Source organism: Populus nigra, chromosome 12 (assembly GCF_951802175.1).
Source record: "Populus nigra chromosome 12, ddPopNigr1.1, whole genome shotgun sequence".
Classification (NCBI taxonomy): domain Eukaryota; kingdom Viridiplantae; phylum Streptophyta; class Magnoliopsida; order Malpighiales; family Salicaceae; genus Populus; species Populus nigra.
In genome coordinates, this window is record NC_084863.1 from 9761541 (window position 1) to 9833629 (window position 72089).

The window sequence follows — 72089 nt, forward strand, 5'->3', positions numbered from 1 at the left end:
TATGAGAATTGCCAATTGCATTGAAAGTTTCAGTTTTTATGAACAAAACCAAATCTTTTGAGTTTTCCTTTTAAAATAATAATAAAAGACAATACTCAATGGAGCAAGAAAGGACCCCATAAGGAACCAAAGATCTCTTCACTAAGAGGATAGGAAGTATAGCGCGTGGAGCATATTCTGTTTCAAGAGGACGAGTCGGACAAACAAATGGAAACAAGAGCTCAATAAGTCTACAACAGAAAGGGGGACCTATGTTTCCAAAATAGGTAACAAAAAAAACATGCATGCTATATTGTCATAACACTAACCTGGCAGGAGAAGGTGTGACGAAGGTTAAAATAGTTCCAAGTTTTTAGGAAAACCGCTGAGGTCCAAAATCTCAGGTCAACGGAACTACGGAAAAGGATAGGAATTGTGAACCAACACTGCTTTATTTCCTCGAGGTAAGATGTTTTCTTTTGAAGTTTTAGATGGGTAGATCACCCGATATTGAGACCATTCCTTAGAAAAGCGTGGAGTTTTCTAAAGAATTTTAAGAGGGGCCGGTTACCTTATATGGAAACCGTTTCTTAGAAAAGCGTGGAGTTTTCTAAAGAATTTTAAGAGGGGCCGGTTACCTGATATGGAAACCGTTTCTTAGAAAAGCGTGGAGTTTTCTAAGAATTTTAAGATGGGCTGGTCACCTGATATTGAGACCGTTTCTTAGAAAAGCGTGGAGTTTTCTAAGAATCTTAAGATGGGCAGGTCACCCGATATTGAGACCATTCCTTAGAAAAGCGTGGAGTTTCTAAAGAATTTTAAGAGGGGCTGGTTACCTGATATTGAAACCGTGTCTTAGAAAAGCGTGGAGTTTTCTAAGAATTTTAAGATGGGCCGGTCACCTGATATTGAGACCGTTTCCTATAAAAGCGTGGAGTTCTCTAAGGATCTTAAGATGGGCAGGTCACCCGATATTGAGACCATTCCTTAGAAAAGCGTGGAGTTTTCTAAAGAATTTTAAGAGGGGCCGGTTACCTGATATTGAAACCATTTCTTAGAAAAGCGTGGAGTTTTCTAAGAATCTTAAGATGGGCAGGTCACCCGATATTGAGACCATTCCTTAGAAAAGCGTGGAGTTTTCTAAAGAATTTTAAGAGGGGCTGGTTACCTGATATTGAAACCATTTCTTAGACAAGCGTGGAGTTTTCTAAGAATTTTAAGATGGGCCGGTCACCTGATATTGAGACTGTTTTTTAGAAAAGCGTGGAGTTTTCTAAGAATTTTAAGATGGGCAGGTCACCCGATATTGAGACCATTCCTTAGAAAAGCGTGGAGTTTTCTAAAGAATTTTAAGAGGGGCTGGTTACCTGATATTGAAACCATTTCTTAGACAAGCGTGGAGTTTTCTAAGAATTTTAAGATGGGCCGGTCACCTGATATTGAGACTGTTTTTTAGAAAAGCGTGGAGTTTTCTAAGAATTTTAAGATGGGCAGGTCACCCGATATTGAGACCATTCCTTAGAAAAGCGTGAAGTTTTCTAAAGAATTTTAAGAGGGGCCGGTTACCTGATATTGAAACCGTTTCTTAGAAAAGCGTGGAGTTTTCTAAGAATCTTAAAATGGGCAGGTCACCTAATATTGAGACCGTTTCTTAGAAAAGCGTGGAGTTTTCTAAGAATTTTAAGATGGGAAGGTCACCCAATATTGAGACCATTTTTTAGAAAAGCGTGGAGTTTTCTAAGAAATTTAAGATAGGCAGGGCACCTGATATTGAGATTGCTTCTTAGAAAAGCGTGGAGTTTTCTAAGAATTTTAAGATGGGCAGCCACCCGATATTGAGACCATTTCTTAGAAAAGCGTGGAGTTTTCTAAGAATTTTAAGATGGGCAGCCACCCGATATTGAGACCATTTCTTAGAAAAGCGTGGAGTTTTCTAAGAATTTTAAGATGGGCAGGTCACCCGATATTGAGACCATTTTCTTAGAAAAGCATGGAGTTTTCTAAGAATTTTAAAAGGGGCCGGTCACCTGATATTGAAACCATTTCTTAGAAAAGCGTGGAGTTTTCTAAGAATATGATGAGGGGCTAGTCACCCGGTATTGAGACCGTTTCTTGAAAAAGCGTGGAGTTTTCTAAAAAAATTTAAGGTGGGCAGGTCACCCGATATTGAAACCATTTCTTAGTAAAGCATAGAGTTTTCTAAGAATTTTAGGATGAGCAGGTCCCCCGATAATTGGACCATTTCTAGAAATAAAAAAACATGGAGTTTTTCTAGATAGGCAGGTCACCAAATAGGGAAACCATTGTTTAGGAAAAGCACTGAGTTTTAGCATGATCAGACAATTTATCTTTACAACACTTACTACGCGAAGCACTTGACAAGTTTTGCTTCGTAAGCATTGTAAAGAGGGGGCATCTGTTGCTACTCAATTTTGGACCCCATATGCTGGAGATGGTGCAGACCCGTTTTGAACAGTAGTGTAGGAGTTTAGCTCGTGTTCGCCAGAAGATTCACAAAAGCGGAGGAGAAAGAAATATAAATTTTTTTTGAACCCTGTTTGAGTTGTTTTCTGCTCTTTTTTATCCTTCCCCTTTGCTACCAAAATTATCAGGTTTTCTTAGGTTGATCAGGAGTCTTTATAATGCTAAATTCATTCCTTTTTATCTGGTCTTTAAGGTTGAATAAATCCCTCAGAATTTGCACTAAAAAAAATGGGTCTGCTGCTGTCGCAATTTTTTGTTCCAACTTAGGCTCTGATTCTGACTCGATTTCGTACGATATCTGACCATCCTAGGTATATTTTGTCACTCATGACATGTTGAAAAATTTACATACACCTTTATTAGGTCCTAGGGATCATTCTTCTTAGAGCAGATTCTCAGTCAGATTTGGATGCTCAGCATTGTCAGATGAAGAACCTTTTTGACCAACTAGATTACTGCCAGATTCTGTTCTCTAAAACGATTTTATCTCACTTCGACTCCCTCATCAAAGTTGTAGTCCTAGACGCGTAGATGATTTTGGGCTTTTGAATCGCTTGATTTCGATATCAGAAGCTCAAGATATTCCTGTTTGAATATCTAACGTAAAGGTAGAGAATTCTGCCGCGAGAAGGATATTGACCCGAGTCTGCACTAAAAAAACTCTATTTTTGGCCTAGTTTTTGTGATTTTTGTTCTTAGTTCATACTCTCAGTCATATCAGGATTCTCAATATTCATCAGTTTTTGAGTTAGACTCGGAGATCCCTTTTGACCAACTAGATTACTGCCAGTTTCTGTTATGTAAAAAGATTTTATGTCACTTCGACTCCTTCATCAAAGTTGTAGTCCTGGACGCGTGGATAAATTTGGGCTTTTGAATCACTTGATTTCGATATCAGAAGCTCAAGATATTCTCATTTGAATATCTAGTGTGAAAGTAGGGATTCCTGTCGCAGTTGCAAAATGCCATAAAGAGAAGAACCTCACCATCATCTAATGGCTGGGATTTTATCCCTAACATAGATGGCTGAGATGATGTGTTAATGCTGGAAAGAAATCACTAGAATGATCACATAATCAATGACAATATTGTAGTTTCCTCATTTTAATTATTTGGCTGCAAATCAGCTAGGATTTGCATCCTAGATTAATGCATTGAATCTTTCCTAATAAGAGTTGTGTATAGACTATATATACGCGACCTCTGCTGACCTAAAAGGAGAGGAGGGGAGAAAAAAAAAAAGAGGAGACGGAGGCAAAACAAGGGGAAAGAAAGGAGGCTTTTCTTTGACACTAAAAAGCCTGCACTGGAACGTGAAAGAGAGGAAAAAACGCAGAGAGCAGAGGTTCATCTTTTCGACTGTGAAAGTCTTCACAGGAACAAAGTTACAAAAAAAAAAAGGAGACGGAGGCAAAACAAGGGGAAAGAAAGGAGGCTTTTCTTTGACACTAAAAAGCCTGCACTGGAACGTGAAAGAGAGGAAAAAACGCAGAGAGCAGGGGTTCATCTTTTCGACTGTGTAAGTCTTCACAGGAACAAAGTTACAGAAAAAAAGAGAGGGAGCAGACGAAACAAAAAGGTGAAAAAACGCAGAAAGAAAGAGCAGAAAAAGAGTGGAAAAACACAGCAAGAAGAGAGTAGAAAAATAAGAAAAGAAAGGTGAGAACAAAGAGAACGGGAGGAACAGCAAAAGAAAGACAAGAAACACGCCTTTGCTCCTTTTTTTTTTCTGCAAATAAAGACTGCAGAAACGGGAAAAGAAAGGCAGGAATCAGTAAAGAGAGTGACGGAGACGCAGAGTAAAGAAGGAAGCAATAAGCAGACCCAAATATAGAACAGAAGAAGAAGGACGGACACAGACCGAGCGACCATCACTCTTTCAACGCCACTGCAGTTTCTTCATCTCGAGGTTTGTTTTCTATTTACCGGTTGAATGCTTTCTTTTTCTTTATGTTTGCACTGTTAGCGTGGTCTCTTTCCATTTGGTTATATGTGTCTTGACACGACCAAAAGATTGATGTCTTCTCCCAAGTGCAGGAGTGTCGAAGTAATAAATAACCCGGCAAGACCGGGGTCGAACCACAGGGAGGTTACTTGTATAAATTATAGATAACAATAAAACAAAAGTAACAATAACAACAACAACAATAATAATAACAGTGATAATAATAATAGTGAAGAAGAAGAGGAAGAAGTTGATGAGAACTTTGAGATGGAAGATTAACGTAAGGATTAAACAATGATAACAACAAATGTCAAGGTTAGAGGATCCACTAATGGTATTTCAAACAAGTATAGTATAAACCCTTATTATTCAATTGGAAACCACACACAAGGAGGTTCCAATCAGATTATAAATTGTTAACATGATTACATTAGCTATCTTATTCGAATAATGCTAATACTTGTAAATGTTTTCAGGCATTCATGATTATAACTTATGTTAACAACAAATCAAGTTCCTTTCATAGCTCAGGTGTCGGTTATACCATACAGTATGGGCTATGAAAGTGCCAAGTATTTGTTGTACCAAGTGTTATACAACATAAATCTAGATTAACCATTTAACAAGCAAAGTATTAAAAGTGAACAAGATAACAAATATAAAGCATGTTAGTATCCAACATTAAGGTCCATGTTAAGTTTATATTATACTTATTCTTACACCATTAGTGTACCCTTTTCACCTTGACATAATTAATTTAGCTAGACATAATGAAAGAAAGAAACATAAATAAACAAGGAAAGGAAATGAAAAGCATAAGCAAGAGATTAATATAAGCAAAACTTAAGCATTATAAAATATAAAGAGAGAGCAAAAGCATGATCTTGATCTGAACACCAAGATGCCTAAATACATGGCAAATGCCTCCTTTTATAGGCCAAAATTCGGAACTATTGATTTGTTGACTAATTGATGAGTGGGTGGCCACATCTTGACTTGGTGACAATTCTTATCTTCTTGTCTGCCAAAAACGTCATTGATGACGTCATAATTTGAACAAACTTGAATCATGAAAGTTCTAGGAAATTGTCTTATCTTTCCAGTGTAAAAATTTGAGATCATTTGGACTTCTAGAACTCGAGATATGGGCTGAACACTGAACAGTGTCTGGGCTGCAGGACAGATTCGAACTTCTTCTTTGTTGCTACAATTTGGACTTGAAAACGGCCTTGTTAAATCTTGGGCTCCAAATGAAAGTTGTAGGCCTATGTCTTATCTTTCCATCCATATAAAATGGACCTAAATCCAAGATCTACAGCTCCAGATATGACCCAATTACCGAACTGTGTTCCAGTTTGGACTGCACCAGCATCTCTTTGGCCATCTTTTTGTCCTTTCAATTTCAGTACTTCAACTCATCAATCAATTCTTTCATTTATGTGATAGGCCTGCATTTAAGATGAACATTTACCATAAATTAAAGGTATCTTATATAATTAGATATGTTATTATAAAACACGCTTTAGTTAAGGAGTTATTGATACTTCAAGTGCAAAATGATGATATAAAACCTTGATAAAAATGCACTTTTAAGTACTAATCACACCCCCCAACCAGCTTATTACTAGTCCCTAGTAATTAAAGCGTTAAAATAGAAAAACAATTTGCAAAATCCACAAAGCAAGGCATTCATCATTCAACTTCCATTAATCTATCCAGATAAACAAACTCTCATTAAATTTTATATATCTGCTCAATACCTCTTAAACAAAATATTAATAAACCTTCCTTGTTATGTGCTCAATGTATGAAACATAGATGATGGGGCTTTTGTTGGAAGAAAACAATATTTTGTTCTAATGTTTAAGGTTAACTTCCTTGGGTTGGGATTATTTTATTTTATTTTACTCTTTTTTTTTTTTAATATCTATACATATAACATAAAACACAATGCATCTTTAACCCATGTAACGAGCTTTCGGCTAATGACTCCCAGACCAGTTGATCTTAGGGCATTAGGTGTTGAGACACCCCTACGAGCTTAGTAACTCGGGTTGCAGATACTGATACGTAGATAGTGCAATGTTTGATTCCCTTAAGCTTTTCTCCTTAACCCATGTAACAAGCTTTGGGCCAATAGCTCCCAAGTCAGTTGACTTTAGGGTATTAGGTGTTAAAACACCCCTTCGGGCTTAATTGCTTAGGTTAGGGAGGCTACGAAATCAAACTTATCTACGTTTTTATTATCATCATTTTCTTTTTTTTCTTTTTTTTTTCTTTTTTTCTTCTTCTTTTTTTCTTCTTCTTTTTTTTTTTTGCAAATTATAGACTATCCCTATCCCTTAGTTGTTACCTTTAACAAAAGAACATAAATAATGTAATAATCCAATGTGCAACCCACAATCATATGTTAAAGTGTGTGTGTGAAAATGAAGGTTTACGAATACTTGTTAAATGAGTATATGAGCAGAATTAAGTGATAGCAATGCGAGAGTTTGTAAACCTGAATATTTCAAGAAGTATTCTAATAGGCCTTGTTATGAATATTGCAAATAACCATTAGAAAATGTTTACTAAGATGCGTCTCAAGAGTCATTCCCCCTTACTCTACCATCCTAGTAATAACAGTTTTGCCCAATGGTTTTTAAACAAAAACAGTTAGTTGGTTAGTTTTTTTTTTTTTTTTTTTTTTTTTTTTAATTACTACTACCCTCTCCCCCCAACCAAAACGAGACATTGTCCTCAATGTTCTAAGGTAAAAAGATAGAGTATAGAAGACATCACCTGAAACAACGAACACTGACAAACCTGAAACACACTTAAACAAATATAAAAAATAACAGAACAAAATACTATGTTAGAAATAAAACCAAAAGACACAAGGATTCACAAACGAAGGCTCAAATCCAATCTAAGCTTTTTACGGCTTTCTGTAGTTGACCAATTGATGCGACTCATGGAAGGATCAATTACAGGGGTGAAAGATTGTAGTTTGTCGATCAATTGTTCAGCCGTAGCAGCAGAGATTATGATTTGTCGTGCCGAAGATGTTAGAAATTCCTGTTCCACAGCTTGATCAAGAAAAGACAACAAAGTATCATAAAAACCATTAACATTGAGCAAACCTATAGGTTTATGGTGAATGTGAAGTTGGGCCCAAGAGGAAATATGAAAGATCTCTTCCAATGTGCCCAGACCACCTGGTAAGGCAATGAAGGCATCAGCATGGTTAAACATTGTATTCATTCGATCAAACATTGTGGAGACCTGTAGTTCCTCTCCAATTGTTCTTCCAATGATGTCCCCTTTTGTTAAAGCTTCGGGGACGACCCCCAAAACTTGACTACCTCCTAAAAATGCAGCTATTGCCACACCCCCCATTAACCCAAGGCTGCCTCCCCCATACACTAAATGAATCTTTTTCTCAGCTAGTACCTGACCAAGATGATTTGCTGCTTCTAAAAAAGCTATTTCCTTCCCAGGACTGGATCCACCGAAAACACAAATATTTTTGATGTGATAACTTGAGGGACCTGCCATTTCTACACACTTCTATATCTGTCTAATGTAAGGGATAAGTAGAAATGAGGGGAAGGAAGAGAAGATTTTATAGATGAGAAATTGAAGATGCAATCATACCACCTATATGTAGGCCAGCTGGAGTCTCACACTCTTTCTCTCTCTTTATTTATTTATTTATTTATTTTGAAAAAGCATGTGTATGTACAGGTAGTTGTGATTGTGGCTCACATCTTCCCTTGGTTTTACGTCCAAGAACGGCTTAAACGCCCTCTATGGGTCGGGGATAGGCTTCCCATCCAGTTTTCTTAAAAACTGGCAAACAGGGTCTTTTTTAGTCAGATTCCCAAGACTAAATCTATCATGTTCTTTATGAAAATGGGGCCATAAATCATGAATTGCACGATGCACATCTCCACTAGGATGCGTCTCAAGGGTCAACAAAAGATTATCTAAAGACCCCTTACTCAGGCCATCCTTAATGAATTGTATTTTATCTTCACGGTTTATAGATACCATTCCTAAAGAACGACATGTTGCATTACAAGTCCATCTGGCACATCGGTGACAGACTTTCAGTCGTTTTGCACGACGTTTCTTTGCAAAAGTGCTTTTACCTGTTCCAGGCATGTGTGAAATGAAAGAATCGGAGGACTCACCTAATAATCGGACCTTTGCTTCAATCAGCCAGCGAATATCTTCAGGAATTCCATGATTCATCAACAACTTCAATCTGGCACACCTAGCACGGTAAATTTTTGTAATCGCATTCTGAGGCAGAGCGGGAAAATACTTTTTCAATTTTTCAAGAGTGGTGTCCATTTTGAAATGAGAATTGAAGAGATTCAAAGAAGAGAGAAAGAGCAAAGAATTGCACAAATATATACAGATATCAGCTATTATGGGAAACTGAAAGAACCGACTTAAGTCACGGAGTACCGTTATCCGCCATTTGACCGGGATGAGAGACTAGCAAAACAAGAGTCACACCAAAAGGAAACACAAAAACAATGTGAGAAAAACAAAATAATCAACCTTTATCTACAGGATCATTCAAACCAATGGATTCATTTTCACTAGGAAAATTATCAAAGTAAGTTTTTAAACGATGTCCATTTCTCTTAGAAACATTGTCATTCTTTGGATTCTCAATATCAAAGGTCCCATAAGGATACACATGTTTCTCAATAAATGGACCGCTCCATCTTGATCTTAACTTTCCAGGAAATAAATGGAGTCGAGTATTATAAAGCAAAACTTTTTGACCAGTATCAACTTTTTGACAATTTTCACAAGTTTTGCAGAATGCATGTGTGTCCTTGAACATGGTGGGCCAATAAAATCCATTTTGAAAGATTTTCGCAATGGTCTTTTTTGATGAGAAATGACTCCCACATGCTTCAGAATGACAAAATTTAATGACACTACTTACCTCATTGTCCGCAATGCATCTTTGAAATATTTGATCAGGACAATGTTTGAATAAGTGAGGGTCATCCCAATAAAATTTCTTTACTTCGTTCAAAAACTTACCTTTGTCTTCGGTACTCCAATGAGTTGGCAAATCTCCTGAGGCAAGGAAATTGATATTTTTAGCAAACCAAGGCATTGAACTAAGAGAAAGTAAGGATTTGTCAGGAAAGTAATCATCGGTTGGTGTGATGTTAGATATCGAATCTGTTGTCACTCTTGACAAAAGATTCGCATCAGCATTTTCAATGCCTTTTTCATCCGTGATTTCTTCCTGAGAATAAGTCATTTGCAAATCTTCAAATTCATCAAACTCAGTATTACTCAAAGTAGATTCAAATTGATCATAAACCAATTCTTCAATAAAATCTACTTCTTGTAAATCATTATCATCTCGAGGTTGCTTGCAAATGTTGAAAATATTCATCTCCAATGTCATGTTCCCAAATGATAGCTTCATCAGTCCATTCCTACAATTAATCAATGCATTAGAAGTTGCAAGAAATGGACGCCCTAAAATAACAGGAAATGAATTGCATGCTTCAACAGGTTGTGTGTCCAAGACAATAAAATCCACAGGATAAATGAACTTATCGACTTGTACTAACACATCTTCAACTATTCCTCTAGGCACTTTTACAGATCTATCGGCAAGTAAAAGAGTCACAGAAGTTGGTTTTAACTCACCTAGATTGAGACTTTGAAAAACTGAATATGGAAGTAAATTCACACTAGCTCCAAGATCAAGTAAGGCTCTTTCAATTTTATGTTCTCCAATAAAGCAAGAAATTGTAGGATAACCAGGGTCTTTATATTTCAAAGTATTATTGTTCTGAAGAATGGCACTTACTTGTTCGGCTAAAAAGGCTTTCTTTTTCACATTCAGTTTTCTCTTCACAGTGCACAGATCTTTCAAAAATTTAGCATAAGAAGGAACCTGTTTAATAGCATCCAACAAAGGTATATTGATCCTTACCTGTTTGAAAGTTTCAAAGATTTCAGAGTTGTGATTGACTTTCCTTTGTTTGGTCATGGCATGAGGAAATGGAAGTGCTGGAGGAGAATCAGTCTTTTCTTTGCAATGATCAGATTCAACCCCTTCCTTACCCTCAGAGATTGATTCATCATCATTCTCACAAGGTTCAAGAATGGGTTTTTTAATAACCTTACCACTACGAAGAGTGATGACTGATTTGGCTTGATCCATGTGTTGGCTTCCAGAACTACTTGCATTTACATTGTATTGCCCCTTTGGATTTTGTTGTGGTTGAGAAGGAAACTTACCTTTCTCTTGGAAACTGAGAGCAGATGTGAACTTTGCAAGAGTATCTTTAAAATCTGTCATGCTTTGAGCAAGTTGAGTGTTAATTGCCTCTTGCTTTTCCATAAATGCATGCAATGTTTCCTCAAGATTTCTTCTAGGAGGTGGAGCATAAGGAGGTGCATATCCATGAGAATTTTGGAAATTATGATGTGCTTGAAACGGTGGCTATGAAGTTTGAGCATTATTGTTCTCACTCTTCCAACTGAAATTTGGATGATTTCTCCAACCAGGGTTATATGTTTGCGAATATGGGTTATGGTTGGACCTTTGAAAACTGTTTAATGCATGGGCTTGTTCATGGAGACATTCTTTAAAAGAAGGCAAGGTTGGACAGTCATTGGTTGAATGCTCGTTGGTTTCACAGATTTTACATGCAATGTCTTGAACAGATTTTAATTGACCACTCCTTTTCAATTCTAGTGCCTCAACCTTTCTAGCTAAAGATGAAAACTTGGCTTGGAGGTCATGATCTTCCCTAAGGTTGTACATACCTCCACTAGATGTATGAGGTTGGGTTTTACTTGGTGCCTCATAAGTACCTGTGGTGTCCCAATTTTGTGCATTTTCAGCTAGCAAATCTAAGTACTCCATTGCTTCATTAGGGTCTTTATCCTCAAAAGTTCCATTGCACATTAATTCAACCATTTGCCTATCTCTAGGAGTTAACCCTTCATAAAAATGTGAAACTAATCTCCATGTTTCAAAACCATGATGGGGGCAAGTATTAAGCAAGTCTCGATACCTATCCCAACATTGATAAAATGTTTCTCCTGGTTTTTGAGAGAAAGTAATAATTTGTCTTTTGAAAGAGTTTGTTCTGTGGGATGGAAAAAACTTCTTTAAAAATTGTTGTTGCATTTCATCCCAAGCACGAATGGATCCAGGTCTCAAATTTTGTAGCCATGTTTTAGCTTTATCTTTTAATGAAAAAGGAAAAAGCTTCAATCTAATGGTGTTCATGCTACAATTTGAGTCATTATACGTGTTGCAAACCTCCTCAAATTCCCTTAAATGCAAGTATGGATTTTCTAAATCTAAGCCATGAAAAGATGGTAAAAGTTGAATAATGCCTGTCTTAAAATTAAAATGAGATGCATCAGGAGGAAAAACTATGCATGAGGGTGCACTTGTTCTTGTGGGATTCATGTGATCTCTAAGAGTTCTAACCCGAATATTCTCATTATTCTCATTATGAAGCGATTGGTTATCTTCTTCAGCCATATTTTCTGAAAATGATGAGGATACCCTACAAAGTCTACCACTTAATGTACGTGACCACACTCTCATGCACGTGTAAGAAGAGAATAAAAGAAAGAAGAAAACAAAAGAAAGAGAAACAAAACAAAAGAAGCAAAGTTAGATACAAGAAAAGAGAAAAGAGAAAAGAGAAAAGAGAAAATAAAATAAATACTATAATTTGTACAAGAATTCACCTCCCTGGCAACGGCGCCAAAAACTTGACACGACCAAAAGATTGATGTCTTCTCCCAAGTGCAGGAGTGTCGAAGTAATAAATAACCCGGCAAGACCGGGGTCGAACCACAGGGAGGTTACTTGTATAAATTATAGATAACAATAAAACAAAAGTAACAATAACAACAACAACAATAATAATAACAGTGATAATAATAATAGTGAAGAAGAAGAGGAAGAAGTTGATGAGAACTTTGAGATGGAAGATTAACGTAAGGATTAAACAATGATAACAACAAATGTCAAGGTTAGAGGATCCACTAATGGTATTTCAAACAAGTATAGTATAAACCCTTATTATTCAATTGGAAACCACACACAAGGAGGTTCCAATCAGATTATAAATTGTTAACATGATTACATTAGCTATCTTATTCGAATAATGCTAATACTTGTAAATGTTTTCAGGCATTCATGATTATAACTTATGTTAACAACAAATCAAGTTCCTTTCATAGCTCAGGTGTCGGTTATACCATACAGTATGGGCTATGAAAGTGCCAAGTATTTGTTGTACCAAGTGTTATACAACATAAATCTAGATTAACCATTTAACAAGCAAAGTATTAAAAGTGAACAAGATAACAAATATAAAGCATGTTAGTATCCAACATTAAGGTCCATGTTAAGTTTATATTATACTTATTCTTACACCATTAGTGTACCCTTTTCACCTTGACATAATTAATTTAGCTAGACATAATGAAAGAAAGAAACATAAATAAACAAGGAAAGGAAATGAAAAGCATAAGCAAGAGATTAATATAAGCAAAACTTAAGCATTATAAAATATAAAGAGAGAGCAAAAGCATGATCTTGATCTGAACACCAAGATGCCTAAATACATGGCAAATGCCTCCTTTTATAGGCCAAAATTCGGAACTATTGATTTGTTGACTAATTGATGAGTGGGTGGCCACATCTTGACTTGGTGACAATTCTTATCTTCTTGTCTGCCAAAAACGTCATTGATAACGTCATAATTTGAACAAACTTGAATCATGAAAGTTCTAGGAAATTGTCTTATCTTTCCAGTGTAAAAATTTGAGATCATTTGGACTTCTAGAACTCGAGATATGGGCTGAACACTGAACAGTGTCTGGGCTGCAGGACAGATTCGAACTTCTTCTTTGTTGCTACAATTTGGACTTGAAAACGGCCTTGTTAAATCTTGGGCTCCAAATGAAAGTTGTAGGCCTATGTCTTATCTTTCCATCCATATAAAATGGACCTAAATCCAAGATCTACAGCTCCAGATATGACCCAATTACCGAACTGTGTTCCAGTTTGGACTGCACCAGCATCTCTTTGGCCATCTTTTTGTCCTTTCAATTTCAGTACTTCAACTCATCAATCAATTCTTTCATTTATGTGATAGGCCTGCATTTAAGATGAACATTTACCATAAATTAAAGGTATCTTATATAATTAGATATGTTATTATAAAACACGCTTTAGTTAAGGAGTTATTGATACTTCAAGTGCAAAATGATGATATAAAACCTTGATAAAAATGCACTTTTAAGTACTAATCATGTCTGTACTATTCAAGTGAATTAATTCACTTGTACAGTAGCTCTCCATACGTAAAAGAGGGTTGCGCCCTTTTGTGTCTAGCCGGGTTACTTGCTTGGGCAAGTGACCCGGCCAGAACTTTCCTTTTTTTCTTTCTTTCAAAAAAATAAAATAAAGAGAAAGAGATTTATGAATTTTTTAGGCATGTTATTTTAAGGTCTGAATTTTTTATGTTGTAAAAAATATAAATCTCGTGTTTAGAATACCCGGTTTTTTTCATGCAATGTGACAAATTTACGTATATATCAAAAAATATTTTCTTGTATGTTGCATACGGCCAATATCCTAACATGTTTTGAACGTTCTTTTTTTAAAAAAAATATTAGAAGTTTCGAAAATGTGTTTTTGCATGGATTTCTTAAACACAACAAAAATTATTTTCTTGTATTTCTGGATTTTACAACATGTTTGTAAAACTCCAAAGGGTATTGGCCAATATTCCAAAAAATATAAAAATCTTATTTTAGGGGGAATTCATCTATTATTCACCGCTAATGTTTGGATAAAGAAATCCTTAAAGGACGAATATCCAAAATATTATTGGGAATAATTTGTTATTATTCACTGTTAATATTTGGATGAAGAAACCCGGAGTGGTAAATATCCAAAATAATTTTCTAGGAATAATAAATCCGCACACATCCTTGAAAGAAGCCTTCATTATAATCGAAGACATTTCAATTTTTTTACTCCATGGTTCACGAGCCGTGAGAGTATAAAATACTAAGACAAAAAAAAAAAAATTTAGCACCCTAGATTTCTAAATTTTTGTCCCTCCTCCTTGCGATTTACGAGTCGCAAACTCTTGAAATACCAAGGGAAAAATGAGCTTGTAAAGCACATGGAATCTCCTTGGATTTCTATCTTAATAAATTTAGTTAAAATCAAACCGAGAAAAACTGATGGGATTAGAAAACACCAATACCATAGCAATTATAAGACAAACCAAACACCAAGCAACTTACCTTAGGTAAGGCGTACTAGGGGTGCTAACACCTTCCCTTTACGCAAACAGTCTCTTGCCTTAGAATCTTTGAAAGACCAGTTAGGTTTTCTAGTGACCATAATACTAGGTGGCGACTCTCTTTACATACAACAAAAGACCCCGAAATCAACTGATTGGTCGCCGCGACGCCGCGAGGGTGCGACAAAGTTCATAAAAAATCATAACATGATTGAATAGTGACCTTGGTTTTTAAGATTGTTTAGTCAAGCTATGTTCTATGGATTAAAGTAACTGGATTTAGTAGACATAAACCTATAAGACTTTGAGCCTTATGACCGACACATCTATATAAGCCTCTATTTTCCTTTTATGTGTGATTTTCTTCCATTGGTTTTGTTCCCCTAGAACTTGCTCTGATTCTAATTAAGACCATACTTCTTCAAGCATACATGAACATGATTAAGATATTTTTTTATTATGTAACTTATATAGCCTAGCAACCCATCTTTGGATAAATTTTTCCCTTGAAACCCCTTTTGAGTTGATGGACTTTGTCTTTGATTATTAACCCACATTACAAGTCGTAAACAATAAATTTTTCCCTTGAAACCCCTTTTGAGTTGATGGACTTTGTCTTTGATTATTAACCCACATTACAAGTCGTAAACAATATAGTGTCTCACCCAAGCTGTAGAACTAATGGAACATCATACATCATTATATAAGCACGAGAATACATGAAATAAGCGTGGGGGTGTTTTGAATTCAGAGAGGCTATGTCAGGTATATAAGAAAACAAATGAAAAAAAAAAGAAAGAAAAAAGATAAAAAGGTCTTGTGAAGGTTTGAAGGTTTAAAAAGGTAAAAGATCATCCTTTAGTTTGCTCTAAAATCTTGTTCTGTTGGACAATAAATTTTCCAATAAAGAAGATAATGTAGCTTTAATTTTTGCCAAGTTCAAAATGGCTGGAGGAGAGTGTTAAATATTCTGTCTTGTTTTGGGAGTATTTTGTTTCATTGGTTTCAGCGGCTGTTAAACTACCTTCCCAAAAATCTCCTACCTTGAACCACGCCACATTACAACCCTTAGAAAGACCTTATGATTTGTGAAATGCATGTAATCTAAATGGTGGAGAATGAGATGATTCATAAGCTTATGGTAAATCATTTCCATTGGAAGGAATTGGAGTAAAACACTAACCTTTCAAACACATGAGAATTGAGCAATTATTCCTATGAGGTCTACTATTTGGTTGTTTTATTCTGAAGTAAAAATGCTTGATAAACAATTTTAAAGTGATTGGAATTTAATTCATGATATGTTATGATGTTTTAAGAATTTAATTATTATTCATTGATGGCATTACATTTTTTACATTGGAAAAGTAAAATTGAAATTTTATCCGAGGATGTGCAAAAGCTAAGTATGGAGGGATTTGATCATATGGAGGGATTTGATCAATGTAATATATATATATATATATATATATATATATATATATATATATATATATATATATGTTTTTACTCCTTTTACACTATGCTTTTTAATACATTTTGAGCTTAATTGAGTTTATTGGAAATTATTTTTATGAGTTTGGCATGCCTAAGAGACTTTGTAAATTAATTGCTAAAGATAAGAAATTTTGCATTTTATGTTTTGGACCTAACTTCTTATGATAGGATTTTCTCCAAGTTAGAGTTCTTGAATGAGAATGTGGGCTTAATCTAAGTTGAAGTATACATGTCAAGCTTTCCAAGAAGGTATTATGGGAAAAACTCCGATCTCTTTTGGATCTCTAATCAAACCTGCAATCTTGGGCCAGAATTCTACTTGCAGCAAGATTCTCTGCTTTCACTCTAAATATTCAAATGGGAATATCTTAAGCTTCATATATTGAAATTAGGCGATTCAAAAGCCCAATACTACATTCCTTTTATTCTGAAGTCTAAAGGAAACAAATAAAAAAGGTGATGCTTTTCTTACCTTATGATTTTAAGTAGTCTTAGGAAATGTTTTAGTAGTTTCTTCTTCCTCTTTACTTTCAGTTCTTCCTTATTTTTTCTATATGTTCCAGCCAACCCTCTAGGCTCCTTCTTCTTTCATGTTTTTAGTTTTTCTCTCCTTTTTCTAACTCACCTATAACTCAACACTCAAGAAAGTTGGCATACAAGCTAGTTGGGTTCAGTTTTCTCCTTGGGAAGGAGTGTGTTGCAGCAATGGCTGCTGTCGATTATGGACGAGAGGTCTAGGCTCCTCCTTCTTCCATGTTTTAGGTTTTGTATTCTTTTCCTAACTCACTTCTCACTCAACACTTAAGGAGGCTGGCATGCAAGCTAGTTGGGTTTAGTTTTCTCCTTGGGAAGGAGTGTATGCTCTAGCAATAACTGCTACCAATTCTGGGGGAGAAGAAGAGTCATCTCTTTCCCCCCCATACATTTATATCACTCATAAATGTAATAGGGGTGTTTAGAGGGCTGGTTTACCTTATTCTTATTCCTCTTTTGGTTAATCTAGAATTAATTCCCCCCTTCCCAAATCCTCCCTAGAGTAGGCCAACTTGTTCCCCTTAATTCTTGCTTAGTATAAGTTGGCTTTTTACCTAAATGTTTGTCAAGTTTTACAATAATCTTGCAATCACAACAAAAAGCTAGCATGCATACTAAGAAAATATACAATCATACAAAACATATAGGATAAACAATCCTAGCATGCAAACTAAACAAGTATAGAAATTATTCTCAATATCTCTCTACAAACACCAATCTTAAGCTTTAGAGTAGAAAGAATAAGTAGAAGAGCAAGTCTAAGAAAAACCGACAACAAATGGAAGTTATTTACTCCTTTTACTCTATTTTTTAATGTGTTTTAAGCGTAATTGAGTTTATTTTTATGAGTTTGGCATGCCTAAGAGACTTTATGAATTAATTACTAAAGATAAGAAATTCTGCATTTTATGTTTTGGACCTAGCTTCTTGTGACAAGTTTTTCATCATTAGCAAGTTGTAAGAAGTAATGTTATCATTGTAATTCTTTCATATTCAAGTATTTATTTTTTCTTATTCAAAATTATGCTATTAATTGTTATTCAAGCTTATTGAATTATTTTGAGATGACATGTATCCTTTTTAGTTTCTTTCAATTCGTAATTGTTGTTAGTGACTAGAGTAAGAAGCAAAAGAATTAATTTGATTGTTGTCACTCTCATCTTGATTTATTAGGGAAGAATAAATCAAGTTAAATTGTCAAGCTTTTGAACGTTTGATTAGAATAAATGCACAGATTTTATTCCTAAACTACTGCCGAGTGAATGAAAATTGCTTTCAATATTACATTCACTTGATGGTAAGAAATTGATTACAGAGCTTTTTCTAATTAATGTACTCATAATCTCATCGATTTTCCTAAACTTAAAGGGATATTAAATTTATTTGCTTGACGTGATGTGAAAGAATATTTATTTTACTTCAATGATCACCAAAATTATAGGAATGGATGTATAGACCCTTAAACTGATTTAACGACATATCAATTTATTATTTTTGAAATTATTGTTTCTTGAACTTTTTCATATCCCCTGTTCTTTCTCATTTCAGTATATTGTACCTAGGAAGATTAACAAAAATTTCCTTGGGTTTAACCTGGATTTCACGATCATACTATAAATTTATTTTATTTGTGATAATTAAGTCAACAATATATTTTGGTGATTCCGACGACCGACCATGATTTCTCTAAAAAATCAGCTAGGTAATAAATCAAGATTTATTAATTTTTGTTTAAAATTATAATTCATATAACTTGACATGTCATGCCACATATCACAAGACTCAAGCTGGTATGAAGAATATGCATTATTATTATTATTCTTTTTCTCATCTATGTTTACAATAGTCATTACATTCATTTTAAAGAGGTCATCACAAAGACACCCCTTTCCTATAAACACTATATTTTTAAAGAGTACTTGATCACAAGCGAAAAAATTTCTTCAAAATCAATTCTTTTTTTTTTATTGAAACCTTACACAACCATTTTGCCTTGTACCTTAGCTATGAGTAATTTTCTTCAATTTTTAACCTAAACATCCATTTTAGTGCTCTCTTACCTTTATAAAGCTTCACTAACTTGATAGTGTGGTTCTTATGCAAGGATTTCATCTCTTTTTACATTGCTTTCAACCACTAATTTTTCTTCTTATGCAACATAGCTTTATTAAAGCTTTCTAGCTCTCCCCCATTAGTATCCAATACATACTCATGAGGAGAATATTTGGTGAAAGCTTAGTGAGGTCAAGTGAACCTCTGTAATTATGGCTTATTTAGAGCTTATTGAATAACTTGTTCGAGAATAACATCATTAGCTAGCTTATAATTATCAACTAATAGCTTAAAAAAAAGAATGACCATTATAATTATCTTACAAATCTCCCCAATGATCAAAAGGCATTAAAGGTAACTGTGAAAAAGGTCTTTGATCGGCATTAGCAGGAATAACATTAGTGGACACTATTTTCTCTTTTTGTTCAAAGTCTTTAATTGTTTGATATTCAAAGACAACATCTCTACTTCTAACAACTTTCTTTTTTTAGACATAACCTACAACCAAACTCATCTTTGTTTAACACAGGAAAACAGATTGTTTTGTCTTACTTTCAATCTTAGACATTTCATCTCTAGAAACATGTATAAATGGCCTGTATGTCGAACACTTTTATGAAACATCTTTTCATTTCCATACTCTCTCTAAAACATCAAAGTCAAGAGGAGCCGATGGAGAAAGTTTTATCAAAGAAAATTTAGTGTCCAAAAAAATTTAGAGCTTATATCAAATTCTTTGAACAATGGTTATGTTCATTCTCTCAGCCACTCCATTTTGCTATAGAGTGTTTTGAACCATATTCTCCAGCTGAATACCATGTTTCTTATAGTAGTTTTTAAAAGGACCGTATTAACTACCATTGTAAGCTTAAATACATTTTAGCTTTCTACTAGTTTTTCTTTTAACTTTGGCATGAAAATCCTTAAAAACATCATGCACCTGATCTTTGGATTTCAAATATTTAGCCTAAATTGTCTTGGAATGATCATCAATAAAACTAACAAATTACAAAGAACCTCTAAGAGACTTATTAGTCATAAAACAAACATTAATATAAACTAAATCAAGAATATACAATCTATTATATTAAGGTGATATTCAAAATGCAACTCTATATTGTTTATTAGCAAAATAATGAGTGCAAATGTTCAAATTCATACTTTCAAGGGAAGGTATTTTTTCTTGGAAAGGATGTCATGACCTTTCACATTTAAGTTTCTAAGCCGCTTATGTTGTAAATCGATGAAGGCATCTTTAATTGCATTCACCTCCCTCTTAATCACCTTAGCTTGTGATATATAAAGACCCATCTTCTTTTCTTTAGCAATAATTAAAGAACTTTTAGAGAGCTTCCATTTACTATTTCTACAGTAGTTATGATAGCCTTCTTCATCAAGTATACCTGTAATAATCAGGTACTTATGTATATTGGGCATATGTCCAACATCTTTGAGTTGCACCTTGCACCTAGTAATGGTTTCTAACCAAATGTCTCTAATGTCCATAACACTAACCATACCTTAATTTTCCATCATAACTTGACCAAAGCCACCAACAATATAGGATGTAAATTCACATGATATTTGATCGCAAAAGCCTTATTTTATACACTTTTTTTAGCAAAGGTTTTTTTTTTCCAACATCTTCCAAACTTTGTAATAGTCATGTTCCTGAGAAATATCGTTGATGGGCTTATAAAATACCCACTTTGTAACATTAGCAATCACTATTTTGTTTTTCAATTAAGCACATTTTATTTTGCCTTCTCCATATCTACAAGCTTCTTTGTTTTTCGGCTATGGGCCAAGACTTGTTTGGGCCCCTACTTTTGGGTTTATTAGTATGGGTTTTGGGTTAATTTTGTAAGTGTATCAATTTTAGCTCGCAAGGGTTGATTTATTAGGGTTTTTATTTTCAAGAGTTTAAATACTCTTTGTAAGGACTTAATATCTAGACTTGATAATACTATTGCTACCAAATTTATTCAGCTTGTGTGAGAGATATTCTCATATTCTTTGGTTATTTAATGAACTAAATTGAATTAATAAAGATTAACTAACTTCGTGACATCTTCTTCAACTTCTCGTTCGCAAATTGGTATTCATAAAGTGAGAGTTCTTATTCTAATAGTACTGGTGTCTTGAGATAGGATTCATTGTTTCACACTTCTATCAAATTTATTTCTACTTTTCTTCATTGTTAATCTTGTTGTGAGTTGCACAACATGTAATTATTTACGAGGTTCGCATCATTACTTGTCTAATGGATTTCTCTAATTGACCATTTCCTGAAGTTGGGATAGGATTTATTGTTTCACACTTCTAGGTTCGCATCATTACTTCTCTAATGGATTTCTTTAATTGACCATTTCCTAAAGTTGACTTGGTTAATTTGCTAAATCTGCAATGGTAAGATGCACACGAATATACAGGACAAGAAGAGAGTTTTGTAAATATTTTTGTATTCTCTTTTTATGATTTCCAAAATCTTCACATTTCCAATTCAATATTTAGTTCTTACCCACATCTTGAAGAAACATTGCGCTTCACCAAAGCAATAAATTTAAACCACTATCCAAATATGGAAATCGTGTGACAGCTAAGGAGAAGCGTAAGTAACTATAAATCACCTTCAAAAGGTTGGATTCATCTGGCACTTCCACATACCTCATAATCGTAAGAATTGTAATGGAAACTCATTGTGTGTGAAGGCACCAGATATCCTGACGTGCCCTTTCAAGTTGCATCTAGTGGATACTAGCGCGAATCATAATTGTGTGATTGCAACTAATCTTGTTGAAAAAAAATGAAACTATGGAATTTGCAAAAGATTTTTACCTAGAGATGATCTTAAGTTATTTCTACCACCTCGATCGGTGGTTTATCAGAAGTACCACCTCATAACACTGACAAGCAAACGGCGGGCATGTACACATCATAGAGATTCAGAGAGCTACATTTTGTACCTGGGAGCCGAAAGTGAAATTCACCGAAGCTTATGAGAAAGAAGGCCCATCTTCCATTACTCCTTGGTTCATCCATCTCATTGTAAAAGTTGTCCCCTATGGTATGCAGCATATGCTATCATATCCCTCTAGAATATCCAGTGAAACTTGGGAGAAACCACAGACATAAAATAGACAAATATCAACCAAGCGAGCAATCCTAAAACAGCTGGAAAAAAAAAGAATTTTGTTTCTGGACAAAACTCATTATATGCACAACATCCTTTAATTAGTAGTGATCCCTGAAGCTAAGGACATTAACTGACAGGAAAATATTGCACTTGGAATAAAGAATCTTAAGACAATAATAGCCAAGGCATGGCGAGTTTTTCTCCCTCTCTCTCTATCATGAGGTCGATTTACTCATGTCTTGGTAATGAAGAGTTTTTTAAGAAAAAACGTTAGCCACATTGGGGATTTCTTGTGCATATAGGACAAAGACTGCCATTGTGTTACGCTTAAGTTCCTGCCTTATATTATGCATTGACTTCCTTTGCATCACCGATACTGTTGGTGGGAGGAACAACTGGTGGTGGCTTTGAAACACTCAGAGGGGATAAAACACAAGGTTTTATTACAAAAACACAAGCTTACAATTAATTAACACAAAAGCTTAACAATACACACCATCTCTTTCTCTCTAGTGTTTCTCTCTATTCTCTCCACACATAATAGCATAAGCTCAACTTGCTATTTATACACGAATTCAAAATACAAAAATTTCAAACTTTCCAAGTGTGAAGGCGGCCGACGGCTGCAGGTGTGGAGGCAGCTGGCGGCATGCAGCTGGTGGCTGGCGGCTGGTCGGTGGCGGCTGGTCGGTGGTAGCTGGTGGTTGCCTTTCTTGACCATCTAGATTGAGTTTAATATTCAACAAATCTCCCCTTTAAACTCAATCGAGGGATGTCATGCCAAGCATGAACACTTCTCCTTTCAATGCCTTCTCTCTGCTTGTAGCCTTTATCCACTAATTTGGCTTTCGTTTTGTAGACCCTTTTGACACCTATTGCTTCCTTGTTTTCTGATGGATGAGTCGGCTTCCAGGTATCATTCTTCTCAATGGCATGTATTTCGTCATCCATTGTTGTTATCTATTTCTCTTCTATGATAGCTTCATTGAAGCTTAATGGGTCACTATCTGCAAAGAAACAAAACAAATTTGTATCTTCCATTACTTGAGTGGCATTGTATAGCTCTTCAAGATTTCTCATCCTTCTTGGTTCTTCTGATGAGGATGCTGATGGTGGTGTTGATGATGATGCTCCTGGTGTGTTCCTCCTGTTGAATACAGGGAATCTGTGTACCGGACTTTGTGGTTCAGCTGCTGGCATAATCACCGGACTTTGTGGTTCAGCTGCTGGTACAATCGGTTCTTCGACAAGTACTATTGGTACTTCTTCACCTTCAAGGATCAAATCAATGTTGATCCATTTGACTGCTTCTTGATCATCATTCCATTCCCAAGATTTATCTTCTTCAAAGATAACATCTCTACTCATAATCACCTTCTTCGTGATAGGATTATACAGCTTGTATCCCATCCTTCTTTCACCATATCCGACAAAGATGCATTTCTCGCTTTTATCATCGAGCTTTCTCCTTCTTGCATCTGGGATCTTTGCATATTCCACACAACCAAAGACTCGTAGATGAGTAACACTTGGTTTGTGACAACTCCATGCTTCTTCTGGAATGACTCCTTGCAAACTTCTGGTTGGGCAGCGATTCAGTAGATACACTGCACATGATACAGCTTCAGCCCAGTATTGCTTGGGCAACTTCTTTGCTTTGAGCAGACTTCTTGCCATGTCAAGAATCGTGCGATTCTTCCTTTCAGCTACACCATTCAGCTGTGGTGTATAGGCTGGTGTTGTCTGATGTCTGATGCCTTGTTGTGTATAATAGGCTTCAAAGTCATTTGCTGTATATTCTCCACCTTGATCAGATCTCACGGTTCTGATCATATAGCCACTTTGCTTCTCCACAATTGCTTTAAAATCTTTAAAACAATTGAATACTTCTGACTTCCTCTTCAGAAAGTATATCCACGTCTTTCTACTAAAATCATCAATAAAAGTGAGGAAGTACCTATTTTGTCCAGTCGACATAGGCGTAATTGGGCCACACACATCTGTGTGTACTAACTCCAGTGGCCTCTTTGCTTTCCAGTTGACTTCTTTGGCAAAACTGGATCTGTGATGTTTGCTGAGGACACAACTCTCACAGACTTCATCTGGATGATCAATGTGAGGCATACCTTTGACCATCTTCTTGCTTGCTAGCATCTTCAGACTTGTGAAATTCAGATGTCCAAGCCTCAGGTGCCAGATCCATTCTTCACTATTGGTGATGGCACTCAAACACTTTGCTGCATCATACTGGATGTTCAAAGGAAACATCCTATTCTTGGACATTTTCACATAGGCAATTAATCTCCAATTGTTGTCTCTAATTGTCAGATGACAATTCTTCGAGTAAAAAGTATATCCTCTCTCCAAAAGTTGACCTAAGCTGATCAGGTTCTGCTTTATGGCTGGGACATAATACACATCGGCGATGTAGCTGGAATCGCCGTTCTTCAACTTGATTGGGATGTTGCCTTTACCTTTGAATGGAACCTTTGAGGTATCTCCAAAAGTAACTAGACCTTGTTTGGTCTCATCTAGATCACCAAATAACTCTCGGTAGCCGCACATGTGATTGCTGGCTCCAGAATCTAGATACCATATATCCTTTTGTTTCTCACCAAGTCCTTGTTGGACAAGTAATGCAGATGCTCCTCTGTCATCCTTCTCTACATAGTTGGCTTGCTCACGTACTTCTAACGGAGCTTTCCTTCGGCATTCAGTGCTATAATGCCCAAATTGATTGCAACTATAACATTGGATATTTCTCTTGTCACGGTTATTGTAACCGCCTCCTCTTCCTCTAGGAGTGAATGCTTGTTGTCCTCGACCTCTTCTAGTGGTGTTTCTACCACCTCTTCCTCTAAAGCTTGTATTCCAAGAACCTCTTCCTTGGAATCTCTGGAATCCTCCTCTGGATTGTTGACTTCCTGCTTGAGTGGTATATCCACTTGTTGAAGTCTCCCCTTGCTCATATCTGTCCTTGAGAGACAACTTTGCTTGTAAGGCATGCTCGATGGTCTTATCTCCATTTCGTTTTACAATCTTCTACTAATGAGCTTGCAAAGAACTCATAAGCTCATCAACTGTCAACTTGTCCACTTTCTTGGACTCTTCAATCGCGACAACAACAAAATCAAATTTTGGATCTAGGGATCTCAAAATTTTCTCAGTAATTCGGGAATCGATGATGGCTTCTCCATTTCTCCTCATCTGATTGACTATCACCATAATTCTTGTGTGATAATCAGAAATAGACTTTGAGGCCTTCATTTGCAATAATTCAAATTCACCTCGCAAAGATTGAAGACGAATCTTCTTGATTCTGTCAGCACCTTTGTATTTTTGTTGGAGAGCCTCCCATATGTCATGTGATGTTTCAGCGGAAGCAATGATCTCGAATGTGTCTTCATCAAGACCTTGATAGATGATTGTATTTGCTTTGTTGTCTTTCTTTCTGTTGACTTTCAGGGCTAGCTTCTGTGCCTCTTGTAAAGCATCTTCTTCTTCTTTGGATTCTGGTTCATCATAACCATAGTGTACAATCTCCAAACACTCTTGTGAACCAAGGAATGCCTTCAATCTGATGCACCAACTATCATAGTTGTCTTTGGTCAGCTTCGGGATGAGTGTTTGTGTACTTTCTGTAGTCATTTTGCTCTTTGAATGACTATATCTCCTTCTGGGAGTTGAATTTGGCAAAACGGACACTGAAGATCGATCCAGAATGGTCGAAATAGTCGGGAACCGGTCTGACTTTGTTGAAATCAGGTCAAAAAATGGGTGAACCGGTCAAAACACCAATTCTGTACGGCGGGCGGTTCGCTGGGGTGAACCGGGAATATTCTGTGGAATATTCTATCGGCTCGGCTGCGGCTAACATGCGGCTCGGCTTGAAAAGGGAATATTCTATGGAATATTCTTCGGCGCGGCTGGAGGCGCAGCTTACGGCTCGGCTGGGTTCGGCGTAAACGGCTTGAATATGGCGCGCGTGTACGGCACTCGTCTTCAACCTCTGGAGCGCGTGGCTGCGCGTGGCCAAACAGGGCCGAATCTTCAGGTGGCACGTGTGGGCTACCTCGGGCTCCGATCAAGGTGATTTTTGCGCCAGTGAGTTCGTATGGATGAGCTCTACACGGTGGAATGATCAAAACTTGTTTTTGACAACTTTGAAAATTCGGATATCTCTCAAAAATGCTTCTGTTTTCTGACGAACGAGGCTCTGATACCAATTGTTGGTGGAAGGAACCACTGGTGGTGGCTTTGAAACACTCAAAGGGGATAAAACACAAGGTTTTATTACAAAAACACAAGCTTACAATTAATTAACACAAAAGCTTAACAATACACACCCTCTCTTTTTCTCTAGTGTTTCTCTCTATTCTCTCCACACATAATAGCATAAGCTCAGCTTGCTATTTATACACGAATTCAAAATACAAAAATTTCAAACTTTCCAAGTGTGAAGGCGGTCGGCGGCTGCAGGTGTGGAGGTGACTGGCGGCATGCAGCTGGTGGCTAGCGGTTGATCGGTGGCGGCTGGTAGTTGCCTTCCTTGACCATCTAGATTAAGTTTAATATTCAACAGATACATCTCCAGTATTTCTCAAATCAGATTGTGAGAAAATATCACTCCAAGCATGTCTGACGGAACACGTGCTATCTTTTCAGCTCTTGACAATGCTAAGACCCAACTCTACCATTTTAAGGCCATTTTCTTAGCTGGTATGGGATTTTTCACTGACGCTTATGATCTGTTTTGCATCACTGCTGTGACTAAGCTTATCGGCCGCCTATACTACTTTGACCCAGTTAAGGGTGCCCCAGGTAAACTTCCGACAAACATCAACAATGCGATAACTGGGGTGGCTTTATGTGGAACTCTTGCAGGGCAACTCTTCTTCAGGTGGCTTGGGGATAAACTTGGTAGGAAGAAAGTTTACGGCATCACTCTAGTTACTATGGTGGGGTGTGCCTGCTTCTGGCGTTTCCTTTGGATCCACAGCGACGAGTGTGGTTGGTAGTCTCTGCTTCTTCCGCTTCTGGCTTGGTTTTGGCATTGGAGGAGACTATCCTCTCTCAGCTGTGATTATGTCTGAATATGCGAATCAAAAAACTCGTGGAGCATTCATTGCAGCTGTCTTTGCAATGCAAGGAGTAGGAATAATGTTTGCAGGAGCTGTATCCACAATCGTCTCCATGTCATTCTTGAGTGCTTTCCCAGCTCCTCCATTTAGTAAAGCCAATGTGATATCAACTCAGCCTGAAACAGATTTTGCTTGGCGGATCGTGCTCATGTTTGGTGCAATCCCAGCAGCTTTAACCTATTATTGGCGTATGAAAATGCCAGAAACAGCTAGGTACAGTACTGCCTTAGTTGAGGGAAACCACAAGAAGGCTGCTAAATATATGGCCAAAGTTCTTGAAAAGGATATTACTATTGATGAAGCAACTTCCAAGGATCCTATTAATCCCAAATCTTCATATGGGTTATTTTCTCAAGAATTTCTTAGAAATCATGGCGCTCAACTTCTCGGGACAGCCAGCACCTGGTTCCATTTGGATATTGCCTTCTATAGTCTCAATTTAACTCAGAAAGATGTCTATCCATCTGCTGGATTGATAAATAAGGCCTCGTCAATGAATGCAATAGAGGAGATGTACCATCTGTCCAAAGCAATGTCCTTAATCGCGCTCGTTGCAATGGTTCCTGGTTACTGGTTTACTGTACGTGTTCCTCGTTGATAAGATCGGAAGGTTCATTATTCAGCTTGGTGGCTTCCTCCTGATGTCCATTTTGATGGCAATTCTTGGATTCAAGTATGGGTATCTTCGAGGGGAGAAAAAGTTATTTGGCCCATATTCGGAAAAGGAGTTCTGCGGTGGTCACCCCATAATGTTTACAGTTATCTATGGGCTTACCTTCTTCTTTGCCAACTTCGGACCCCACAGCACAACCTTCATGGTTCCAGCAGAACTGTTTCCAGCAAGGTTCCGATCAACATGTCATGGTATCTCGGCAGCATCGGGAAAAGCAGGAGCTATAATTGGTGCATTTGTTGTACAGTACTACACTCAGGATGGAGACTCGGATGGAATCAAGAAGGCAATTACTGGTCTTTCTGTGGTAAACTTGATGGGCTTTTTCTTCACTTTCTTGGTACCAGAAACAAAAGGCAAGTCGCTCGAGGAACTCTCCGGAGAAGACCAGGAGAAAGGCAGAAATGCAGAAGTAAATGGTAGAAACTACCGGACTGATGAGGGTCCAGAAAGTGAAATGGTTTCGTTCTTAGGTAAAAATTCCTTTTCTCCTGGAACGCATGCAATCACTATTCATGAATCTCCAATAAAACAAGCTCCTTCTACTTCAAAGACAAAATAGAGGAAGGGAAAAGAATTTGCACGTTGCATCCTTGGTTTAATGAGTGTTAGATTAATGTAACTGCGTGCATGTGTGGCCCTCCTATACTTTTGGATATTAAAATACGTTACTATACTGTGGAATGAAGTTTGTGTTGGAAAAGAAAAATAGGATGCGGTTTATAAGAAAAAGATAAAAAATAAGAAGAATTAAAAAATGATATTTTTATTAAAAGTTTGTTTAAAAGATATACATTTATAACTTTTTTCTATATTTTTTTATACTTGTGTATAATGTTTAAGATTACAAGCTTATTTATAGGTCTCACGTCCTAGATAATTAAGGAATTATACTATTTAAAGGAAATCCAATATCTAATTAAATAAGAATTCTAATAAACTAGTCTATTATAAATCCTTCTTCATTAATGATTACTACATTAACTAGGATTCCTCCTTTAGCTAATATTAAAACTCCTACAAACTCTAAATCCTATTAGTCTAAATCCTATTAGTCTAAATCCTAGTTGATATTGAACCTCAACACTCCCTATCAATATCAATTGTCATTATTCTTTCATCTTTTTTTTTTCTCTTCAAGATATTCTGCCTTAATAGCGTTGATATTATTCTTATTCCATCATTACAAAAAAAAATAACGAATGTAGTTTCACCATTGTGCTCAACATTAATTTTATTTTTCAAAACCTCGTTTGTGTTTCTAAACCTTCAACCGGATTCTTGACTTTTTCAAATGAAATTAACTTTTGAGCTTGTACGTCTTCAATTTCTTGTAGCTTACCTTTAATATTATCAATTAAAGTAAAAACTTCATTGTAATTAATTCATTACTTTTGACCGTAGCTTTTTCCAACTAACCATACCTTGTATCTCTCAACCTCTCCTTTGGTATTCTTCATTTCTTTGTAGATCCACTTGACACCTATTAACTTCTTTTCATTTGGTCTAGGAACCAATCTCCAAGTGTCATTCTTCTCAATTGATGCAATCTCCTTATCCAGCAATTCTTCATTTTGCATTCTTTATTGCTTCTTCAAACACTATAGTATTACATGTAGTAAGATGACAATATAGTGTTACATCATCAATGAGATTAATTACCTCATATAAGTCATCAAAGCTCTTTATCTTTCTTGATGGATTTGGTGGAATGTCACTACTTGAGCTTGCATTAGAAGAAGAAGAAGTTGAGCTCATTGGTGCTTGTGTTTGTGGAGGTGTGACTATAGGTTCTAGATGATCTTTTTATCTTTCTTCTTCATCATCAAGAATTGGTAAGAAGTCATATTTTTTACCATCATTTACCTTCCAATCCCATACTTCTTCTTCATTGAACTCAACATCTTTACTAATCACCTTCTTTCCTTCATTAGGGTTGTAAAACTTGTATCTTTTGGACTTTTATTCATAGCCCACAAAGATTATCCTTTTGCTTTTGTCATCTAACTTGGTCCTTACTTGATCATCTACATGCGCATAACCAATGCTTCAAAAAACTTTTAAGTGAGAGACATTTGGTTTTCTTCTACTCCATGCTTCTTATGGAGTCATGTCATTCAAGCTTTTAATAGGACATCTATTTGATAAGTAGATAGCATATATAATCTACAACTTCATTAAGTTCTATGAACTTGTCTTTGTCTCCATATATGTGATTATTGGCTCCGTTGTCTAGGTACCATATGTTCTCTTTGTCTTGCATTCTCTCATTATGCACTAGTAGTAGAGTGGCTTCCTTCTCTTCTTCTATCACAAGTTTTGCATTCTCATCAACCCTTTTAGTTGGACTTTGGTAATCCCTAGCATAATGACTTGTATTTTGATAATTATAGCATTTAACTTTTGATTTGTCAAACCTGCTGTTAAATCTAGATCTTGGATTGCTACTACCAGTTGAACTGGCCGGTCAATTAGTTCCCTTCATTCAATCGATTGTTTGATCTATTAAGGCTATCTCAGCCTTCTCTTCCAAATATTCCTCTTCCTTCTTGTGAATATAAAAAATCATCTTACTTTGAAAAAAGTGCTTATGCACCCATGTGCTCTTGAATCTCATTGACTATTTCTTCATAGGCTTGTAATTTTCTCAGGAGACCTTGTATTGAAAGAAAATTCATATTTTATGACTCCTCTATCGCAACGACCACATAATGGAATTTCTTTTGCAGCAAGCGTAGGATCTTCTTTACCACACATATCTCTTCCATCTTCTCCCTATATCTTTTTATTTGATTGTATATGGCCAATACTCTTGCAAAGTATTCTAAAATATTCTCTAATTCAAGCTTCTGTAACTTTTTAAAGTCACCATATAGTTTTTTTAGACATACCTTTCTCATATTGTCAACTCCTTGGTTTGATTCTTGCAAAACTTTCATACTTGCTTGACGGTGGTTGCATTGACCACTATCTTAAAAGTGGTGTCATCCAGACATTGATGGATGATTGTTAGTGCTAGTTGATCATTCCTTCGTGCCTTTTTCAACCTAGGACATTGAAATGAGAAGTTTGAATTGACCATGTTAAATAATCAAACCTAAGCTCTGATACCATTTGTTGGAAAAGATGTGGTACCTAATTTATAAGAACAAAGCTAAAGAACAAGAAGAAAAATGAGAGGAATGATATTTTTATTAAGATTTTTCTCAAAAGATACACCTTTATAGCTCTTCTTTATATCTCTCTATACTTGTGTATAATGCTTAATTAAGATTACAAGCCTATTTATAGGCCTCAAGTCCTAGATAATCAATGAATTAAATTATTCAAAGGAAATCCTAATCTAATAAGTAATCTAACATTCTAATTAAATAAGAATTTTAATAAACTAATCTATTATAAATCTTTTTTTTTATCAAGGATTCCTATATTAACAAGGATTTCTCCTTTAGCTAATATGAAAACTCCTACAATTTTTAAATCCTATTAGCTTAAATCCTAGTTGATATTGAACCTCAACAGTTTGTAATTAGATGATTACAATTTGAAATGATATTTGATAACAAAATAAAAATATTCAAAAGTAAAAGAATCATAAAAAATTAAGCTTGTTATGTTTGACATAACTCTTTTAACTCCTCCCATAGCAACCGTTTGTTTCTATACTCTTTTAACTACTCTTATATCAGCAGTTTATTTTTATACCTTTTAACTCCTCCTATAACAACAATCTGTTGTGCAGCTTCACGTTCTTGCTTGATAGAGATTATCAAACTATTATCCATATGCATGATCGTTATGCATCATCATTAACAAAATATGTATTGCAATAGGGTTTTATAATTCAATATTGAGTCGATTGAGAATTGAGCTTCATAATCCAATTTGATATGCTTTTTAGAGATTATCAAACTATTATCCATATGCATGATCGTTATGCATCATCATTAACAAAATATGTATTGCAATAGGGTTTTATAATTCAATATTGAGTCGATTGAGAATTGAGCTTCATAATCCAATTTGATATGCTTTTTATGAGAATATCTTGGTCTCACAATCAAGGTCACAGGTTTTGACATTTTAACATTGGTTAAATCATGTTGTTTTTTTATTTTCTTTCTAGGAGATTATATCAGTCTCATGACCCGAGTCACGGGTCCTTCAACATTGGAATTGCTTTTTATTGGGTTTTCCTCGTATCATAACCCGGGTGGCAGGTTTGGCGGGTTAACCTAATTGACTCATTTTTTCTACCTTTTTTTTTAACTGTCTTTTTTTTCAATTTCATCCATTAATATTGTGTTTGATTGGGAATTAGGCTTTATGATTTGTTTCAGTGGCTTCATGATTTGTTTCAGTTTGTTTTTCATTTGGTTATCTTGGTCTCCTGACCCAGAAATAGTGCCTAATAGTTAACTCATATTGACTTGGCTTATTTTGTATGTTATTTTTTTAATTAAGATTTTTAAAAATTTCATCGTTCAACATTAGGTCCGATAGGAGTAATTGAGAATCAAACTTTATAATTTGTTTTGACTTTCTCTCTATGGAATTATCTTAGTTCCAAGATCAAAGTTGCGGATTTGACAAATTAACTCAAGTTAAATTATGCCATTTTTAATTTTTTTTCCATAAGATTATCTCGATCTGATGACCTAGGTCATGAGTTTGGTGGATTGACTCAAGTTGTCTTTTTTTTGTTTTTTTAATTGATTTTTTAAATTTAATCTTTCAATATTTGGCTGGTTGGGGATTATAATTCATAATTTGTTTCAATTTGCTTTTCATGGGGTTATCTCGATCTTATGACCCGGATTGCAAGTTTGACATGTTAACTCGGGTTGTTGTTTTAGGTTCTTTTTTTAATTGATTTTTTTTTAATTTTATTCTTTAATATTTAGTTGATTGAGAGGCTTCATAATTTATTTTGATTTGATTTCTATAAGATTACATAGTCTCGTAACCCAGGTCATAAATTTGACACGTTAATCCGGGTTGTCTTATGTCAATCTAATATATTGTTATTTTAATATTAAACAAGATAACATCTTAAAATTTTGTTTAGTCAAGTATTGTTTTCACAGGTTGTATAAGTGTTTTTGAACTAATAAAATTAACTAGGTTATATTGAATAAACACTCACACAATATAATTTTTTTTTCTATTAGAAAAATAATATTTAAATAATTTTTTTTCATGTTTTTGAAAAATTGAACTTCACTGGCGCAGGTAAAGCATCTAGAATGTTATAAAATAGAAAGCGATTGGATCATCTGATGGAAAAATAAATAATGCAACTAAGAAAGAGGGGCAAAAGGGTGGGACAGTGCAGGTGAAACATAAGAGAAGGGAAACAACATGAATCAAAGGAATCAAAATCAGAAAAGAATTGCAAATATTTCGAGAAAACAAAGTAAGAGAGAAGAGGAGAAAGGACAACCCCGGGCAGTACTAAAATGGCACGGAGTTGGTGTCAAATCAAAAACTGTATCAAATAAGGAATTATAAAAATAGAAAATGGAAAAATATTGAACCTGAGAAGCACTATAATTAAAGAGGGTAAGAGAAGGGGGGAGGAAAACAAAACGGGCAAATCCAAAAGCTAAAGCATCAAAGATTAAAGGCGGGAAAAGAAGAAAGAAAGAATAGCTAGGCATGCGAGAGCGATGAAAAGGAACAGAGATAGATGCTAAAATGAAGGGCAAAGTATGTCTTTAAGAGTGAAATAGTAGTTTGGAAGAATTGAACAAATGTTTTCCATATCACGACTTCAGTAGTGCTTTGATAGCTGCTAGGCCTTGTAGTTTTCCAAACAAACATATGTCTAAATATTTTCCTGCATGCATGATTATCCACCACCAAATCGCAAGCCTTTGGTTTCGGAAAAGAAATAAGTTGAAGTAGGGTTTGTCATCTTCTTACATATATCAAGGGTTTTATTGTACGTTGGTTAATGTCAACTGCTTGCTAAAGATACAAGTCAAGTTTGTATAATGGAACTTCTGGTTGGCAAAACCCGATCCTCAATACATAATATATACCACATTGCCATGCAAAATATTAGCATGAAGAAAGAAGCAAATCTGGGTTCGCACCACTGCCTTTTTAGGCCAGTTGAAGCAGGAACAACAACATCGAGGTATTAGATAACCAGTATATATGATTATTTTCATCTTGGTTCTGCCCAGATCGTTTCCCATTTTTGTAGGACAACTAGGAATGTTTAGAAAAGGAAGCAAAATCCAGAAACAAATGTTTATAAAAGCACACGAAATTTCTTTGACAGAGTTAAGAAAAATCTTGCTGCATTTTGGTGAGAGGGTGGGGTGATACTGGGAAAGCAATATCAGCACGGAGGTGATTGATGAAATACTTGGCTAAGGATGTACCATGGGTGTGCTGCAACAGCCATGGAAAGAAGGCACGAGAAAGATAGAGAAATACAGACACAAATGTTTAGAAAAAGGGGGGAGAAATTTGCTATTAATCTATACACTTCTCCGGGCACAAGGAGAAGTCAACAGTGAGGAGTAAGAAGAGAGGAGAAGTTGAAACTGAAAAATTGCTTGAATTACCATGAGAAACACTGCTGGAGTCCAGTACAGTACATACAATGTGCAAAACTGGCTTCTCTTAGTTTTTTCTTTTGTCAAGGTTAATAAAAGAGGTAAAATACTCTGCCTCCATCTTTGTATTTATAAAATTTTAAAACTAATAGACATGTAACTTTCCTTACACATATTCTTTCCTTAGTCAAGACTTTATTTTACCTTGTTAATTGTACTGAAATCAATTAAGAAGTCTAACAAAAATATAAAGTGAAAACTTAAAATAAGTGTGTTCTTAAATATATATATTTTTTTATATTTATACCACAATTAAAATGAATCCACACATTTCATTCTGTATGCATTAAATGATTGATAAATAAAATTTAAGATAGATGGTTCTAAAAATTCATCTAAGTTGAATTGCTAAAATTTTAAATTTTGTATGAATCAATTGACCATTTGGTGTTACCAAATAAATCGGTCGACTATCAGTAATGATTATAAACAACTAGTTCTTTTTAGAAATATATATATAGCTTGTCAATATTTTCAACATGTATATTTTCAGAGTGTATCTCTTTAAAATATTATTGTATTTTCTCTCTATAAAAAAATATTTATTTCAACTTCTAAGTGTCTAAATTTACCAAAAAAGATTTTTTTGTAGATATCAATCACCGGCCACTTTGACTAGAAAAAATTAATCAAATTACTAGAATCAAGAGTTAATTAATTATTTAATATATAAGTCTTGTTACTAATCTACTTGAATTTTGAATTTTTTTAGATATGAAAAAAAAGAGAGGTCCATGAAAATAATGATTGAGGAGGGCGAGAGCTATATTTATTTATTTTTTAATTTTTTTTTGGTAAATGTTTTTATACACGAGAGAAAAGGGAAGGTAGAAAGTTGCAAAGAATTGTTTTAATCTGATAGAAGATGTGGACGTGTAATAAGTTAATGACATGTTATAAGTCTCCAAGCAATAATATTTACTAATTGCAACTTGAACATCTATGTACGTTTTCCTCCTCAAGATATCCAAATAAAGCCACCCCAGGAATGGACTCTGCGTGGAGCAACTTCTTAAACCCAAAAAAGTGGGAACAAAACAAGACTTCAAGACCTAAGCCTAGCCCTCTTTGTGTAGTGTAGCAGTGCTTCTGCTTGCCACGTGGCCTCTTACCTTTCATGTTTTTTTATCTTCAACTACTACTTTGTGCTGTCTATATATAAATTTGCAGCAGATACCCTAACGCTTCACACTTCTCTGATATTTCTGCGATACAGACAAATAGAAAGAAAGAAATGGCAATAATTGCTGTTTCAGCGCCAAGAGGGGCTCGATTCTCTTGCTTTAATACTAACCCTCTTCCTCAGGTGACGACTCCTTTCTTATATCTTTGTTCTTTTAATGTCCAGTCTATTGATTCATGTGTGTCCAGAAAGAAATGGCAATAATTGCTGTTTCAGCGCCAAGAAATCTTGTCTTGATGAACTGCTGTTTGTTTCAAAAGTTACCAATTCCAAGCAGGAGATCAAGCAAGCTCAATTTTCGCTCAAAGGGTTTTACCCCTTTTGCCCGATATGCTCAAACACAGCAGGATCTTTTCTCTTCTCGTCTCCAAGGTATTTGTGCTTATCAATATGTTTGACATAATGAAATTATTCTTTTGGAACTCCCTTTCTATCAGATTTTGGAGCCCCCCCAATTCACCTTTATATTCCCCCACTGTAGAAAGACCTGATAAACCTCTTGTTACTTCTACTCCTTTTTGCTGGTATTATACTTCTTTATTGAAAACTTATATATGTTGATGCTATCAGATAGTATTGAAAACTTGCCCAAACTGGTGGAGGATATTGTTCAGACATCTATCAACACCGGTCCACGGGGAGCCCTAAGGCTAGCTCAGGGCGTTCAAGCATTTCTTGGAGGTGGCGGCGAATGGCTGGCAGATGTATCGAAGGTAGTTCGCGCTTCAATAATCTTTTCTCACCCCTTTGAAATCCATAACATTGCATAATTTTAACACAAATAAATAAATAAATAAAACAGTTCCAGTCTTGCATACAATGTATGGATGAGTAATGGCGAGGATTATCTCGTTTGCATGCACTTCTAGTTTTCTGTATGATGCCTGGAAAATATTTCTGTAGGATGGCTAGAAACATCAGCAGAGATGTAATTGCTTAGTCAATTGATCTCATTGTGAGAAATGGTTAAGCCAATGAGATTGTGCAAAATTGAACAACGTTTTTGAACGTGTTTCTTTTCCTTTGGACAAGACTCTGGTTGTAGAGGTTGGAATTCCCGTCTTCTTGAACAGGAGTTAATTTTTGTTTCCTTTTACTGCATATTTATCTTTTAAATCCCATGTATGGCTGGCTTCCAACATACTTCAACCAAATTCTTCAGTGATTCCTGTCACCAGGACTGAGTGGTTGAAGGTTAATTTATTTAGTTGAATGGGATCAAGCATTTTAACATAGCATAGCTTTGAAGCATAGTGGCCATGGAATTATCCGAGGTTCAGTTCCTTCTGGCATTGCATCATTTAAAGCAAAAATATAGATGCAGAATGAGTGTTGGAGATTTTCTTCGAAAATTATGTATTCCCAGGATGCAATGCTCTCTCGTATGATGAGGGCATTGGCTCTTTATTTTCCTGTCCTGTTCTCAGAAGTTCTACCGTGAAAGACTGCTTCGTACTTGAGATTTTAGGTGGGCCTCTCTTAGATACTTTTGCTAGTTTGTTTCTCTACTCTCTTAGGGTATAACTTGGATTCTAATTTGTTTTTCCCCTACTGAGAATAATTGTAAATCTTGAATTACATCTATATTTAGAATCCAATGATGCATATTATATTGTCTGTGGATGCTAGTGCATTAAACTCATGTAAGTTCTTTCACCCACTCTATATTGATGTCTGTACTGAAATCATTTTCAAACTCCATTAGATGGTTCCTTAAGTTAATGCCAGGGTTAAAAATTGAGGATTAGTAATGTGCTCTGACAGAGGGTTTATAAGACATCCCAAATGATGTGACTATTAGTGATTACGAGTGTGATTTAGATGGGCATTTATCTAAAAAGGGTCTTGTTCATTTGGATCAGTTCTTAGAAGAGATCTGAGGATGTTAAAATTGTTCTATTTGTCGCTTGCTTTACACACACACACACACACACACACATTCCTTTTTCCTTAGTTTTCTTTCTCATGATCCCTATGGATGACATCACTATTAGTTTAAGTTCTGATGCAAGCCACTTTTTGCAACAAACAAGGATGTGGATGTCATGGCCTTTGCCAAAGACCTGGACAAGATATTTTCATCAATACAGGCAAGCATCAATACTCGAAATACTCTCTTTAAAGTTTTTGTAATATTCTGTATTGATCATTTGAAATCTATTGGAATGCTACTTTAAAACACGCTTTATTAAAGCCTCAAACACAGTTTATTACTCTAATGCAGGATTTGGATACTGAATTAATTGTTGCAACTGCCAGGGATTCAACTACAAATGCAACCGCTGTATCTGCCAATGCAGTTGTTGATGAGAGGCAATTGAATGCACTTTTTCTTGCTGTGGTAAGCTGATCTTTCTTCAGCCAAAATAAATAACAATTTAAGTTTGAACATTATGCAAATAAATGTAGTGCAAACTGATTACTATGTTTACTGTTTTCCTGGCAGTTAAGTTGTGATTTTAGGACACATTGTGCATCATGCCAGACCCATTGGTGATCTCTAAAATACAGTGATAAAAAAACACATAAACCATTCAAACGCCCACCTTTTTGTCAGCTATCACCGGGTTTGCAGATTGCTAAAAGAAATTTTATTGCTATACCTGTAACCCATAGGTAATGTTTGTGAAATGATAGTGTGCAGCCAGGATAGATTTTTAGCTTTAACTATTTATCACAGGGGGGAAATTAGTAAACTTTTGTTTTGAGAAGCCAAAGGATTGGATTTATTTTGGACAAGAAAATTATTATGAATAAAAACACAATATAGAAAGTTTAGTATAGACTGAAGCTTGCTAAATTTGCAGAAAGTTTCCGAAGTATTTGGTAAGGGTAATTACAAATACCTAGAATTGGATGGGGAAGCTCAATCTTGGAACAACCAGAGAATGGTGGTAGCCCGAGGAAAAGCGAATTCAGAAAGGAATGGTGTGGATTTTGACAGTGATGAAGAGAATGGGAATGGAGGAGGGGGAGGAGATCAGGAACCGTTTGATTGGGAAAAGGAGATGAGGAAGAGAGTGAAGGAGATTGAAGAGAGGAGAGAGTTGGTGAAGAAAGCTGAGGAGTTGCAGAACAGAATATTGGATGATAATAGCCAAGAAGAAAAAGAAGAGAGCGAGGAAGAGAAGAAGGAGAGAGTGAGAAAAGAGCTCGAAAAGGTTACACTACTACTATTTTTTTCTTCTAATTACTCTTTTGTATTTGTTTTTCTAGTTTTTATTGTTACCTTTTGTTTTCAAGCAGGTGGCCATGGAACAGGCAGAGAGAAGAAAGACAGCTGAATTGATGTTTGAATTAGGGCAAAAAGCTTATGGAAAAGGCATGTACGGAAGGGCTATTGAGTTTCTTGAAGCCTCACTTACGATCATTCCAAGGTCAACACTGTTTGGTGGTGAGGTTGGTAATATAGTTTAATTTTAGTCTTCACTTTGCTTTCTTTCAACATAACATTTTGATCATGGAGTAAGAAATAATAGGTTAAAATTTTGTTGTTTAGATACAAATATGGCTGGCTATGGCTTATGAGGCTAATAATCGACATGCTGACTGCATTGCTCTTTACAAGCAATTGGAAATGAAGCACCCTAGTATTAGCATTCGACGTCAAGCTGCAAATCTTCGATATATATTGCAAGCACCTAAGCTTAAGATATCCCAGGAGGAGATGGTCACCATTCCACTCATTGGTTCAACATATGACAGGTTGTAAGTTTTTTCATCTAACTGTTCAAATTAATTCCTGTTTTCAATATTTTTAATGCTGCGATATAAGTTTTTGTTATTAGAGATAAATTGGCTAAATCAATAATTATAAAATCAGTCAGTTTGATGATATCTGTTCATTTAGTTTGCACATTCCAAACAATATTTTCAACTCTTTTTGGCTTCATTTCATGTTCTTTTATACAAACAAAACCATGTAGTAAATTTGGTAATTCTTTTGAAGTTAGCTTTAGAATCCTTTTTGTTTAGCCAAACTGCTGGAATCCATTTATACCTTCTAGTTGAATGATTTCTTCTGCATGAGTCTAACTTTCCTAGACTAACCGTTCTCTTGCTTATGCACATGCATTAAACACGGGTACAATACTTGTGCAATTTTCTTCTTTTCTTTTCTTCTTTTCTTTTTCATTTTTTTCTCTTTTTTGGGTGGGGAGATTCATATGTGCATTTTTAGATCAATGAACGAAGTTAATATCAGCTAAACTTATGTTGCAAAACAAAGAATGCCAAGTAGAGGTTAACAAAACTGAATAACAAATGACAACAAAAATACAACCTGAAACTAATTACAATGAAGACATGCAAATTGAACAACTAATTGCAAAGAGCAGACTGATCTAATCTACAGTTAAAAGCTAAACTTTGTTGCAACACAGAGAATGCCAGCTAGAGGTTAACAAAACTAAAAACAAATGACAAAAAAAATACAACCTAAAACTGATTACAATAAAGGCATGCAAACTGAACAACTACTAGCAAAGAGCAGACTTATCTAATCTACAGATAAACACCAATCTTTGCTCTCTCTCTCTCTCTCTATTTAAACCTTACATTGAAGATATGCTGCATTCATCCTCATTTTTATAAATGAACTAATGAGGACAATGCTCTTCATACTTTTGAGGTTGGAAGTGTGTTATCTCCAATTCCTTCCAAATCCAAACCTACTGGAAGGGTAAAATCATCTTGTAAATTCTGTAAAGCTCAATTGAAATCCTGCATCCAGTCCCTCAGAAGTCTGAATGTGCCTCAATTTGACTGAGCTTTCACCCATAGCTGTTTAGTATAGAACAGTAGAAGATAATGTGGTATATAGTCATACTGGCATTACAAAAGAGCAACTTAGGATCAATAGTTGACCCCCAATCAACCTGTCTATCTTTTGCAAAAGCTATTAAGAAGAGCCTGCCATGAAATAAAGTTGAGTTAGGTATTATAAGAGAACCCCAAGGTATCCTTGGACTTTTCCATCTAACAAAAACCCAACCGTTGTTTATTGTTTACTGCTTATTAGGAGATATCTTTCAAAATCCATGCCCTCCTTCTGCAGATTAGGGGAATAAACCAAACATAGCGGGTTAAAAAGAGGGACTAAATCATAGACTTGGAAGGAGGCCATTGCCAGTCACGGAACTCCATAGAAGCTGAAACTTTAGATTGAATTGGCAGATTCAAATAATAGACAATACTATGTTAGTACAGCTGCAAAAGAGGACCGTAAGGGTACTGTGAATCCCACCGCAAGTATTTCTTTCCAGTACTTTTATAAAATCTTTAGATTGAACTGGCAGATTCAAATACAATGGCCATCTCACTAGTTATTGGCCTTAGGTTCAAAATATTTTTCCAGTTTCAATGGCAATCATCTGGAACATTAATGCTCCAAAACCTTCTTTTATTTATGATATGGATCCAAGCAACCAGTAGAGAAGGTGATGTAGAATCTGTAGATGAACCGAATAGAAAAAAAGAAAAAGAAAAACCAATTTATAATGTTGTGGGGTAGTTATGCCATAGTGGAGAAGGGAAGCAGTAGAGAGAGGCGTGGGAGGAGCAGACAATCTTGGTAGATGAGTGTGTCATAGGTGAGGACTATCATAGAACTTGAATGTCTTGCTAAGGTGCATATTCATTGGCACAAACCCAAAGAAATAGGAAAACCAAATCCGAACATGAATAGGAAAACTTGCTGAATAGGACATAACAGTAGATTTATAAACCTATTTTAACTACTCAGTTGTACATACTAATATCTCTAAATAGTACTAAAAATCTTGAAAACTTCTCAAAGTTAAAATATTAATTAATTTCCCTTGTAGTCCTTCATTCCCCAATATGGTGCCTTTAAGGAAAAGACTATAAAAAAATATTCCTGAGGATAGCAGCTTGATTCCAATCAGAAATGGTTCTAATACCCAGCCCACCCTCCTGTTTAGGTCTGCTTAACAAAACCCCAACCTGCTTTGGCTCCTTTTACAGAGCCTGATTTCTGCTTCCAGAAAAAGGCACAACATTTCCGTCTCACCTTCTTTATTTAAGACTCTCGGAGAATTGGTATTCTGGGCCAATAACTTTGATTGTTAAAGAGACCAGAAATCATAAGCTGAACTCTTCCAGCAAAACTCGAGAATATAGAGGTCCGGTTATCTATCCTTGCAGTGATACTCTCCTCAAGTGGATGACCAGCTGAATTAGAGGCACTTCCTCAAACCTCACTGGCAATTTGCCTACTTTGAATCTTGATTACTGATGAATGTTTTATTTGTGGAAATAAAATCAAGATTAGTAGGTACATTTTACTCATCAATGGATTGGTTTTGTCAGCAGGAGAACTGATCAAAGAGTTTTCCTTTTAGTACTAATCGATCTGTTTCTACCATTCTAGAAAGTGTACAACTCATCTTAAAAAACAGAGATTAGTCAACTTGCCTTTTGTGCACTTTGGATGATAGAGCATAGTACCTTCTAGAGCAGCCTTGTCTAACAATTTGTAGAGAATTTGCATTGAGATGATAGAAAGGTTAGGAGATAATGGATCCCATTGCCTAAGTCCTTTCTGATCTCTAAATCAGCTGCATAAACTTTCTTTGCTACAAACTGAATACCTGGGAGAAGTCACTTGTGCCTTAATCCATGAAATAAAAGGTACAAATAAGATTTTCCAGAAACAAATATCTTGTTTTTATAACAAATCTATTATTTGGAGCTTGCCATTATTACAGATTTCCATATGCTTTAGTGATCTTGAAGACCCCTCTATATTCTTGTTGGATAATTTATATTAAGATGTATTAGATGAAGCACTAACCTCCATATCTTCATTTAAATGACCTCTGGACACCTGGAAATCTCTTTTCCTGCCTTACCTTACTTTAGAAACAGCTACCAGCGAGCTTGCTGAGACATTTTAGTATGTGATATGTACTAATGGATTATCTTTCACAAGGAATGAGCAAGGATTACTCAATCACTCAAATGTGTTTTTCCCAGAGCACTACCAATACTGAGCATCCTTTCAGCTTCAATTGTCTCAAACTTGTTTGAAATCCTTTGGATTCTGAACTGAATTAGTTATTCTCATGTCCAATTTTGATCTCAAGTTGTTTGAATTGACAAGCAATTTATGACCCTTTATTGATCTCTACTTGTTTTTGAAAATTTAGTCTTGCCATCAGTTCATCATGTGATTGTGATTTACTTTTAATTCTTTCTTAGTCCTCACAATGGTAGACTGCTTTCCTGGAATTTCCACATCAAACTTGGCCATGCTGTGGTGTGTCTAGCTCTAGATGGTCCAGACTTGGACCTGATGGAAGCTAGCTGTGTATCTTTGCAGGGTTATCACCCATTTGCCCTGCTTTAGTGATATTTGGTAATTGGTGATGTCATTTCTTGGTTCGGGATGCTAGCTGTGTAGCTTTGCAGGGTTATCACCTATTTGCCTTGCTTTAGTGATGTTTTGTAATTGGTGATATCATTTTAGGTCATGGTTTTATAGAGATTAAGCATTAGGCTTCTCCAGAATGTGAAAATCGGTGGAAAGAATTGTAATTGTAATTATAATTGATCTTAAATAATGGATGATGTAGCTCTCTTGATGAATTTTTTGTTGATCCATATATCAGCTTTAACATCAGCTTTGAAACCCCATTATTTGATGCATGTGCTGCGATTTAAGAAAAAAGTGGTGATCTCAGCATCCTGCTATCATTTCACGCGTCTTGAAGTTGTTTGGAAAGTATATCCATGTTGAATCACTCATCCGTCTTGTCTTAATAATCATGTACAACGTGTACATTATGTTTTACCAACAGTTTCTCTTCATTTGATGCTTTGTTGAGTGTTACTCTCCTTTTGGTTGATAAATTGTTTCCCCGTGCCTAAATTATCTGAACGCCCCTCAATATCATCACTACTCAGTTGATTCCTAGCACTTAGAGAAGTGACAAGGTGGGATGTGTTTAATGCAGCTATGCGGCATCATGGAGTGATAAGTACAAGGAGAAGGATCAAGAGAGAAGTTGGACAACATCCAATCAATTGCCATCATCTAGAGATTTTATGGGGGACTTTCTGGTCTGGCGACCTCCAACTGGACTGGAGAAAAATCGAGCTTTTTGGTTTGCTTTAGCTTTGTGGATGGGATTGGTTGGAGTTGCCCTTTTTCTACAAAGATGAATCATACAAAACACACAATCACCATATTGTAACTATTGTACATGAATTGTTCGCTTTATTATATATGCATTCATCAATGTACCACCATGCCAATGGCATTTTGACATTATGGTATGTATGAATTAGTAAATTTGCTTGCTTATTCTTTACACTATAGCATGTTTCCTTGGCTGTATGAAATACAAGCCAGCCACCCCCCCCCCCCCCCCACCCCAATACTTGAAGGCGTCTTTTACCTTTCTTGAGCAAGCTTCTTGTGTTAAAATTGTTTAAGGATGAGGGCGTAGTTATGACCTCATTTGGCCTCCAAAAGTGTGAGTATAATGTGTACAGGTTTTCAATGATTAGTCAATGCTTCATAATAGCATCTTGCGATAAAACTAAGCTGTAAATGTGGTATGGGCGACAGTTAATGCTCGAATCCAGCTTCAATGCATCTGACCAGCACATATCAAGTTCCTTTCCATCAGAATTACCCTTCTTTGGATTATTGTTTTTTTGGTTCTAGAAGCGGGTGGCTTAGGAAGGACATGTGGTACCAATCATTCAAACACTTAATCTCTAGATATCGATGTTAGTTAAATGTCTTATAGTTAATTTATAATCGGTTGGTTATTGTTGCTGGTAAATATATATTTATTATTAATAAAAGTTTAATTTATTTTTAATATTTATATAATATTAAATTAATAAACCTATAGTAAAGATAAAGCTCATGGAACAAAAATATATTGCAAAGAAAATTATAAGTTTTTATAATTATGAAATTTATATTGCATCAAAACATTATTCCTAAAATATTTCTAGTCGATACTCCCTTAAATATTGGACATTCATTAGAGCTATAAAAACTGATACATGTTATGTTCTTTTCCTTATGAAAGGTAGTAGTTATTCTCATAAGTTGAGATATAAGAGATACCTAGAATTAATATCTAGATGTTTATCATAAGACATGTATACTGAACCGACCCATATGAGAATTTCATACGAAAAGATCATCTATGTCAATGGAAAGACACATGTGATGGTTGTATAAGTGATAATTAGACTTGAGATCATTAAGTTATCTTATATAGAGAATGTTATACTTTGATCTTGTTACATTTTATCTTCATCGAGGTATAGTATGAATTATATGAAGGTACTTAAGTGATCAAGAGATAATTCATCACCGTAAGTGAATTAAGAAAAATATTTCATCTGTTTTCAAATAGTTTTGACTGAAAAATCATTGACTAAGGTGGAATGAGATTTGAAAAGAGTTTTAAATCTTATTTAAATGATCAATGACTATTATGTAAAAAACAAACATGATTTAACATGACAGATATACTTTATGTTTTAATGTTAAATCAGAACATTATTGATAAAAAGATATTAATTACAATGAGAAACCTATCACAAAAAGGTTAAGTCAAATCATTAATGATTTTTCTAATATTTAGAGGATCATGACTTGTTATTAAACGATGCACTTAATCTTCAAATATAAATTAATCAATTGTTTTATTGATAATAAATTAAACTGTTTAAATTATTTAATTCTATTTAATTAGAATTATAATTTATATTTGGGTCAACATATTAGGAACCTAAGGGGTCACACACATTAAAAACCATTAGTCATAAATTAAACTATGATGATTTAATTAAGTATGACTTAATTAAAATATATTTTAGAAATTAAGGACTAATATAATTAATATATGGATTATATTTCTAGACCTAGAAAAATAAAGTAAAGACTTGATTGAGTTAATTTTTAAAATTATCCTGAATTAATATATGGATATTATTCGGATGATAAATTGATAAAATTACTAATTTATAGAGTTTTTCAGATTTTTTTATAAATAATAAGTAATGCTTTTTATTTTTAATAAGAGTTATTGTTTGTTAGATAAAAAAAAAAAAATATTTAAAATACATCACCAATAAAACTAGCTTGCTATGTTTTGCGTTGTCGATGTCAAGTGCTGATCAAAAACTTCTCACTTGCTGTTATCAACCATCAACCATGTGAAGAGGAAACTTTTTAACAGAATTGTTAAATGTTTTATGGCTGGAAGAAACCTTCATTTTCATGCAAATACAGCCGTCTCTCTCTCTCTCTCTCTCTCTCTCTCTCTAGGATAAACAACAAGATGCATGGAACTTTCCACTTGCGAAATGCCGACATCAAATGGCCCACATAAATGAGACCACCTGTATAAACTTGCCAGGGCAGGGCTTTCTTGTACAAAATGGCATTCTCTTCTCTTTTTAGCGTTTATGCGGACACGACAAGGACGTGGACTTCACTCATGGAAGCCCGTGCCTCATCCTTCCCGCAATTCTTGAGGCGCCACCAGCTCCTGAATCCTCTACCATATACTTACACGTGCCATCCTCTTTGCGTCACCTGCTTATCCTTAACCCATCAGAGGAGAAGAGCCTTTATATAAACCAGCCAGACCTCAAAAACTGCGAAGAGAAGAGCCTCTAACCATGGAAACACTTATTTCTCCCACAAAAACACAACCTTTTTATTCACCAAGTCCTCTCCCACAAACCAAACGCCATCAAAGTTTTTCTGATCCATTGACTAGCTTGAGGTTCAAACTCAGAGAGAATCCTAATCAAGGTCTATGTTTGGCCCACAGATTGAATCATGTGGTGGCAGCTAGGTGTGGTAATCGGGGTCCGTTGGCGGAGCTGGAAAGAGATATGGAGGCTGAAATGAACCTAGAAGGGGAAGATGATTGGATTGTGGAGATTGGGAAGTTGAGAGAGGAATGTGAAGAAAGCGAAGGAATGGTGGAGCTGTTGGAATGCTTGGAGAGAGAAGCAATCATGGGAGATGATGAGGGAAGAGACCCTACTGATTACAACAGAAGAGCTCAGATTTTTTACAAAAGTTCTCAAGTTTTCACTGCTCTAAAGGAACGTACCACACTCTCTCATGGCCAATCATGAATCCGGACTTGTGATTTTGTAATCATGGTCATTGCTATACTATGATGATGTTGTTATGCATGTTTTAACTCATGAATGATGTCCTGTCCCTATTATTTCGAATCAACAGAACCTCTGTCAAAGAATAAGCATGGTTTCTGCAGGTCATGAATCTAAGACAATAACAACAAAGTAACAGAGAGATCTCAAGCCAAACTGAGTATCTTTGTTCCACTTTAAGCAACTTTCTTCTTGAGGGCTTGATCTGTTTTTCTCAAGAGATCCAGCAACATGCATCTTATGTTTTTTTTGCGCCCCCCTGAATGGCTGAGGTCCAAATTCCATGAACATCCTAGAAATTCAACAGCAACGTCCGAGTCTCTGACGCACAGAATGATGTTACTGGTTAATTAGCCACTTGCGAGAATAAAATAAAATTTCTATCAAACCAATAGAAAGGAATATCCACGGCTTAGACTTCAATGCTGTCGTCTTTCTCAACATTATGCTGTCAATAAATTTCACAAGCCATTTTTCTCGAAAGAACAGCTGCTGCAGTTAAGATCAAAACACGTGATATTAGTATTAGTTACGTCAAAGGAAAGGGATCTCTAAGCTATGTGCTATTCGTAGTAAAGATTGCGAAAAATAAGAATGGTGCCTCTCTCTAGCTTCTGGTGATTGCCACGTCACTGGATTGGAGAATTGTGGGGAAAGAAATCAAGAACGAAGACAACGTGTCATTTGTGATGAAGTGAGAAACCAAAAAACAATGTCTGAATAGGTTCATTTTTTAAAGATAAATTAAATATCAATAAATTCTATTATATTTTTGTTAGCTCAATAAATTCAATTCTCAAGTTTTTCTTCCAAATAAGTCCATATCTTCTTATACTTTCCTTAAAGATTCTATTTAAAAATTTCTTTTACCTGTTTGTTTTCTAGGAAAATACTTTACATCAACTTTTATTATATAGCATTTTTTGTTTATATTTTAATTTCCCCTAAAACATTTAGAGATTTTTTTTAAGAAATTTGAGATTTATAATTATTGACAATTTTATTCTTGTTAATTGTTATAATTATTACAAAAGGTTGAGAACACCTCATCATGCTAATGGTTATCAAAATTTTATTTTTAAAAACAAAATTTAAGAACATATATATGAGGAATTATATATATTTTTTTACTTTTCCTTTCATAATTGTAAACTATTTTACATATGAAAGAAATCGAACATTAAGGAAAAAAAATATTATGAATGGTTTTTTTTAAATAAAAGAAAATAAAATCAATTAATTGGTAAGTATATAAAGATGGTAATTAATATAGACAGTATAACTAAATATGATTTTCTTAAAAAATATAAATTATAAAAGTGAATTTATTGATCTTAAAAAATTAACAGATAATTTATTAGTAATTTGACCTCAAATTCCTTATATGATGCAAGGTTTTAATATGTAAAGGAGCAAAATGAATAAATAAAAGATAAATAAAGTGCTGCATTAATCAATAACGTTGAAATTGAACCAATTAAGCAATAGGGTTGTATGAATGCTCACCTGGTAATTAATAAATAAATAAAACAAATCAACTAATGCAATTTCTTTTCCTTCAGAACTTGGAAACCAATAGTCAAAACAGAAACTTAAACTCTTCTCGCACAAACATGCAATTAAGCAAGCAAATGGTTGGTAATTATGATAGATGAGTCTAGTTATTTAAAAGAATGATTAAAAAGTAATTGTTTTCTCTCTTTTTTTTCCCTCTCTAGGGTAATTTCAATAAGTCCCAATAGTCAATTGAAAACTACCATTTGGTAGTTAAGAGAAAAACAAACATGACAACACATCTAGTTTGACAAATGTGTAACTGTCATTTTGCAGTTGAAAAAAAAAAAACATGAGAGAGGCAATTAATATTTGATTATTTGTTAATATAAATTGATTAATTGTTATGAATTCTACATGGAATATCAAATGTTAATCATTCTCAATTCTCTATATAAGAAATGGATGTCAATATGACTATTAATGGAACATAGACTAGAATCTTTAGATTTCAACAATCTCACAGATGAAATACTATTTGAGAGGGAATGTCAGTATACTGAAAAAGATATATAACGCACTGGAAGAAGCGCAGGTCGTTTAGATACTGGTGCTAAATTTATTTCATGGTTTGAGTAGAATGAACTTGGAGAAGATGACTTTGATGAAGTAATTGGAGACCCTACTTATGTACCTGTAATATAAAATAATTCTTAAATTTATTATTCTAAAATTTGTATTTTTTTTAATTTCATTTTTTTTTTGTTAAGATAATTGATTGTTTTATTTTGAATTGCCTATTTTATGTAATTTAATTTTTAATGAAATTATATGAATGTATATGAAAACATCTATAATTGATCAATGACAGTTGTTAGTTGAAACTAATAACTCTAATTTTGCATTCTTTTAAATTTTCAATAATAATTAAACCATACAAATAAAAATTGATTAAGTGTTTAACATTCTTTTCATTTATATTGTATGTGTTAAATTATTATTTGTTTAATTTAGAATGTAGTGGTAATAAATGTCATTTAAATTGAACTAGATGCTAATATTTGTAGTTGGTGTAATAGCACTCAATGTGGCTGCATTTAAGAGTATTATTGTTGATTTGAACCATAAAGATAAACTAAGTGAAAAGAATTATGATTGGCATCGTAAGATTGAGTATCTTCTGGAAGAGCAGGAAATGCTGGAAACAATCACAAAGCCGATGGTTGAACTTGAGCAAAAAAATACTATTCAATATAGGCTTGATATCGAAGCATATCAAACTTATAAGCACAAGGATCATGTAGCTCACATTCTGATGTTGAGCAACATAAAGAATGATATAATGTTGCATTTTGAAAGGCATCGTTCAACCCAATCAGTTTGAGACACAATAAAGATTCAGTATGGGGGAACCTCCACTACTAGACTTCGTCAGTTAACCCTCAAATTTGATGGTTACAAGAAGCACCAAAATCAAACGATAAGGTATCTTACAATCATGTCTAACATGATCAGTGAATTAAAGGGTGTTGGGCATGAGATGACTAATGAACAACAAGTCCAAACTGTTATCCGCTCTTTGCCAAGCAATTGAGAACACATATACGTTAACCTTACCCACAATGACAACATCAAGACATTTGATGATGTTGCTTGTCATGTCGAGCTTGAAGAAGATTGACTTCACACTACGAAGCCTGTAAACAAGGCTTTCATATCTAAGACTAAGACGTGTGAAGCATATGGCTCTAAATATAAAAAGGATAAGGATAAGGGTAAGGGTTCCAAATATAGTAAGAGAGGAATAAAAGCAAATAGTAGTGGACATAAACACAAGTGTGGGAAACACAACGGTAAGAAAGACAAGAATATGAATTGTTTCAATTATGGTAAACATGGTCACTTTGCTCGTACTTGCACTAAACCAAAGGTCATGTTTAACCACAATCATCCCTCTAACTTATACTTTAGCAGTTGTTAATTGCTTGCTGAATCTGTTTCTTTATGGACTTTAGACTCAAGAGCAATCAACCACATAGCAATGGATCGAACAACCTTTGTGGAATTTCATCAAATTCTAAAGGGAAGTAAATACATATACATGGGGAATAATACTTTTGCTGCTGTGCTAGGGATAGGTACCTGCAAACTAGATTTGCAGGGCGGTCATACATTTTATCTTCATGATGTACTCTACAATCTAGAAGTTCGATGAAATCTTATGTCTGTTCTTGCTTTACTACAATTGGACTTTAATATTGCGTATGTTGTATGTTGTGTAAAAATATATTTGGATAATATTTTTTATGGTTTTAGTTTTGTATTAAATGGTTTTATGGTGTTAGACACCATTAATATATCTATTAATGATGATGTTTCTATTTATGTCGTTTAAAATTTCAGCACTACTAATAATAGTGATATCATAACATGGCATCCTAAATTAGAACATATTGGGCAAGATCGATTACATAGATTGGCAAGAGATGATCTTTTAGGATCACCTACTAAAGAGATATTGTATGTTTGTTGCCTTGTTGGAAAAGCAACTAGATTACCATTTGGTAAAGCTAGAAGAGTTAGTAGTTCATTACAACTTATTTATTCAAACATTTATGGCCTAATAAATATGAGAGCAAGACATGGAGGAAATTATTTCATCACGTTTATATATAATTTCACATGATTTGGTCATTTTTATTTGACCTCACATAAGTCTTAAACATTAGATTACTTCATTCAATACACCAATCTTGTAGAGAATAAACTAAGCACCAAGATCAAAACTTTAAGAACTGATCGAGGACGTGAATGCCTATATCTGAACAATTTAAAAAATTTTATAAATTAAAATGTATAGCTAGACAAATAAGTATTCCTTATACTCTATAACAAAATGGTGTAGTAGAAAGGAGGAATAAGACCCTATTTGACATGGTTAGGTCATTGATGGCGCATACTAACTTACCAATTTTCTTTTAAGGAAATGAATTGTTAACTATTGCCTACATACTTAATCGAGTGCCCTCTAAATCTGTCTTATCTACCTCGTATAAACTATGGAAGAATGACAAACCTAATCTAGGTTATTTGCATCCATGGGGTATGCAACTTATACTCGAAATAATTCTCATGAATATGGGAAACTTGGTCCTAAGAGGAAGATGTGTATCTTTATTAAGATATTTTGAACATTCCAAATGATTTGTATTTATTGGTAAAAAAGCTGATGAAAGAGTGATGAAGATTGAATCGTGTAATGTTGTATTCTTAGAAAAGGATTTTCCAATGACATGTGAGGTTAATAAAGATTTTCAATTATATGAAATGAAAAATCTAGATTATGGCACAACAAGCCATTCAGTAGAGGACTTAGAAGAAACTCTTAATTCTTCTGGAAATAGTGAGAGTGACATATTGTCTATTCCTACTTTTATGGAGCAAAATCATGAGCATTCTTAACCTCGTAGAAGCATTCGTGAACCAATTCCTCGTCGTCAATTTGAGATTGAAGGGGGAAAAATTCATGATTGCTCCACAAGATGATGAAAAGCCTAAAACATTTAGTCATGCTATGTCTGGTCCTAAAGCAAGAGAATGGATTAAAGCTATAGAAGAAGAAATGGAGTCGATGAAAACTAATCAAGTCTAGGACTTGGTTGATTTACCGTCAGGACGAAGATCTATTGAAAATAAATGGGTTCTTAAAATTAAACATAAGGCAAATAGGTTAATAGAATGTTATAAGACTTGACTAGTAGCGAAAGGCTACACTCAAGAAGAAGGAATTGATTGTAAAGATATATTCTCACCAATTATGAGGATTACTTCAGTTCACCTCATTTTAGCTATAGTTGCATAAATAGACCTAGAGTTATACCAAATGGATGTTAAAACTATATTTCTCAATGAAAAACTAAATGAGGAGATCTATATGGATCAACCTTTAGGATTCAAGACTAAAGGACAAGAGTGCAAAGTTTGCAAGCTTAAAAGATCCATATATAGTTTTAAGCAAGCTTCTAGATAATGAAACATCATATTTCATCAAACTATCCTTAAGAATGGTTTTACAATGATGAAAGCAGACCATTGCATGTATTTAAAATGTTCTAACAATAGTTTTATAATATTATCCTTATATATTGACGACATCTTAATAGTTAGAAATAACAAAAAGATGATTGATATTAATAAAAGGTGGTTATCATCAAACTTTAAAATGAAAAACATGGGTGAGCCCAACTATGTTCTTGGTGTGAAAATCATAAGAGATTGCACTAAAAGGTTTTTGGGTTTAACTCAAGAGACTTCAAAAAGATGTTAGAGTATTATCACATGCAAGATAACAAACCAATGGACACCTCTGTTCATAATAACTTGAGCCTGAGCCGTAATATGTGTCCCAAGACTCTAGAAGAAAAGGAGAAAATGTCCATAGTACCTTATAACAATGTTGTCGATAGTTTGATATATGCAATGATGTGCACACATTTTGATATATATTATGTTGTTAGATTGGTTAGCCGATATCAATCAAACCCTAGTAAGAAAACACTGGATGACAGCCAAAAGAATTCTACGATATCTGAAAGGAACTTTAAATTACATACCATGCTAGCAAGGAAAGTAAGATTTACAATTGATTGGTTACTTTGATGCTGATTGGGGAGATGTCAACCAATCCAAATCAACTTTGGGATATACTTGTTTGCTTAATGATAGTGCAATCTATAGAGGAGCAAAAAACAATTTGCATAGTCTTATCTACTATGGAGGCTGAGTATGTAACTTGTTCCATAGCAACACAAGATGTTATTTGGTTCAAAAGTTTCTTGTATCATTTGAAAATTATCAAATCAACATTAGACTCAGTGACAATTTACTATGATAACACTGCTACAATAGCCATGGCCAAAGATCCAAAATACCAAGGAAAAGACCAAACACATTAAGATGAGATGTCACTACATTAGAGAAGTAATTACTAAACATGACGTGATCCTAAAACACATTTCTATAAATTCTATGGTTGTAGATCCACTCACAAAACCAATAACACAAGATGTATTTGTTAGACATATAAGATCCTTTGGCATATGTAGAATGTAATTAGTAATATAACTAGTTTTAAGTATCATACGAAGGCTTACAGTGATTGAGTAATGAATAAATGCTATTAGAATATCATTTTATTTATTATTTGTTTTATGGAATATATTGAGTATTGTATAGTACAATTTGTTCAAGTATGTCAATAGATTTAAATTGGCTCATTCATATGACCAGTGTGCATCAAGTTGTATGGTCTGTTCATCAAGTATGAAATTCTCGTGCAAGTTTGAAATATAATGTATTAGATAAATTCAATCTTTCATAGGCGAGTGAGAGACAAATAATACTAGATGATGTTATTATTATCATAACCCAATTTTGGATCCTCTAAAAACTATTTTATAAAAAAATATTTTTTTTATTCAAAAATAAAAAAAATCAAAAATTTAAAATACAAAAATATTTTCAGGACACAAGGAGATGAGCCCTCGAGTTGCAACAAACCAAAATAACCAGATTGAGATATTTTGACACGATGGGCTGAAGAAAGACTTAACAGAAAGGGTGAACAAGTACGATGATTTGGTAAATAAACATGTGATGATGAAAAAAGAACTAATTACTCTAAAAAGGGCTTTCAAGGGCAAAACAAGTGTTGTTAAAGAACTGATTGCTTCTTTAAAAAGAAATGAGATAATAGTAGAAAGAGGTTGGAAGTTGAGAAAGAGAAAAACAAGTTGGTCAATCTCAACATTGAAGAAGAAACAAGATCAAGAGCTCAGTATATAGCTCAAGCCAATGATGAAAGAGAAGTTAGGAAAATAATTGAATCATACATGAGGGATTACCAAGAAATGCCTTGAGAGAACGAGTCACCATGGTTCAATTTGAGCTAGAAATCCAAGAAGAGGACTTAAAGAAGCTGAGAGGGCTATATCTAGAGGCTAAGGAATAGTTGAATGAACTAAAACAAAAATTCAAATAATGACAAGATTACAGTAGCAGATTTGATGTCCAGATAAATATAAAGATAATTGAACTTTACATTGAGCGAGAAGAACTTCAAAGGGCTAGAGACCATATCCAACAACTGGAAATGATAGTTCAAATACTGAGCATAAACAAAGAGTCATTGGCCACAAGCAATAGTGCACAACTACAAGATTCATTGGCCACAAGCAATAGTGCACAGCTACAAGACAACACTTTGTTCCATTACAAAATAGAACAAATGAACAAGTTAATTGATAGGGTGGCTCAAGAGGTAAACAAATTGCATGTGAAGGCCTCTTTGATCAGCAACAATGCTAGTAGATAACTAGAATACTTGAATGATGTTTCAGCCTTTATTAGAAATGCAACCAATATAGGTATTGCTTTTCAGAATGAATTTATATGTATAGGAATCTTATCTCTCTATATGTAAGAAAATCTTCTTCATATGTAAGAACTATTTTTTTTATTGAATGAAAGAGGCTTAAACCCATCTTTTTGTATTGTACTCTCCAATATGTATGGGATTTAACTGAGATGAAAACTCAGGAAAAAACTCTTCAGATTTATCGAACAATAGATTTTTCCTATATTCAACAATAGATTTCTTAAACATGTAATGGATTAGCTTTTTGAATCGGCTAATCTATATTTGATGTACATGTACATATACTCTTATTTACATTCATACATGAGAATACATGTTATCGCACATGTGCGACATCGTCACAATCATCCGTTCAGGATCTCTTTGGTAATAGGAGAAAGAACAAGGAATTCTTGTTTCTTATCAATAAAAAAATGGATGGAGTCACCACCTAATATTTTGATCACTAGGAACCCTAACTGATCTAAGAGTCTGGATAAGGGGACTAATTGTGTATGGGGAGGACGTATCACCCTTAGTACATCTTACTTAAGGTAGGCTACATTGTTTGTTTGTCTGTCTGATATAAACTAAGGTATTGTTATGTTTTCTAGTCGTTGATCTATCTAAGGTTTTAAAAAAGTTCTTGGTAAAAAAATTTTTATTTTATATGGTGAAAACCTAATTGTTCTAATATCAAAACATATAAATAAAACAAAGTTTCTTTTTTTGTTCAATATTAGGAATATATCTTACATATAAGTTCATAATCTCGTATATTAAAGGAAAACAAAATATATTTTTTTGGTATTTTTGAAATGTAGCCAAGTTTTCATGGCTTTAATAAACTAGTTACTAAATCTAAAAACCCATGTAAAAATAAAAAGACTATTTTTGTGATTTTTTAGTATGCTAAATCATGCCTTGTATTTTTTTTATTGTTTATGCAAATATGGTTTTTATGTTTATTTTTTGAGATACTTAGGCATATACACATAAATAAAAACATATTTTTTTAAATAAGAAAATTTTGATTTTTTGATTTTATTTTTTTAATTTGTTTAGAGAAAAACAAGTATATTTAATATCATATTAGTATCTTATAGTATAAGTCTACAATCTAGATATTAAATGAAATGGTTGGAAAACATGCAAGGGACCTAAAATAATTTTAAAAAAGACACTTTTCAGAAATTTTTGTAAATTATTTGGGGTCTATTTGGCAAAAGCATAAAAAATAAGGAAAAAACATTGCTGGAAAATTAGTAAGGCGTGTTTGCCAAACGCACCCTTAACTAAAAAATTAAGAGTTAAAAAATGTCTTAAGGCCGTGTTTGACAAACACACCTTAAGGACAAAACAAATGTACTTTTCTTTTGATAAAAATAAGACATGTCAAACATGGTTTTATAGAGAAAATAGGCTCATCCCAATCACATAAGTTGGGCTTCTTGGCCTAAAAGCCTAAGCCCACCAACAAAGTTCAGAAACAGAAACAAAGATTTGAAGATCAAACAGGGTCTTATCTTGAATCTAATGAAGAACATGAATAATATAAGAATAATCCTAGAAAAAGTAGATTCAATTTAAGATCAAATTTTGTTCAACAAACAATAGAAAAAGGTGTAACTTGCGAAACTAAAACATAATCATGTATCAAACAACAAAAATGAGCTCTGATATGAACAAATCAAACCTAACAGCAACAAAACCCTAAATCCTCATTCAATAGCTTTAGGGATCGATTAATCCAAAATAAGCTTTAAGAGGATCACATAAAGGTGAAAAACGATCATGTAAGTGTTATTGCTTCGATTAGAGCTCAAATGGAGCCTTAAACATCAACACTTGAGAAGACCCTAATTTGGGAGAACATTCAAAAATAAAAACCTAGAAATTCAACCTTAAACCTAGAGAAGGCTCTACACACTTTAATCTAAAAAAACATAAAAACCCAACAATGAGGCCTAAATACAGTAACCCTTACTCAAGCACACTCATGTACACTTCAACAAACATAAAAAAATAAAAATAAAAACAAAAAAATAATGCAATAGTATTTAGATCAAGCTTTATAACAAACATATCTAGAAATCTAACAATATAAGAACATTAATTTGCCACATCTTTCAAGTTTTGAAAACATGAACTTATGCTTGTTGTGACTAAAAAATACACCAGAATAACAAAAATGCATATCTGAAACTAAACTTCCTAAATGATTCAATAAAAAAAAGTAATTAAACTAGTTAAGAAACTTGATAAAACATCTCTTAAGTTAAAACATATCATTGTATTAACATTCATAACACATTAAATTATACACCTAAAACTCTGCTTTTTCTTTCCCAACCCCCATTTCCTTAAAGAGAAGCTGCTCTTTTATAACCAAAAACCCTTTGAAAGTTCTTGCTTAAATAAGAATGGTTTTGTATAAAAAAGAGTGGTTTTGCATATGAATAGGTTTTAATCCATTTAGTATAGTAATCAATTTCTACTAAAATGAATCTGTGTTCATTGCTAGCTTTTAGATTAATGGGTCCAATAACATCTATCCCCCACATTGAGAATGGTCAATGTGACACCATGTTGAATAAAAGAACTGGTGGTATATTGATCTTATCTCCATATACCTGGCACTTGTGAAACTTCCTTACATAATCTACGTAATCCCTCTTTTTTGTCATTATATGTCCATTTACATATGTAGCATAGATCCTCTCATGTATTTTATGCAGTGCTTTCCTTATTTCTTCTTCAATCAAACTCCTTAGAAGAGTCTTATCAAATGACTTCTTGTATAAAACTTCTCCATCGAGGTAGTAATCCATGGCTATTTTTCACAATGTCTTTTGGTTTGACTTGGATGTTCCCTTGGGGTATTCTTAATACAGGATAAATTTCTTGACATTGTAGTACTAAGGCTTCTTGTCTGTTTTATCACCTATTGAGCAGTAATATGCAGAGGAATTTTTTATTCTTATGTGTACTGGTTGTACTCAATCCCCATAATCAATCTGATCCATAAAGGACAAAGTTGCTAGAGTATCACCAAATTGGTTTTTATCTCTTCCCAAATGTGTAAAATCTATCTCATCAAAGTCCTCTGCTAGTTTGGAAAGGTACTATTAATATGGCCTTAACTTTTTATCTTTGGTTTGCCATTCTCCTTTTATTTAGTAGATTATCAACAATAAGTCTCCATATATATTGAACTTCTTTGTTTATATTTTTGCAGCTACTTCTAAGTCATAAGTGCATGCTTTATACTCAGCTATATTGTCAGTGCAACTAAATCACAAGTTTATTGAGATAGAGTATTGTTTATCATTTGGAGAAATTATGACAACTCCAGCTCCATTACCTCATACATTCACAACTCCATCAAAGTACATCATGCACCAATCATTCCATTTTTCCTTTTCAATTATCAAGACATCTTCATTTAGGAAATTAAAGCTCAAAGGTTCATATTCCTCAATAGTGTTCTCAATCAAATGATTAGCAATGATGCTTTCTTTTTTTTACAGCTTTTCTAGTTATATAAACTATATCATTCTTACACAACAAAACTTGCCATCTTGCAATCTGACTTGAAAAATATGATTTCTCAAATATGTACTTCAGGGGATCTATTTTGGAGATGAGCCATGTGGTGTAATATAACATATAATGGTGTAATCTATTATCGCTTCATGCTAATCCATAACATAACTTCTTAATCATATTGTAATGTGTTTCACAATCTGTGAATTTCTTACTGATGTAATAAATGACTTGCTCTTTTCTTCCCATATCATCATGTTGTCCTAACACACTGCCTATAACTGCTTCATTGACTGTTAAGTATAGTATAAGGGGATTCCTAGGAATTGATGGTACTAGTAGAGGTGAGTTCATAATGTATTGCTTAATCTTCTTAAAAGCCTCTTTACAATCTTTATTCCAAACCTCAGGGTTATTTTTCCTCAGCAAGCTGAAGATCAGTTTACATGTTGTCAACTGGGAGATAAAATGAGTTAGGTAGTTTAACCTCTCTAAAAACCCCTTCTTTCTTAATCTTGGGTGTTGACATTTCTTGGATGACTTTGACTTTGTCTTGGTCTACCTTGATTCCTCTATTACTCACCGCAAATCTCAATAACTTCCTAGATTTAACCTCAAATGTGCATTTGTTGGATTCAACTTTAATTGATACTTCCTTAATCTCTCAAAAAGCTTCCTTAAAGTTTGCACATGATTTTCTTCTGTATGGGTTTTGGCAAGCACATCATTGATGTATACGTCAATATTGTTATGCATCATATCATGAAAAAGTGTTACCATCGCTCACTGATATGTGGCTCCAGCATTTTTCAAACCAAATAGCATTACTTTGTAATAGAAAGTTTCCTATGGGGTAACAAAAGTTTTCCTTTTCTTTATTAGCCATTTTGATCTAGTTATAACTTGAGAACCCATCTATAAAGGAGTGTGTAGATTTCTTTTCACCATTGTCTATAAGCATGTCAATGCGAGGGAGTGGAAAGTCGCCTTTCAGGCTAGCTCTACTAAAGTCTCTAAAATCCACACATAATAGGATTTTAATACCTTTCTTGGGCATTACCACTATGTTTGATACCCATTAAGGGTATTTGACTACTTCTATAAAACGTGCATCCCATTACTTCTTCACCTCTTCTTTCATTTTAGTTAAGATGTCTAGCATCATTCTTTTTAGTTTCTGCTTCACAGGTTTGCACCCATCTATCATAAACAGCATATATACCACAATATTGGTATCCATTCCAAGCATATTAGTGTACTTCAAAGCAAATACATCAAAGAATTCTTTCAATAAGGATACTAAACCATCCCTTTTCCCCATGCTTAGTGCCTATATGCACGATTTATAATATTTCTTCAACGAGTTTTATGGCTTTCTCAAATTGCTTAATTATCTTAATGAATTCTGTTATATCTTCTTCATCACTCTTCGTCAACCATAACAATTGTGTTTTAATCAAGATATGGCCAAATATTCTCAATACGAGGGGTTTTTTTGTTTATTGAAGTTCCAGTATTAGATTTCTTAAAAGCAGAAAGTTTTTTTTTATGAATAAGCAAAGGCAAGAGATGAAAGAAAAACGCATGATCTTATTAAAATTTAAAGAGTGACTTAAACACCAATAAGAAAGAAAAGTCTTATTAAAAGCATGTAAAACTAAGCATATCAGGCATAAACACTTTCGGATGGAATTATTTTTTTAGAACAACTAGGAGATCTTGAGTCTCCTAATTATTTAGTGCTTCTCCTTCAGTAAGCTTCCTTACAAAACATCCTGTAAGGGTGTCTTCATATGTATTGATCATTAACTAAGGTATAAATAGCTCAAGAGGGCTTTCTTCAAATTCCTTAGCTTCTTCCAAACAACTGATTGTAGCATTAGCAAAACTTTCCTCCAACCCCTCTAGCCTTTTTCCTACCCTTATCATGTATTATGGTCATGGGAAATTTTTTGGATATGTAGGATCTTTATTTTTTTTCTCATCGGGCTCCCTTCTAAAATCCGAGCTATTTTTCTTTCCCTTTGAATTCTTACTGCCTTTGCATAGCCTTTTTTTGAGGGTATGAACCCCAATCCAAATATTTGACCAGCTGCTCTCAATTTTTTTATGTTTATCCTCCCAGACATACTAGTGATTGGGTTGTACTAAAAAGGTAACTCATGCTTCATAAAGCATTTTACAGCCATAATTATGGCAACATTGGCTTGGAATGACTTTGAGTCAGAGTTTGAGAACCAATTCTACTCCATCACAAGGTGAAAGAACAAGAGTTCCTAGCATTGAAACAATAAGAGATATTGGTATTAGAATATGAAATATGGTTTCATGATCTTTCATTGTTTGCCCCACACTACGTCCTGATAGAAGAAAATATGATAGAGAAGCTGAAGGATGGGTTCTATTAGGAATTGAGGTAAGGATTAATTGCCTTACAGTTTAAAGTAATGACGGAACTAATTGAGGCAGCACAGACATTAAAAGCTTGCATTGGAGAGGGCCATCAGGGACAACACATAGTGCGTAAAAAGAGAGACATTGACTATTTTACCAACATACAGCTACTTCCAAAAAAAAAGGGAAGAGTGGAATGTTTGACTAGTTTTAGAGGAAGGGGATGACGATCATAGCTTTTAATCAACAAACAAGTGGAAGAGTGATAGAGGGATAAACACATTCAAGGGTTAACCCCTTAGGGGGATCTAACGACCAGAAGAATGTCACCTACCCTTATTGCATGAGATGTGAACAAAGACACCCCAGTGACTGCTCAGTTTCCCTAGGGTGATGTTTCGTATGTTAGGGAGAAGGTCATGGGTGGAGGAACTATCAGTATCTGGGGCGATAATGTCATTACTGTGGTGAAAGAGGACATTACAAAAAGGATTATCCCAACAAGAACATTGAGCACGTATATATTTTAAGACAGCCAAGTCAGAGTCATCAACAGTCAGTCACAGTGAACAACTAGTTAGGTCTACACAGTCAGAGGCAAATTCCAGCCGAGAAAGGCCAATGACATAAAAGGATTGAACCTTGGGGAGGGTCTTCCATATGACATAGGAAGAGTGATGTGGACCAGCCCAGAAACACAAGCAAGGACCTATTACATGTTCCAAATGGTCCAATGACTTGGTCCAAAACAAAGGCATTGAATGCATTGGTTTTGAATGTTTCAACCAAGTCAAAATTGAAAGGTCCATTAGAGTATCAACAGGAGACCCTAGTACATCTTATCCATGTGCAAAAGGGGTCCAATACAACCTTATTTGGGCCATGAGGTGAGGACAACAAAGGAATCATAAGAATCTTACTACAACTTGGAAACAACATGGGTGGCTACCTTTTCCATTTGTTTCTAAGATTAAGAGGCTGTATCGAAGGCTATAAATAAGCCTTGAATCAGTTCTGTAATATTTTACTTCATTCTCTTCTTCTCATGGCAGAACATATATTTAATATTAGGGGCTTTATTTTATTTTGTTAGCTATAGCCCAAGGCTTGTTTGGGCTTAATTAATACTTTGTTTTCAGTTAGGATCCAAGGCTTGTTTGGATTAAGTTATGCGTTTTTCAGTTTAGGGTTTTAGGTCAGTTTTAAGTGGACCTCATATAAGTCCACATAAGGGGTCCATTGGGGTTAATTTTTCAAGAATTATTTAAACTTATGTAAGCCAAAATTTTGGCAGCTTTGATGATAATTACTTCTAAAGTTTTCAGTTTTAACGTTTGAGAGTAATTCTTGCATTTTTCAGTTCTTGAACGAACTGAATCTGACTTATCGAAGATTAACTGGCTTCGTGGTGTCATTCTACTCAAACCAATAGTGTTGGTGCCTTGGAGCAGGTTTCCATTGTGTCATACTCCTATCAGACCTATTTCAGCTTTCCGGGATCAAATCTCATTTTTTTTTATCAAATGTAAGAATATTATAGATCAAAAAGACGCTGGAGACCAGCAGTACATAATTACATACAACAACAGCCAAGGAGAACAGACTCCCTTGGCAAAACACAAGCAAGCAGATCTTGCTGAACAGAAGAGAAACAAGCTAGCTACACAAAAGACTTGTATTGGGGAACAGGCTTCCCAGAACAAGCAACCAGACCATTAAAGTGCAGAAACTAGAAGGGAACATACTCCCTAGAGAAACCGGAGCAAGCCTAACTAACCAGGAGAGCAAGCAACCAGCAGGCCATATCCGGCTACAATCCAAACAACATGCAAACCAGGGAAAACACAAGGCATCTCCTAGGAGAACAACCTGCAGCAAAAGCAGCAATAGGGACAAAAACCGCCAAGAACCACTCCTAGCAGAACCAGCAGGGATCTGTTGAGGTTCAGGCAGCTATCAGGCCATCCGAATCAGACCTGCACTTGCAACCGGAAACAGCCCCGTAGACAGGGAGCACACAAACCAAACCATCAACGCTAGAGCAGTAAGCAGCAATGTAACAACTCCAGCAAACCAAACTAACTCCACAGCAATCAGAATTAGCACAATAACCCAAATACAGCCTCCACAAGGAAGTGGAGGGTAGCTAAAACAAAACCACTCCAGAATAATTTGAAGTAGCACCAAGGGACTAAAGACAGAATAGAAAGGCAGCCCTACTCCAACAGCAAAGATAGAGTAGAAAACCCAGCTGCAGCTTAAGAGGCGCAGCAAACAACCTGCATATAGCAGTACCAAGACTAGCAAAAACCAGCATAATTTTCAGCAGCTAGCTACAAAGAGCAAGACGGCACACAGAGGGCCAAACCTGCACCCAAAACCCAGCACATCCAAAGTCCATAGAACCTCGTAGAAACCTAGAGGGCAGCATCAGCAGAGAGCCACATCCCGTTTGGAGGACCATATCAACTCTGTAGTAGCAGCAAAGGAGCCACTATACCATGCTCCATCAAGCTCCATTGTTGCAAGCACCTATGGGGAAAGGTTGAGCTGCTAACGGCAGACAACCAGTGTTCTTTCCACCAAGAGCTAAACAGCAACACAACAAAGCTAACCAATAGAACACCCTACAAGAGAAGACTGGACAAGCAGCTTGAACCCACAAAATCCAAGAGATTTAACACACGAATGGCTACCACTGATAATCACTCCCATTGACACTCGCAAGCAGCGAGTGCCTAGAGCAGGCAAACAATATTAATACACTTCAAATCAGCTGCATAAAGCAGCAACACATTGCAGGATGAAAAACATCCAGCAGGAAGAGACCCATTGAGTACACAACTAATTACAACTGTAACTCAGTCAAAAGGCTGCAAGATAGAGCAACCACAACAAACAGAAGCACAAAATCTAAATCCATAATAACAGCAGCATCAAAACCCAAAAGCATGAGGTTAAAGCCTCATGTTGATACAGAGGGTACAAAGCCCTCTAAAATACTGGCAGATATGAACATCATATAGTGGAAGGGGTAGAAGACATCCTACCTTTGCCATATACTCGGTCAGAGAAGCCCATAAGGTTAAACCAAAAAACAGTGCAAAAGCAGCTTCGTCATATCCCTAGAACTGAGGGGGTACCTGAATAAGGAGAGCTTCCAGTTTCATTACCATTAGCGCAGATGATGGGCGGTTTCATGGCTGAGCAAGGTATGGGTACCCTATCATCAGATAGGCGAGAGACCCCAAATCTGTAAGTAGAAGACAGCCAAACCAGAGAACACACCCTCGAAGAGGGGAAGAAGCGATTCGCTTTCAAGGAGGACGACTGACCCATCAGGACTGTGATCAACTAGAGAGCACGTCTTAGAAAAAGCCCCAATCTTAGCCCCAAATCCATTCTTGAGTGTTGATAAAGAACGAAAATTAAAGGAAACTAGAACAGTAGCCGCTTTAGAGGCTGGAGGTAATACCAAGACCGTACCCGATCTAATTAGGTTAATCTGGAACCCCTCTTGAATTAGCGTAATCCAAGAGAATGGTAACTCAAAATTCTGTGTCTCATTGGCCACGTAGCAAGCCATTAAGAAACAGTGAAGAAAGAAATTCAAAATTGGCTCAGGAGTTGCAAGACCGTATAGCAAGGAGAAATCTTCAAGAAAAAAAGCATCTCTCTCTAGTTTCTCTCTCAAGCTGCAACTCGCTAAGAGCTTACACCTTGCTCTTTTTAATCAGATCTCAATCTTGATTGTAGGTTGCGTGACCACATGATCATGAGGTTCGCATCAGTTGGTATCAGAGCTGGGTTCTGAAACAAGGTCATATCCTTCTGTTATTTTTGTTTTTTTAGTGTTCTTTTAAGTTTTTCAATGTTTGCGTCCATCTTTTTGTTCTTCGTGTCTGCGTCATCTAAGCAAAAAAAAGAGGGTTATATTTCATCTTGTTACTGTCTCTAATCATATCAGTATATTAAAAAGGAAAGAGAGAGAGAGAGAGGGATTAGTTGAAATTTGAAGGATAATTCAATTTTTACCGTAGAAACACAACTCTTGGTTAACCATAAGCAAACCACCTCAGAATCAATTGAAACTTCATATTTAGTCTATTAGGGGTGCGATCGCATCATATGTCAAATTTAGGCTTATTCTGATTTTTTTTCTTGAGGTTTTAATTCAAGGTTTAATTCTGCCGTAAAAACACTACTCTTAGTGAACCATAAGTAACCACCTTAGAATCAATTGAAACTTCATATTCTGTGTGTTGGGGATGAGATCGCACCATATATTAAATTTGAGCTTATTTTGATATCGAATTCTAGAGATTTTAATTGGAGGTTCAATTCTGCCACAAACTGGTCATATAAAGGGTTTGGGTACCTAGACATAAGAGAACGACCTATAGATTGAGTTTTGATGTTTGTTTAGTATTATAATACTAAATATTGAATTTAAGGTCATTTCGAGATCGTTTGGTCTAGGTTTCAATTCTGTTACGTAAAAATTGCGTAACAGGTTAGATTTGCGTCAAGTTTCAAAACATGATCCTTACTGTTTAGTTTGTCCAAATCTTTTTGTTTCTATTATATTTGGGTTATCTAGGAGTTAAGTAACTATTTTTGCTAATATTCACTTCTGTTTTATTTCGTGTCTTCGTTTCGTCCACAATTCGTACGAATTTGCATTGCTACTCGCAAAATCGTAATTGTAGTTTTGTTTTACTTTGTTTTCAGTATATTTATTGATTCTTGAGTTTGAAAATTATAATTAGAGTGCACTATGAAGGCTACTGACTTTGATTTGTTGATTTCAGTTCCTAAAGAACATAAAAAAAAAAAAAAAGCAAATTGTGAGGTAAAAGGTGTAATGAGCTTATTAGAGTGAAAAACCTTGATTTTTTTTTGTGTGATACATGAGATGTGTGAGGATATATTTTATGCTACTAACCAAATTTTTCAGATTCAAAGAATGTCTGAAAACAACAAATCAGCAACACAAAACGCTGACGTAGCTTTCCAATTGCAAGCCATAAGCCAGCAACTTGAGCTATTGTCTAGAACGTACAAGGATCTGAAAGATAAGGTGAATTCAATAAAGCAACAGAATAGTGGGGCTAATCACCGAGGAAATATGGTCTGTATAGCCGTACGGAATGTCAAATCTAATTTTGAAGAGTTTGTTGACGAAAACGCAGATGCGGGTGAAGATGACTATGATTTTGCATCTGCTGGCCAAGGAATCAGGTCTGGACTAGAAAAGGCTAGGAGGAATGTGAATTTTCATGGCATGGGCACTTATGAAGATATGGATGGAGACTTGGACACCATTAAACTGAAAATTCCTAACTTTTAATGTAAAAATAATCCCAAGGCTTATTTGGAGTAGGAGAAAAAGGTAGGTTGGATTTTTGATTGCCATAGCTATTCTGAACAAAATAAGGTGAAATTGGTGATAATTGAGTTTATGGAGTATACATTGATTTGATGGGATCAAATTGTAATCAGTAGGAGGAGGAATGGGGAGCGACCCGTTCAGGCTTGAGGGGAGATGAAAGTCTTAATGAGAAGACGATTTGTGCCAAACCACTATTACAGAGACTTATATCTGAAGCTCCAAGGTATGAATCAAGGTTATAAGACAATAGATGAATATCATAAAGAGATGGAGATAGAAATGATTCGGGCTAATGTTGTTGAGGATAGAGAAGCTATCATGGCTAGATTTCTTAATGGGTTGAATCGGAACATTGCCAATGTGGTTGAGCTCCAACACTATGTGTAGCTAAAGGACATGGTTCACATGGCTACGAAGGTGGAGAGACAACTTAGGAAGGGACATGTTCGGCCAGCGTTTAATTCAGGTTCTTCATCATATTGGAAACCAAATCTAAAGAAAAAGGGTATTGTCCAGCCGAGGTCTTTTGTTCCTTTTAGAACCAAAACACCAAAGGCTAAAGTTGATGTCCTTACTGGTGCCAAAGGTAAATCTGAAACTCAACCTAAACGTACTCGTGATGTTAAATGTTTCAGGTGTCAGGGACATGGACATTATGCTTCAGAGTGTCCAAATAAGAGAATCATGATGATTAGAGATAATGGTGATATGAAATCTGAAAGTGACAAATCTGATTGTGAAGGCATGCCACCATTAAAGAATAGTGATGGTGATGAGTTAGCATTACCGGTTGAGGAGTCCTTAGTTATAAGGCAAACACTTCAGGTTCAGGTCAAGGAAGATGAAACTAATCACCAAATGGAGAACATCTTCCACATGCGTTGTTATATACAAAGCAAAGTGTGTGGTTTAATTATAGATAGTGGAAGTTGTGTTAATGTTTGTAATACCACCCTTGTTAGTAAACTGGATTTGTGTACTGTTAAGCATGCTAAACCATATAGATTGCAATGACTGAATGATAGTGGTGAAGTGAAAGTGACTAAACAGGTTGTGGTTCCATTTTTTATTGGAAAATATGTTGATGAAGTTCTATGCGACGTGGTATCAATGCAAGCAAGTCACATCTTGTTGGGGAGACCATGACAATATGATAGGAAGGCAATTCATGATGGGGTTAAAAATAGGTATACCATTGTAAAAGATGGTAAAACCATCACTCTTGTACCTCTTACACCCAAACAGGTGTATGATGATCAAATAAAGCTAAAGAATGAGCATGAGGCGATGGGGAGAGAAAATCAATGTGAGGAATAAGGGGAGAGAAAACCATCAGATTCGGCTAGAACCCAAACCACTACAACCCATTAGGCCACCCATCCAAACACAAACAAATATTCGACCAACACTCCAAACAAATCATACCATTCGACCACTACTCAAAAACATCCAAACCTAGCCGAGAGTGGAGGTAAGACAAGAGGAGTGATGAAAGTCAGGAAGGGTGATGAGAATTGTGTGGAAAAACCAAATAACCTAATTTTTTTGCTAGAGAGGGTGAGGTCAGATATGTATTTTTCACTAACAAGTTAATGATTTTACTTGTGTATATGGAGGCTTACTTTAATTCTAATGATCTTGATCATATTGTGCCTAGTGTTGCTATTTCTTTATTGCAAGAGTTTGATTATGTGTTCCCCGACGATACTCCTAGCGGATTACCACCATTGAGGGGGATAGAACATCAAATTGATTTCGTACCCAGAGCTTCAATTCCTAACCGACCAGCCTATAGAAGCAATCCCGAGGAGACAAGAGAGTTTCACAGGCAAGTTGATGAGCTGATGGAAAAGGGATACATTTATGAGACTATGAGCCCGTGTGTTGTACCCGTGCTACTTGTACCTAAGAAGGATGGAACATGGAGGATGTGTGTTGATTGTCGAGCCATCAACAACATAACGGTAAAGTATAGGCACCCCATTCCTAGGCTTGATGACATGTTAGATGAGTTACATGGATCTTATATTTTCTCTAAAATTGACTTGAAAACTGGGTACCATCAAATTAGGATGAAAGAAGGCAATAAGTGGAAAATAACATTTAAGACGAAGCATGGTTTGTATGAATGGTTAGTAATGCCTTTTGGACTTACAAATGCACCTAGTACGTTTATGCATTTAATGAATCATGTGTTGCGTGCATTCATAGGCAAGTTTATGGTTGTGTATTTTGATGACATTTTGATCTATAGCAAGAACTTAATTAAGCATCTTGATCGTTTGTGTAGTGAGAAATTGTATGTTAATCTTAAAAAGTGTGCCTTTTGCATGGAGAAAATTGTGTTTCTTGGTTATATTGTAACTGCACAGGGTATCAAGATGGATGGGAAGAACGTTAGGGCCATCCGGGATTGGCCTACACCCGAATTGGTAAGTGAGGTAAGGAGTTTTCACGGGTTAGCTAGTTTTTATAGGCGCTTTATGAAAGATTTTAGTACAATAGTTGCACCCTTGAATGAAGTTGTTAAAAAGTCAGTTGGGTTTAAATGGGGGGAGGAACAAGAATTGGCTTTTGTTCTTTTGAAAGAGAAATTATGTTCTGCACCTGTTTTGGCTTTACCTGACTTTATAAAAGCATTTGAAATAGAATGTGATGCATCTGGAATGGGAATAGGTGTTGTTTTGATGTAGGATCAGAGACCTATTGCGTATTTTTGTGAGAAGTTAAGTGGAGTGACCTTGAACTATCCCACTTACAACAAAGAACTCTATGCATTGGTAATGGCAGCATTACTTGTGGCCAAAAGAGTTTGTAATCCATTCGGATCATGAGTCCTTGAAACATCTGAAATGATAAGGTAAGTTGAATAGGAGACATACAAAATGGGTTGAATTCATTGAAACCTTTCCTTACGTAATCAAGTATAAGCAAGGCAAAGAGAACATCGTAGCTGATGCACTTTCGCACAGGTCTGTTCTTTTACACACCATGAATACTAGATTACTAGACTTCGAATATATGAAGGAATTGTATGATAATGATTCTGACTTTGCCGAGATTTATAATGCATGTAGACATTCAACTTCTAGTAAGTTTTATTTGATTGATGGTTAGTTGTTCAAAGAGAATAGATTGTGTGTTCCTGCTAGTTCTTTGTGTGAATTGCTTGTTCGTGAAGCGTAGGGGGTGGTTTAATGGGTCACTTTGGGGTTGCGAAAACCTTGGATGTATTGCATGAGCATTTCTATTGGCCAAAGATGAAAAGAGATGTGCAACGAATTTGTGAATAGTGCATTACTTTTAGAAAGGTGAAATCTAGAGTACAACCGCATAGACTATATACACCATTACTTGTGCCTACTGAAACTTGGGTAGATATTTCTATAGACTTTGTTTTAGGTTTACCTAGGTCAAAGAAAGGTAGAGACTTTATTTTTGTTGTGGTTGATAAGTTTTCTAAAATGATGCATTTCATTGCATACAATAAAACGGATGATGCATCTCATATCGCAGACTTGTTCTTTAGGGAGATTGTACGTTTGCATGGCATTCTTAATAGTATAGTATCAAATCGTGATGTTAAGTTTCTTAGCTACTTTTGGAAGACCTTATGGGGAAAGTTGGGAACTAAACTCTTATTTTCGACAACATGTCATCCTCAAACAGATGGACAAACTAAGGTAGTGAATAGAACATTATCCTAACTTTTGCGTGCTATAATTCAAAAGAATTTTAAAAATTGGGAAGAGTGTTTGCCTTTTGTTGAGTTTGCTTATAATAGAATTATGCATTCGACCACTAATTTTTGTTCTTTTTGAAATTGTTTATGGTTTTAATCCACTAACTCTTATGGACTTAATTCTTTTACCTTTTGAAGAAAGGGTAAGTTTAGATGGTGAAAAGAAGGCAAAGATAGTAAGACAATTCCATGAGAGAGTTCGACTGCAAATAGAGAAAAAGAACAAACTTTACGCTTCTAAAGCAAATAAGGGACGTAAATTGATTGTTTTCCAACCCGGTGATTGGGTATGGGTGCACATGCGTAAGGAATGATTTCCTAACCAAAGGAAATCAAAATTACAGCCTCGTGGTGATGGTCCATTTCAAGTTTTAGAGAGAATCAATGACAATGCATACAAAATTAACCTTCCATGTGAGTATAGTGTTAGTGCTACCTTTAATGTTGCTGATCTTACGTTGTTCGACACAGATTTTGATTCGAGGTCGAATCCTTTCGAGGAGAGAAGGGATGATGTGGACCAGCCCAGAAACACCAGCAAGGACCCATTATATGTTCCAAATGGTCCAATGACTCGGTCCAAGACATAGGCATTGAATGCATTGGTTTTGAATATTTTAACCAAGTTAGAATTGAAAGGTTCATTAGAGTATTAAGACGAGACCCTAGTACATCTTATCTATGTGCAAGAGGGGTTCAATACAACCTTATTTGGGCCATAAGGTGAGGACAGCAAAGGAATCAAAATAATCCTACTACAACTTGGAAACAACATAGGTGACTACCTTTTCCTTTTGTTTCTAGGTTTAAGGGGCTACATGGAAGGCTATAAATAAGCCTTGAATCAGTTCTGTAATATTTTATTTCCTTCTCTTCTTCTCATGGTAGAACATGGATTTAATATTAGGGGCTTTATTTTATTTTGTTAGCTACAGCCCAAGGCTTGTTTGGGCTTAATTAATACTTTGTTTTCAGTTAGAATCCAATGCTTGTTTGGATTAAGTTATGGGCTTTTTAGTTTAGGGTTTTGGGTCAGTTTTAAGTGGACCTCATATAAGTCCACATAAGGGGTCCATTAGGGTTAATTTTTCAAGAATTATTTAAACTCATGTAAGCCAAAATTTTGGTAGCTTTGATGATAATTACTTCTGAATTTTTCAGTTTTAACGTGTGAGAGTGATTCTTGCATTCTTCAGTTCTTAAACGAACTAAATCTGACTTATTGAAGATTAACTGGCTTCGTGGCGTCATTCTACTCAATCCAATAGTGTTGGTGCCATGGGGCAGGTTTCCATTGTGTCACACTCCTATCAGACCTATTTCAGCTTTCCGAGATCAGATCTCAATCTTGATTGTGGGTTGCATGACCACATGATCATGAGGTTCGCATCAAAGAGGTTAGAGTAGCATTCAATGTAGTGGTAGGTACGCTACAAATGAATAATTTGAAAATACATGTGTTGTTTGATGTCGATGCCATTTATTCATTTATTGTTAGAAGAACTGTAACCAAATTAGGGAAATAAGTAAAAAGGGTAGAAAAGTGATTTATAATTGGGTCACTGTTGGGATATAGGGTGGAAATTGATAGTATGTATGTAGGAGTGAGAATTAGCCTAGCTGGATATGAAACAGAGGTAGTCCCGATACCTTTAGAATTAAATGATTTTGATGTAATCCTAGGCATTGATTGGTTAAGTAAACACAAGGTCTAAGTGGATTGTTATACCAACACCGTTACTTTCCAAAGACTTGAGGGTAAAAAGGTGGTCTTCAAAGGAGAAAGGATTTCTATCCCAATCAACCTAGTTTTGATTGTAATTGCTGGGAAGTTGTGAAAAAAAGGATGTGTGGGATACCTTGTGTACGTCTTAAATTCTAACGGGGGAGAACCAATGCTAAGTGATATCTTAGTTGTAAGAGAATTCTTGAATGTGTTCCCTGAGGAACTACGCGGACTACCCCCAGATCGAAAGGTGGAAATATATCCATCAATACCTTTCCAGAGGTGCCTCTGATAGCACAACCATCATACAGTTAAAAACCCAGCTGCATGAATTACTGGACAAGGGATTTATACAACCCATCAATTTTCCATGAGGAGCACTGGTTCTATTTGTGAAAAAAAGGATGATATTTACAGACTTTGCATAAACTACCACCAGCTAAATAAGATAACAATGAAAAATAAGTATCCGTTATTGTGGATAGATGACTTGTTCAATCAACTAAAGGGAGCTAAGGTATTCTCAAAGATAGATTTGAGGTCTGGATATCATCAAATGAAGATTAAAGAATTGGATGCATCGAAAACCGCATTTAGGACCCAATACGAACACTACAAATT

The 72089-nt window shown here is 35.1% G+C and overlaps 2 protein-coding genes and 1 pseudogene across 3 annotated transcripts; all 3 read left to right on the top strand.

The window, feature by feature from the left end:
- Positions 1–26586: 26586 nt before the first annotated feature.
- On the top strand, positions 26587–28328 carry LOC133669935 (low affinity inorganic phosphate transporter 8-like; annotated as a pseudogene).
- Positions 28329–35390: 7062 nt separating this feature from the next.
- LOC133669774 (uncharacterized) lies at positions 35391–43911 on the top strand. Of its 2 annotated transcripts, none has more exons than XM_062090045.1 (9): positions 35391–35701; positions 35839–35950; positions 36149–36291; positions 37612–37668; positions 37803–37919; positions 38386–38739; positions 38825–38977; positions 39078–39286; positions 43555–43911. In XM_062090045.1, exons 1-9 carry the CDS (start codon positions 35630–35632, stop codon positions 43760–43762), a joined length of 1425 nt encoding a protein of 474 aa, XP_061946029.1. In that variant the 5' UTR covers positions 35391–35629; the 3' UTR covers positions 43763–43911. The 2 variants fall into 2 exon arrangements, with proteins under 2 accessions (XP_061946029.1, XP_061946030.1); XM_062090046.1 differs by having other exon boundaries at positions 35404–35701; positions 39078–39283.
- A 2150-nt stretch (positions 43912–46061) lies between these two features.
- LOC133669553 (uncharacterized) lies at positions 46062–46848 on the top strand. The gene has a single exon (XM_062089744.1). The coding sequence runs from the start codon at positions 46253–46255 to the stop codon at positions 46718–46720; it is 468 nt and encodes a 155-aa protein (XP_061945728.1). The 5' UTR covers positions 46062–46252; the 3' UTR covers positions 46721–46848.
- Positions 46849–72089: the final 25241 nt, after the last annotated feature.

Bases quoted from the DNA above. Each gene is read 5' to 3' on its own strand.
- LOC133669774 (XM_062090045.1), top strand. From the start codon at position 35,630: ATGGCAATAATTGCTGTTTCAGCGCCAAGAGGGGCTCGATTCTCTTGC. The intron at 35,702-35,838 runs GTGACGACTCCT...TTGTTTCAAAAG, and splicing joins ATACTAACCCTCTTCCTCAG to TTACCAATTCCAAGCAGGAG. The intron at 37,920-38,385 runs GTAAGCTGATCT...CTAAATTTGCAG, and splicing joins ATGCACTTTTTCTTGCTGTG to AAAGTTTCCGAAGTATTTGG.
- LOC133669553 (XM_062089744.1), top strand. From the start codon at position 46,253: ATGGAAACACTTATTTCTCCCACAAAAACACAACCTTTTTATTCACCA.